Source organism: Gastrolobium bilobum, unplaced genomic scaffold (genome assembly GCF_033153095.1).
Source record: "Gastrolobium bilobum isolate Gb01-03AN ecotype WA unplaced genomic scaffold, APGP_CSIRO_Gbil_v1 utg24877, whole genome shotgun sequence".
NCBI classification, from domain to species: domain Eukaryota; kingdom Viridiplantae; phylum Streptophyta; class Magnoliopsida; order Fabales; family Fabaceae; genus Gastrolobium; species Gastrolobium bilobum.
In genome coordinates, this window is record NW_026896071.1 from 92995 (window position 1) to 165083 (window position 72089).

The 72089-nt window shown below is 32.0% G+C and overlaps 5 protein-coding genes across 8 annotated transcripts; 3 read left to right on the top strand and 2 right to left on the bottom strand.

The window, feature by feature from the left end:
* Positions 1-2951: 2951 nt before the first annotated feature.
* Positions 2952-11457, bottom strand: LOC133297649 (uncharacterized). Its single transcript, XM_061496818.1, has 12 exons — positions 11083-11457; positions 10623-10826; positions 9388-9533; positions 8543-8811; positions 8034-8131; positions 7488-7635; positions 6967-7406; positions 5601-6115; positions 5444-5504; positions 5044-5322; positions 3807-4068; positions 2952-3292 (listed from the first exon to the last, which is right to left on the bottom strand). Exons 1-12 carry the CDS (start codon positions 11455-11457, stop codon positions 2952-2954), a joined length of 3138 nt encoding a protein of 1045 aa, XP_061352802.1.
* Positions 11458-26673: 15216 nt separating this feature from the next.
* On the top strand, positions 26674-30667 carry LOC133297635 (glutamine synthetase nodule isozyme). Of its 3 annotated transcripts, none has more exons than XM_061496800.1 (12): positions 26674-26821; positions 27562-27601; positions 27699-27802; positions 28103-28181; positions 28279-28385; positions 28479-28566; positions 28972-29100; positions 29255-29329; positions 29413-29466; positions 29593-29630; positions 29716-29875; positions 30210-30658. In XM_061496800.1, the coding sequence occupies exons 1-12, from the start codon at positions 26748-26750 to the stop codon at positions 30360-30362; spliced, it is 1101 nt and encodes a 366-aa protein (XP_061352784.1). In that variant the 5' UTR covers positions 26674-26747; the 3' UTR covers positions 30363-30658. The 3 variants fall into 3 exon arrangements, with proteins under 3 accessions (XP_061352784.1, XP_061352785.1, XP_061352786.1); XM_061496801.1 differs by having other exon boundaries at positions 28103-28151; positions 30210-30656; XM_061496802.1 differs by lacking the exon at positions 29716-29875 and having other exon boundaries at positions 28103-28151; positions 30270-30667.
* A 7443-nt stretch (positions 30668-38110) lies between these two features.
* Positions 38111-51277, top strand: LOC133297647 (uncharacterized). 2 transcript variants are annotated; one of them, XM_061496816.1, is made up of 17 exons: positions 38111-38246; positions 38936-39030; positions 41603-41790; positions 41917-42021; positions 42953-43053; positions 43762-43840; positions 44858-44923; positions 46465-46533; positions 46625-46681; positions 47201-47278; positions 48149-48246; positions 48332-48377; positions 48582-48709; positions 49728-49836; positions 49976-50038; positions 50179-50241; positions 51091-51277. In XM_061496816.1, the coding sequence occupies exons 2-17, from the start codon at positions 39009-39011 to the stop codon at positions 51244-51246; spliced, it is 1428 nt and encodes a 475-aa protein (XP_061352800.1). In that variant the 5' UTR covers positions 38111-38246; positions 38936-39008; the 3' UTR covers positions 51247-51277. The 2 variants fall into 2 exon arrangements, with proteins under 2 accessions (XP_061352800.1, XP_061352799.1); XM_061496815.1 differs by having other exon boundaries at positions 38112-38246; positions 38936-39034.
* A 1676-nt stretch (positions 51278-52953) lies between these two features.
* On the top strand, positions 52954-53445 carry LOC133297640 (uncharacterized). The gene has a single exon (XM_061496807.1). The coding sequence runs from the start codon at positions 52954-52956 to the stop codon at positions 53443-53445; it is 492 nt and encodes a 163-aa protein (XP_061352791.1).
* A 13779-nt stretch (positions 53446-67224) lies between these two features.
* Positions 67225-68888, bottom strand: LOC133297646 (aspartic proteinase PCS1). The gene has a single exon (XM_061496814.1). It carries the CDS (start codon positions 68805-68807, stop codon positions 67434-67436), a length of 1374 nt encoding a protein of 457 aa, XP_061352798.1. The 5' UTR covers positions 68808-68888; the 3' UTR covers positions 67225-67433.
* Between the last annotated feature and the right edge of the window lie 3201 nt (positions 68889-72089).

Genomic DNA, 72089 nt, shown 5'->3' on the forward strand with positions numbered 1-72089 from the left:
AAATTTCATATAATGTGTGTTTCTCCTATTTTATATGGAGAAAAGTGTATTATTTTATCACAAGAGAGATTTTAATTGTTCTTTTATTTTGGGAGTGCATTGCCTTGGCTATTTCCTTCTATCTTTCGTGATGCAACACATTAAATTTCCGGTCAGACAGCACCATTGATGCAATTAATGAGTTCCCCACGACAATCTCAAGAAATTGAGTATAATATCAATGCTTAGAGTTACGTATAAAGTCAATTAGATACATAGCACCCCATGTGTCCGCTGATATTTCATGCCTCACTTGAAGGTCGCAGCATATGATCATATGCAGATGAAGTCATGTTAAGCAATTGGTATTGCACAGACAAATAATCAACGAACTCTCACCTTCTTCACAATTGCTCACAAAATTATGGGATTAATCTCTCTTTATCTCCTACACACACATAAAAGTGTGTGCAATTCATATTTTCTTTTTGTCTCTTTTTTCTTCATATGACTCATATGAGCCCCACATATTTGCATATATGTATAGAAGATCTACTACAATATGATAAACATCAAACCCAAATTAAATAGACCCTTCATGTAACAAACATCTTTCATTAACGCATAATGCAGTAAAACTAATTGACATACACGAAAGCCAATTTCAATGAGAAAATCATTCAGACTGTAATGACATAAGGCAAATATTGTTGTTCATTGATGGTAATTTAAAATTCTTACTTACACGTAAAGGATTTTCGTAAGTTGAGGACAGTGATATTGCTTCCCTCCCCAATCCCTATTGATTTTTGTGGTTAGTTTTATGATATTATCAATGGGAAAAACGTTTGTTCTTTTAAAGAATATAATTTTGTGTCAATAAATTATAATATTGATTAATGGAAATCAACGATTAGGATTTAAAATGACATAAAATTGTATATTTTAAAAGGACAAATATTATGTAATGAGTTTCGGTTTTTAGTTCAAATGTGATTACTTTTTTTTTTTGGTAAACCAAATCTGATTACTTTATTGAGCTTACTTTTGTTGATCTACGTTATTTAATTAATCTAAAGTAGAAAATGAAAGGGCAAACCATGGGGACCGCAAATTGTGTACAAAGGGTAGTTGTCCAATTGGAAGACTTAGGTCAATGTCCCACAGTTAAATAATTGCTGGATGTCGATGATGTCCATTTTAAAAAGACTAGACTAAGAGAGTGAGAGAGAGACTTCATTTTCTGTCATTTATTTAACAATTTTCCTTTTCTTATTGAACCTTACACTTTTTTGAGTGCACAAACTGCATTATGAAAATGGAAATTGCCCCCTATGATGTGCATGGTGTCCACAAAGAAATGGTTGGAAGGGCAAAGCTTTTCCTATTTATGGCATTTGGATGTGCTTTCCATGACATATACCACTAGTAACTAGTAAGCATTGGGGACAACGTCTTTTGAAGATCTTTCGGCCTACTTCCGCAACCTTGTAAAGAAATCTAAAATATTGGGAATCATTTTCCATTGTTTTTTCCCCCTCAATGCTTAGGATTTGTGGGAGGGGTTGTCCAATTTTCTCGTCTGGCTAGTTGGTCCTTGTTATACTACAACGATATAAAGACATTATGATATGGGACCCCTGCAGGAGGCAAGATACGTCATTCGGCATGGGTGTTTCAATTCGGTCCATTCACCCTTATTAAATTAGAATTTGGATGCTAGTGGAGTGTAATAAATTTTCTCTAATAATCAAAGATTATTTATCTTGGATCCACATTTTAAATGCTATTACACGACCAATCTTCTTTGTCTCCTCATTATTGTATGGCACCACAATCTGTAACATGATCACTTGTTTAGCCTAAACTGTAAGTCCAACAATTTGTAACATGGTACATGCCTTAGACTAAAAAAAACAATAACTACAACTATAATCGGTTGGTTGACTTCTTCTCTAGCCTAAACTACCAATAACATGAAGCAGATTACTCTTTTGCTACTGGACACATGATGGAGGAAGGGCCGGGTATGTTCCTTGGTTTTGGGCCTTTTGGTGATTATTTTTGCTGCTCTAGAAATAAATAAATAAAAAACAACAAAGAAAGCCACGGCAAGAATTAAACTCAACGCAGAGTAATTAGCAAGGCCTCAAATACATATGCAATTACACTCTAATCATGCCAACATAATTGCCTTCTACAAGTTGATTATTCCTATCCTTAACTTTGTTTTATCCTCTTTCTCTTGAGATACTAGAGTTTAACTACAAACTGAACTACTTACATCTAGCCCGTATATGTAAGCATATTTTCTCTTAATACGTTAGTCATCAAGCCAGCAGGCAGCATACTATGCTTGCAAGGATCTACATCTACGAATTATCTGACAAACTTAAAAACTTGGATCATTTTTACCAACTATAAAATGAAGGAATTCTACTCACATAAACGTGGCAGCAAACTTAGTACGTTCAGCTCTCTAGATAACGAGCGCATTAGTTTTCAAGTCTTTTATGAAGTACAGCTAAACCTTTTATCTTCCCCAGCAAGATACATGCGCCCAATCCACATAATCTTAACTGTTTAAGTATACTTTATTTCTTAGAAAGATCATAAATATACAAATCAAGCATGAAACAGTAGTACATTATTGCTCAAGCAATCGCTTCAGACAGATCTAGTCTATTTTTCTAACTTCCAACTACTAATGAACATTTGATATATACAATAAGGTGTTCCAATACAGTACTAATAAGGGATAGGAGATTGACAACGGAGTCGCCAGCAATTGCTAAACACAAGAATTACAGTCACTTCAACTCAATACAGACTACTACACTACGACTCACGAGTAAATGCAAGCTGGATGCACTCTTCTGTACAAAACCTGCAATCTAAATAATCACAAAATACAACAACATAGACGGGTTAAGAAAATAAAAAAGCAACGACCACTACATGTATCATGTCAACTACATATTTAAGTTCTCATCAGAATCTTCAGATGTCACATCAGAATCTTCAGATGGTACATCAGAGTCTTCTTCGTCTAGCTCTTCAATTTCATCAATTTTCAGTGATCTACAGGCAGAAATCTTGCTCATTGCTGCAGTTTTGCTTGCTCTCTGTGAGCGACTATTTACGGTATGATGGGTGGTTGGAACTACAGAAGCAGGTGAACCTTCATCGGAACTATCTTCCGCAACCCTTACCTTTCTCCTAGAACGTGTAGATCTGGTTGGGTGTGCAGCTGGTGTTTGTGGCATTGCAACAGAACCAACCAAGTCCAGGTTGAACTCAAGTTCCAACTTCCCTTCAATAAATAAGGTGGCAGATGGAACATGTTAGCAGTAAAAAATATATTCCAGGGGATCCAAAAAAAGACCAGTAAAACTAACTTGCACAAAGCCCTTGGTGTGATAAGATATCCAATAGGCAAATGACGAATATAAATGATATCTTAAGATTAAGATTGAAATTGCCTTGCTAACAACTATAGTTAATATGCATTACTTTATCAGTTGTACTAGTCAAATATTGTGTCGTGGTAGGTGAAAGCAAAAGGTAAAACAGGTAGCCTGAATCAGTGATCTTTCATGTTACTGATTTTAAAGATAGCAGATTCATTTTGCTTGCTTGAACAACCCCATGCCACATCATCATAATAATAATAATAATAATAACAACAACAGCAGCAGCTGCAGTACCTAGAGTCAGTACAATGCCTGCTCGCCATTTGAGGACTCTGTCAGATGACAAAAGAAAAGAGCCAAAGGATAGGCATTTTATCATTTAAGACATCTTAGGAGAGAAAAATAAAGCATTACCCAAAATGAGATTAAGTTCATCTTGCGACAACTCCTGATCTGGTTGCCTATCTACTGTCGTAAGAAGTTCAGCCATGCGTTTCAATTCTTTAACAAGATCCTTGTCCGAAGATACACATTCAACTATGTGACATAAAAGCCTCCTCATAAATTTTACTGGCCCTTGTTCTGATAACCGAAAACGAAGCAAGACAAGTACTCTACATAATGCCGACACATATGACTTCTCAGCAGCTGTTTTCTTCGAATGAAAACTTGCCACCTTAACAAAATAAGCAGACGGTAAGAAGCAAAAAAGAAAAAGAGCAACAAAAACCATTAATTAAATTTGAATCATGCAATATTTTTACTTAGCCATCTGATATGAATTACGCCATTTCATTAAGTGATAGTTTTTCCTTCACTACATTATTATAATTAACTTTGGTTATTGTTTCCAAGTGACGTCCCTAGCTTTAGGCAATATTGGTGGTAATTGTATCTCAAGCATCAATGAGCACACAGGTGAAACCAAAATTACTTGGGATTATTTTAAAAAATTATTATGCACGTAGTTGTTACTTGTAGGTTACGCAAGAGCTTCATTAGAAGTTTCATACTTACTAGTTTCCGAAAGTTTGACAAATTTCCAAGCTTAGAGCAAAAAATCGCTCATTATTTTATTTTTAAGACAATTTTCGCCCACTTTTAATTTTAATATTATATGTCTCACCTCCAATCGGGTATCCACTGAAAATTTTCTACTACAATTGAATGACTAGCTGTAGTTTCTAAAAAAAATTAAGGTCACAAGTGATTTTATTGACAACAATAATATAGTCCAAAATCCAAGAGTCCAGATCAAATACAACTAATTATGCAATGCAGGAACTAAGACATAAAAATAAACAACAAATCAAGCAGCAGGATTACAAACATGACTAACGTAAAATTTTCATTAAACTATAGCACAAGTTTAAAATAAGTTAATCTCTATAAATTTTTAAAAAATAAAAAAAGCACTTTCTGCAACCATATAATGCAGATATATTTTAAGGTCCGTGTCAACATTGACGAAAAAGAACAATAAGTAAACAACATAAAAGCATTAAAACAAGTAAATAATGCAGAACTGTAAGGACTACCACGACCATGTATCAATTCATACAAAGGTGCAGCCTTAGATTATTATACTAGGAGAACAGAAAGAGCAAGTTTTAGCATATCTTTAACTAAGTACAAATTTGCGGATGGTTACCTCTATGGCTATGCGTAATGCAAGCCCCTCCTCACCATACTCAAATGGAACTTCTTCACAACTATCTATGACTTGTGGCTGTTCTGTACTAGGGTTTTCACACTCTGGTTGAGTCTCTTTAATGTACAAAGGAACCTGCACCATCTGCAGCATAAAACGTGAAGCTTGAACAGCACGCTTACGCATCTGAGACACCACAAACGAAGAACCCCCAGCATTGCCAAAAATTCCAGGCCACATTGAACGCATTACGGGAATGAAAGCCTTCAATATGCATCTCTATATTTAAATTTGGAAAAAAAAACAACGATTAGGACATTTTATATGACATTCAAATAAGTATAAAGTAAATATTAAGAATGATGAATTACACAGAAAATATGATATCAGCGATGCTTGCCTTATGATTGGCTGAGAGACATGGGTAGTGCTCAAAGAAAACAGATAAGCATTGCTTCAACCTGGCCAATGAGTGTCAGGTTCAATGTCAATTAGCTACAATACAGGCCAAGAATAGTAAAAACGTGAGGGGGGAGAGATAGACAAAGAGATACCACCTGTGCAGGTGTTCCGACACGTCGCTGAAATACAAGTAAATGAGCTTAGATAAAAGCACAGGATGCAAACAAGCCGGTATGCTTGGATACTTGTCGCTTAGGAGAAGAATTTTTGCAAACCCCTCTCCAAGTACAGCATAAATGCACTCATCTTCAGTGTTAGTTAAAGGACTAGCCCAGTAACTGTTTTGAAAGCCACCATATAAGATATCAAGCATTTCAACATCTGAATTCCCTTCTGAATCAGAGAAGTCCACAGGACTAAAACTCTTCTTGTCACAGTTCATTTGGCATGGAATATTGTGCTTTAACACCCTGTCAACTTCTTGAGGGCCATGCCACATACAAAGATCAATTAATGCTTTACATGCCTCTATACTAATTGAATGTGGCCCTTTAATATATGACATCCTCAGCTGTTTCAAAAGTTCTGCACTTGGTTTTCTCTCCAAAAGCCCAAAAAGGCCAAGACATCTGAGGGCAATCCTTTGCACATCCAAGTGAGATTGTTTCGCCTGTGCATTTCATTGTCCACATCAGTAAATAGTTGGGAAACAATGCCCTCAAACAAGATCTACCACTATAATTGATTTGGCCCCGAAGCCATTTTCTAAATAGCAAGACATTGCTCACTAGAAAGTTAATACCTTCCAAGAATACATTCATGAAACGTACATTTAAGGTATATGTATATATAGAATATCCATCATTTCTTAGTTTTCTTTATAATTTAGTGAACTTCATTGTAAAGAACCAATTCAACCCAAAACCTTAAAGCGTTGGATGAGGTTACATTAATGGTTTTATATATCTCTAACACGCCCCCTCACATGAGAGCCCACTAGGCTTGAAGAGTGGACAATACACAAGCCCACCTACCTGTGTTAAGAAATTCCATAAGAGAAAGTGGGGGGCGGTGAGGATCGAACTCGAGACATAAGGCTCTGATACCATGTAAAGAACCAATTCAACCCAAAACCTTAAGACGTTGGGTAAGGTTACATTAATGGTTTTATATATCTCTAACATTCATAACAATATTTAGTATAGTTGTCATAGTTCATTCAGCTGTAAGGAATTGAGGAATTGCATCAATGAATAATTCTCCAATAATTTTTCAAGATTGGATAGATTCGTATATTTACTTTTATAATATATCTATAGTTACACATCATATCTTTCTAAGGTTTTGCACCATTTTAATTCTTGATTATGATGATGCAAGAACCATTTCCTGTTTTATAAATTAGCACAAACATGCCTAAAATATCATCATAAACTTAAATAAATATATTACTGTAGCAGGCTTATTATTTAATAGACATAGTTAGCTGAAACAATAGGGAGATATGCAACAATTTATTACCCCAGGAAGTAATAAAGATTGGAGTAGTTCATCTGGTTCAATAGCCTTGCCCTGAAGAAAGTGCAATGACTTTGCATTTTTCAGCAAAAGGCCAGTAAGAGAAAGGCTGTGTATCCACTGCACATAATCTGCTGTTCTCTCCCTGCAAGGTTGAGCTAGCTCTTCAATAATTGCAAGAATAACTTCTTCAAATTCACCTGGAGCAGCATGGACTTTCCTTCCCAACCGGGCTACGGCTTCAGCCCAATCATTGTCTCCACCAAAACTCAATCCATCTCCAATGACAAGCACATTCCCTACATTATCAACCTCATGCTCGGGAGGCCTGCAAATCAGCTCGTGCAGAAATGCACTAGCAGCCCTTCTATTTGTAGCGTCAGAAAAATCAAACATGACTCCAAGCAAAAGCAGCTGCCGGCATGCAAAGCGATGGTTTGATCCTGCAGATAATGGAAAAGACTACTTACGTATGTATTAAGGAATTAGGTGTACCAGCATTATCCATATAAACTTATACTCACCAGCATTGATATGAGCTCTGACCAACTCTATATATTCATCAACTGTAGCAGGAAGAATTTTTTCTAGAAGGTCATTTTTATCTGATGCTTCTGCTGCATATACTTCTGCTTCAGTGCCCGTTGTGGCCGCAGCATCAGAACCTTTGGCCTATTGGGGGAAAAATCATACTCCTTAGTGGTTTGGAAAAGAAAAAAGGAAGACCTATAATAGTACTTCAATAATTAGATTCCAAAAAGTAAAAGATATACACGAGATAAAACCAGCAAGCAAGAATTTGACAAGCAATAAAGAATTCTGATTTCATGATTTCTTAACAACAATTTTTAGCTACCAGTAAGATATATGCATTAATACGCTAGCAGAGCTACAGATGCACAGAGATTAGTTGTTATGAGTGTCAGCAACTTGTTCCTTTTTCCTTCGTAAATAAGAAAAACTACCAGAAATTTATTCAAAGCATACCAAGATACTAACTTATAAAGATCTTGTGTTGCACTTATACAGATAAATAAATATGAAAAATGGATATATTCCTTTTAACTCACATGTGCTTCTGACTGCAAATGTTTGCATACAGCTCTCCAATAAAGAGCAGCCTCTGCTTCCATCAGCTGAATGCTTGGTGGGCAATGCACTGAGTCCCCTACAATTAATATGAAAAACAATAAAATATGATACACAACTTTCTGCCTAGCAGTTAAAATAAAATGAGTAGGTTCTCATAATGACATTCAAGAAACTAAATTCAAGGAAGCAAGAAAATGTCTGAAGATGTAGAAGTGCAAGATAGTGCAGGGGCACAGCCTTGGCTACTATATATTTGACCCACCAAACCATTTGTATGAATATTTTCCAAAGATATTTGAACTCATGCCTATGAAATAGTCAAATGTTAACTTATATAAAAAATTAGTCATGTATTTTGCAACATAAAAAAAAGATACATCAAAACTAGATTTTAAATTTGTTTTTGAAAGATTTAACCAAGCAACATGTAACAACACTTAATGTGAAAACAAATAAAACAATTTAAACTTTAAAAAGCTTAGCTAACCTTCTCCTGTATCAGTGCTTGATGATATGTACTGCTGGATACTTCCACCATTTTGTAGTTTTACTAAACCAGCTTTGAGAAGTGTCCCCATGACAGACTCGCTCACTGATTCGTAAGTTTCAACATCTAGATACTTTAAAAGTTGTAAAGGATCGCCATTACAGCACTTTATAAGCCATTCATCTTTCAATAGTTTAAAACTCTCCTTTGAGACTGCAACAGATCGGTCAGCAAGTCCTCTCCGAATAATAACTGTCCTGAGCTTAATGCTACAAAAACCAGGAAAATGAAAGAGAAAATGTTAGAAAAGGATACTTATTCTGGAAAAAATGTTTAAGAAGGTAGCAATCATAATAGGATATCCACCCTTGGCAACGGTAACTAAAGGATATTATAACAAAACAATTTTCAAATAAAAAAGACAAACAAGGAAGACAAATTATACAAATTACAATTTATTACTATAACAACAACAGATGAAAGGTTTCAGAAGAGGCATGCAGATAGGAATTGAAAATATTATTCTTGTTAAAATCGAAGAAAGGATTGGGATCCTCTAAATTGGAGTGGGCACTTTAGAGAGAGTAAAATAGAAACCATAACCACTAATGAGAAAATCAATGGAACTATTATCACATATCCATGATTTAATATCCAATATACATGCCCTTGCATTTATAAAAATCTAGACCATGGATTTAATTTTTTCGACAGTTGCTACTGGCACTTTACTCTATAAGTGAACCCCTGCACATTAGACGATCCAAATCCTAAGGGATTCACTCAAATAGCACAATGTGGAACAACAGAGATAGAATTATAATTCTTACTATACAACGTTTTACCTTAAGCTTTGAAGAGGAAATTTATTAGCTAGAACACAGTATGCTGCTTTGCGTACAGATTCACTCACATCCAACGTACAATCAATAATAACTTGAGAGGTTGCACTAGAAGGTGGCAAAGATAACACGATCATTTTACGAACGTCCTGCACACTTCACCAAAATTAATAACAGGAATACTACTTCTTTGCATACATATGTAGCATTAAGATATATCAGTAATCGTAAAATGCTTCATGGAGATATTTTCCATGAGCCATTAAAAGACAATACATAAGCTTAAGAGTCGGTATTGCCGTATTGGAGAATGGAAGGTATTTTTCATGTACTTTACTGGACTTGTATGTATCTTCAGTGCTAGGCTGGTATTCACTGCAACCAAGTCTATAAGATACTTAATATACAGTTAACTAGTTAGTTTAATTAGTTAGACAGTTACGAGGTCTGTTATGGCTGTTAGGTTTCTGCTATAGAAGCTATGATCAGGTGTGGTTGATCCTATTTTTCTGTTCTTGCTCCGAGCTTCTCAAGGAAGCTTTCTTGTATCTATAAATTGGTTACTACATGTTTAGAGTAGTCAAGCCTGAATAATACAAGTATTCAGAAATTTTTTTCTCTCTCATCTCTCACTTTTCTCCCCCTTTCCTTTATTCTCTTTACTCAGTAACTAGATTAAAAAGAAAAATTAAACCGGTGAGGTTAAACACACCAGTATATGGTTTTAAGCAAATAAATAAACAACACGTGCTTTACTCAATATCGGAAGATATATCCTTTTAGGCAAACTTTTATAGTAACCGGATATTAAGATTTTATGAACCCAGAATAATCATAAGGTGCAGGGGAAGTCTCTGCAATAATCATGTGACCAAGGTCATATTACAATGCAAAGCCATGCTAATATGAGAAGTTAATGGCCAACAGAACGTAGTGCTTTCACCTCAAACCCTCAGATGAACTTGTATCTAACCTAATATATTAAAGGGTTTTATAAGAGTTATGTTGTAGGAAAAATGATTGTGTAATGTTATAGAGATTCGTTTTGCGTGTCTTAATTTATTTATTTTTTGCTTCAAAAAGTGAGGGTCCCACAAAATGTTGTCTGTAGGAAAAAAATTTGTGGCATGTGACATGATAGATGCAAACCCCTATATTAAAAACCCTAAAGACAAAACAGCACAATTGATACACAGGCATGGAAAAATACATTCACTCGATCCAATTGGGACACTCACCGCATTCTGCTCCAAGGGAAGCATCTCAAGAAACAAATCAAGGATGTCACTATTCACAGAGTCATTCACAAAGCGTGAAAGCGCCCTAACCGCGAAAGTACGCACCGCAGGTATCTTGTCTCCTACCCTCACCTTCATACATTCTATCACCTCATCCCATAGGTCATTGCTCACTTCTGCATCGTCTGGTAACCGCAATATTATCTACAAATCAATGAATTTCAATCAAACTAAAATTAAAAAAAAAAGGTAGCGAAAAGATTTATCAATCATAAGTAATTTTTCAATCCAAACAATGAATAGACACCACAGTTGGAGAAATTAAATGTAGTTCCAAATATTACAGTATACTCATTTTCTATGTAATTGTAAACCGTGAATTTGCATTTTATATTGAAAAGAAAAGCAGTTCAAAAAGTTGCATTAAGCTCCGTAGGACCAAATTCGGAGAATCGGTTACCTCGGAAACGATCTGGCAGGCTCGGAACCTGGCGGTCTTGTTGGATGCCACGGCGGCAACCAGGAGGAACCTGAGGAAGTGCTCGAGAAACTCATCGGAAATGGAGGCATCGGCAGTGTCTCGAGCGGCGGCGAAGGCGGAGACGAAGGAGACGACGCGGTCAGCGGAGGCGAGGCGCCTCTGGAAGTCAAAGAGAGGAGTTAGGGCTTTGGAGAAGGCGGAGAAGAACTGCAACAGGGAAGGGGATTTGGATCGGAGGAGTGATAGTTCCTTGAGCTTTCGGTTGTGCGTTGCGTATGAAGTTCGAGCCTCGTCGAGAATCGATGCGATTTTCAGCGTCAATCGCTTATCCTGTTCTGTGTTGTTGTCTTCCATGCCTCTCTCTCTCTCTCTCTCTCTTAAATGGTGATGGTGGTGAAGGTAGTGAAGGTGGAGTCAGTGAATTCTGTAAGCGAATCTCAATCTGATGTTTTCTTTTGATTTTTGAATACTTGAGCGGGAGTTAGAGTTATTCAGTGGTTTTGGGCCTGAATCATTATGGGCCGTGGTGGTTTTAAATTTTATGGCCTTAATCATTTTTTCTCCAGAAAATAATCTTTTATGCTAATTTAGAATTTGACTTCTAAAGATTAATAGGAGAGGATATAGTTATTGGGAAAAGTGTGTATAATTTTAAAGGATGTAAAGTTGTGTTATTTTAAGTGAGAGAAAGAGATAGATAAAGGAGGAGAGAGAGTGGACAAAAAAAAATAAAAGTGTGGGTCTCATCTCTTTGTGAGAGTGAAAAGATATAAGTTGTATCATTTAAAATGACAAACACTTTTTTCATAGTTATTACTCTCTTTTTTATTATCTCTTATTATCAAATTTTAATGATCATACTTATTAATTAATTATTAATTTCTAATAAATTATAATTGTTAGATCGACGGAAATTAACGATTAAGATATGATAGTAAGAAAAAGAGGTAGTAAGTATAACTTCTCCCAAAATTAAATAAGTTTATGGATAAATATTTAATTTAAGTCACCATAATGAATTGCCATTGTAACATAATTGGAAATAGCTTATTAAGGTTAAATCGACATGATTGCAAAATGGAAAGTATAAATGCAACTAACGTACGTTAACATAATACAAGGTATCACGATATAATATAAAATGAAAAGTAATAATTTTTCTCACCTACTTGTTTATTTTCACATTTTGAATTAATTCATTTTAACTTCATTCACTGTCTCAAATCAAACATCTATAACAGTTTAATTTATGGATTCTCTTTTTTTTGCAGTTACTACAGATAAATTATCTGCAGTAAGCCTAATATTACATCGTTTTGGAGCGGAAATCATGATGTTTTTGTAATTTTAATTTATTTCAGGGTTATTTTAGTCTTTATAATTATAATTTTTAAATATTTCAATCCTAAAACGACGTTATTTTGAAAATAAATGCAGATAACTTATCTGCAGAATATTTTCTATTAATATATTTGAATTTATCTTAAACTTCCCGGATAATATTTTTATTTTGTTCTTTTTGGTGCTTTAATTTTGTTCTTTTTATTTTAAATGGGAAAAATGTTTGTTCTTTTAAAGGATATAACTTTGTGTCATTTTAGATCATAATCCGTCAATCAACGGTTAGGATTTATTTGGTCAAACTTATTAATTAATTAATAGTTCGCTATAAAACCCAATAAATATCAACCGTTAATTGACGAAAATCAACAGTTAAAATTTAAAATGACACAAAATTATATCCTATAGAAGGACAAACATTTTTTCCATTTTAAATTTCTAGTAATAAAATTCACTACTTTTTTTTTTTCAAAGATTTAATTGGCCTACTCGTTATAAATGGAGAGTTCGTTGAACACACTAGAGGAGAAATCAAACAAGTATACGAACTTCGACACGATGATAGTATAATGTTTTTTTTTTTCAGTAATAGTTTAAGGATTTTATATTTGTCCTGTTATAAAATTGTGTCATTTTAGATAAAAGAAAATCACGAATAATAAAAATTATGAAAAATAAAGTGGGTGATTTTTTTAATTTAAATTTTAAATAAAAATATTAATTTATGTTTTTCTCTCACTCAAAATAACATAACTGTATCACTGTATGTCCTTTATAAAGACAAACATTCTTTCCATAATTTAATGCTTTATCAATATGCAATTTCTGTATATCCATTAAAAAGTTTTATTATTAATGTCATATGAATTGTTTATAAATTCATATATTTTCTTGTGTTTGTCTTAAAAACCTGTATTTATAAAAAAAACAGACTTATAAATACATAAAGGAAGTTTTTAATGCAAACAATTTCTTGATCAATAGACGTTAATTTTTTACTCAATCATTAGAACAATTTCTTTACTTCAAAATTGATAAATTATATGTTTTTAAATAACACTTCATTACACAAAATTATTGTTAAGAAGCATCTATTTATTTTTAAGCAAAATATAATATTAATCCCATTTTCTTTTTGAAAATTATAATTAATTAACTTTTTATTATTTATAACATATTAGTTATATTTTATATTATCGCATGCACGTGGCAAATATTAATGTGCTTGTTAGTTATACGAATTATATGGTAACAAAGGAAATGCCATGATTACATATTCACTTTTTAAATCACAAACCAAAGTGATTACGAGTCATATCAAGTGAATAATCCGCAGTTTAATCAAAAATAAAATAAACTATAATCTATCTATTTGTTGTTATCTTTTTTCTAGGGAGGGAACCAAACCTACGCTTATTTTAAGTTGTTGATGTTCTTTGCTATAGACGTTGAAGATTTTTGTCTCTTACGGTTGCTTGAATAAATGTAATTCTCTTTAAAAAAAGTGTGTTAAAGTTGAATAAATAAAGAATTTTGAATTTGTCCTAGTAAACTAATTAAGTTGACAATGTAACGATATTATATAGGGAAAACATTTTTTTTTATGTTAAAGAAGATAAGTTCTCTTTTTTATACTAATAAAAATGATGATCTCGTGAGTTATTTTATTTTATCTTTTACAGATAGTGGGCCTACAAGTTTGTCTTTATCATACGAGATAACTTATCTCTTTTTACATGATATTAATAACACCCTATTATGTAAGAAAGATCAATGTTTCTTATATTGCAAGAGATAATTTTATATTCTAGATCCATGTGGGTCTTTGTGAAAAGAAGAGAGAAAAAAAAAATAGATTCACACATTTTTATGTATATATATAAGATAAAATTATCTCCTATAATATGAGAAAGATTGATCCCTATATAATATTTTTACAATTGCGAAAACAAAACAGACACCGCTTGAAGCCGACCAATGAAGAAGATTCTATGAATTGTGAAACATTGGCCATCAAGCTACATAGATTGTAGGGACAGTGACCAATGTGCCACGCTTTGGCAAACAAATGACCAAAATGCCACGCGAACAGTAAAATTTTCCAAACTGTCACGCGGGCTAATTCGCTACACAGTGTAGCGAATTACGTTTGCAAATAATTCGTTACATTGTGCAGCGAATTATGCCAGGTCAGATTGCCCCGTCAGCAAGAATGCCACGTGTCATCCCAGGAGTAATTCGCTGGGTATGTAGCGAATTACAGTGAGAAGGAGTCATTCATGGCAGGCTCTTGTCGGACACGTGTCACAACTCCTGTAATTCGTTGTACCTTGCAGCGAATTATGTGTCAGTTTTCCAGTCCTGTCCAGTCATTTTCAGGACACGTGTCAATACCCTCATAATTCGCTGTACTGCCTAGCGAATTATGTACTAATTTTGCCATGACTCATAGCGAAATAGGGACCACTGTGATTGATAATGGACAGTTGTCAGCCCCCTAGTAATTCGCTAGGGGGCATAGCGAATTATGTTGCATAAAGTAGAACCTCATGTAGCGAATTCGCTAGGGGGCCGTGATCGCCATGCGCGAAAGGCAAAAGATCCTGAAGAACCAAAGAATCCCTGTCCTCCCACTGCGCAATGTAGAATCCATGTCGTTCCCTCCAATCGACATCTGTCTTACCGGTAATGCTAAGTGTCAACAGCTCAAGACAATTAATTGGAGCTTCAGGAATAGGCTGCTGAAAACCAAATTGCCGAAGAACTCTATCGAGCTGCTGGTACACAACGATCTGATAACAAACGAGTGGACAAACTGAAATCCATCTGCGGGCAGTGTCTGCAGGAGGTACATTATGGGTCACGCCCAGGTATGGTCTCCAACGACACTGTCGTCTACGCATAACGTCTATATGATGGCGGTACCTGCGAATGTGATTAAACACAGTCTAGCGCTGATCATAAATGTTAAACCTGCATTTATGATAATATATTATATTACAAACAACAATATAAACAATTTCAAGAACGAAAAGAGGAACAAGTGACATAGTCAAAGGATACATACCTCGCTCCATAAATGGCATACTCATCGATGACCTCAGGGAGTGGAGGAGAGATAGTCGGGAACCTGGTCCAGACCCATAACTGCAGTAACAGTGCACAACCACCCATATCTGAACGTCTCCTGTCAGTCACTTTGCATAACTCCTTATATAAGAGTGCAAGAACTACAGAGCCCCAACTATACGTCCCACATTGCTGGAAATCATCAAAATAATAAATATTTCGCAGGGACGAAGCTGGAGGCAGTGTCCACAAACAACATACCACCTAATATTTCCCAAATTATAATGCACAACAATGAAAACAAAATTATATTTATTTATGACTTACGTAAATGTTATAATATTATGTACACTATTAACATAAATTATTAACCCAAATTATAATCAAAAACTAAAAATACATTAATATAACCCTAAATAAATACAAAAAAAAACAATTGAAAAGTTTACAACTAATTGAAGATTATGCTTTAAATAAATTAACAAATTTCTAACCTAACATTTAAAAAATCAACACTAACTAATATTATAAAATTATTAAAGCCTAATCAAAAAAGAAAATAAATTATATTAACATTAAATTATATTACAAAATTATAAAACCATAATTATAAAATTAAATTTATAGGGAAATTTTTAAGAGCATGAACATTTCCGTAGATAAAACTTAATTCAGATTATAGGAAAATTTTTAATAGCATAAATATAAAACTAAACTAACTTAACTTTATATGAAAGAGAATGTACCTTAAATAATACTTTAACTAACTTAATGTTTGAAATATCTACATTAACTAACCTAATGTTTAAAATATCTACACTAACTAACATCAAACATTAAATAATGCATTAAATAATACATTAAATAAAATGGATTCAACCAAAACTAACCCAAATAACTACATTAACTAACCTAATGTTTCAAAAATCTATACTAACTACTATTAAACATTAAATAATAAATTAAATACAATATTGAAACAACATAAACTAATCAAACAAAAACACTAACCCAAATAACTACATTAACTACTACTAAACATTAAATAATAACTTAAATAAAATTTTAAAACAAAAACAACTAAAGAAAAAATAAAACTAACCTTTAGAGAGAGAGACCACACTTTGAGAGAGAAGGGTGAGGATGGAGAGGTGCGGTAGGGGTGGGGGGCGGAGGGGATTTATAGAAAAATTTTGAGGGAAGTTCGCTGGGGTGTCTAGCGAATTTGTGTATGATTGACACGTGTCCAGCATGCTGTTGTGCAGCAGGTTTCCGTTGGGAGTAATTCGCTATATACCCCAGCGAATTACTCCTGGGATGACACGTGGCATTCTTGCTGACGGGGCAATCTGACCTGGCATAATTCGCTGCACAGTGTAGCGAATTATTTGCAAACGTAATTCGCTACACTATGTAGCGAATTAGCCCGCGTGGCAGTTTGAGAAATTTTACTGTTCGCGTGGCATTTTGGTCATTTGTTTGCCAAAGCGTGGCACATTGGTACAGTGTCCCTAGATTGTAGCTACACAAAAAACCGAAGCCTGCAATTGCCAAATTGGCACCGGTTGCCACATATTTTAGGCCTCGAGCTAACGCCAGGTGAAACCCGTCATCTACTGCAATTTTCCCCTCTCACCTCCAAGATCTGGCATCGACTAGGTTTACAAGAACAAAGCATTTTGGTGCTTTCAATAAATATATCCATAATGTAAATATATACATAATGTGATAATGATAGGATTGGAATAATTAGTATGCATTGTCAGGATTAGAATTAATCTGCATTGCATACTAATTAATTGTCAGCTTAATTATAGGATAGTGTCAGTCTAATTATATTGTTAGCTTAATTATAAGATAGTTGGCTAGGCAACAGTTAAGTTGACAATATGATGTATATTTAAAGGCACTGATTGTGAATAATCAAAATCATCTTTTTGATACCAGATTTTATCTTGTATATCCAAATAGAACGAAACTGGGTTCCTTTTCCACATAAGAAAATGTAAATGGCTATTTACTATATTATGGTCAGGAATGAATTTTGTGTGTGTAATTTAACATAATCAAATCATGTAAGTGGATCTTAAGTATTCATTAATAATTCAACGCTAATGAAAGATAAAAGAGAGAAAAACAAAAAATAACCATTAATGATTTATCTATGAATAGTTAATATTTTTTCACGTGACATGATAATATTATAAATGATACATGAGATGATTCATTTTCATTTTAATTAGTTAGTGACAAAGATATGATAATGTATGGTACTGCTTTAGCTTTAGTTCTATGCTACTGTTATTTCATGGCGTCATTCTCTATGTTGACTTAATAATAAAAGATTGAGAGGCAATTACGTTTAATAGTTGGCTAAATTTGTTTCTCTCACCAAAAAAGTCGAAGTTTTGTGGAACTTAGCATGAAGGGTCTGTTTTAAAAAGGTGAAGCTAAATATTGGAAAGGCATGTGCTTGACTATATTGGTGCCTTAGAAGTATACGCGGAAGGATATTGTAATAATTAAGTTGTGTTACTACTAAGTTACTATCAATCAATCTTATCGTTAGATCGATTATATGTTGATCCAACGATTATATCTATTTTTATCTTTGTATGGTCATGATTTTCTAAATTTAATACTTCATATTTATTTCCACCTTTGTATGATTATGATTTCTCATATTTAATGTTTTCACTTTAAATATGGAAAATCATAACCATACAAAGATTAAAATAAATATAACCGTTTGATCAACATAATCGATCTAACGGTGAGATTGATTGGTAGTAATATGGTAGTAACATAACTTGGTAGTAACATAACTTTTCGTATATATATATATATTATATATATATATATATATATATATATATATATATATATATATATATATATCCATAAATGATAACGAGGAGTTTGAATGCAAGAAGGGAAATTGGCACTTGGTGCCAAAGAATAGAAGTCATTGGACTGTTAGCCAGCCAATTGCTTTCACTTATCGTTTATAAAACGTTAGTTAGACTCTATATATTAGATCGGTGTGTTTGTCTTGCTCATCCTTTCAACATCACTTTCGTCACCAAGAGTAGAAATAACAGCTATTTTATTTTTTATAAAAAAAAACTCTTTTTATATGGTCACTATGACGTAGAGTTGTAAACAGGCCCCAAAAATTGCGTTCAACCATAATGGAAGATTACCCATTTTTTAAAACAATTAATAATTCCTCAAAGTTTATGCCAAAACCAGATGAAAAATAAGGACGGGTTTAATGCGGCAAAATGTGAAGTTTTTTCTAAATGTGTAAAATTGAGAATCTCCACAATATTGAATTAATTATCAACTCTTTTGAGAATGACCCCCTCTTTTTTCTCAGGTTTGAGGAATGATATGATCAACATAATAAATGGATCATTGTGATTTAGAAAATGATTCGTTGAAGTTTACAACTTATAATTTAATGTAGTTTTGAAGAGAAGAGGCAACTAAATGGGCGACCTTATGTGGCGAAGTTCGTGCAAGGTTTACTAATTAATATCAATTATTTGGTTGATAATTAAATATAGTATGTGATGTTAGGAATAGACGCAGCTATATAATTAAATAACTTATAAATATCATATATATTGTTAATGTCAAAGAGCAATGTGAGCTCATTAGCAATGAAATAACTTGTATATAACGATGAAGGAATCTGTCCTTTGAAGACAACCAAGTAACATATTTCACGAGAGAAGTCAATGCCAACGTAATCTTAGCATGGGTTTTATATATACTGGATTAAAGTTTCTCATATTATAAAACATATAAAAGTATGTGAGACTCATATTATAATTATTTTCCTCTTCTCTTTATATAGTTTCATATAAGTTTCACGTACTTTTATGTATGCATATATAGAAAATAAAACTATATCCTGCAACATAAGAAATAATAATTCCTTATAAGATTTGAAGAATATAAAGTACCTACTATTGTCAAAGAAAATTCCTCTAAACAAATCCTTAAAACATTTCATCATTAATTCTCCTTGTTATGTGGGGTCACCTAATGGTTTGAATCAACTTCTGTGAATCTTCTAGGTAGTGTTTGGTTCGTGAGAAATTTTTTTTTACTAGGAAAATGTAATTGATAGGAAAATGGTTGGAAAGTGAGTTTGATAGGAAAATGTAAAAAAAGTTGTTTGGTTGACCCAAATATTACCAGGGAAATTTATTTAAATATGCAAAATCTATGTTCGGGAGAAACTTTGCACTTGTTTTTTCACTTCTCCAGTCATCTCACAATACCACATCTCAAGTGGTATTCTGTAACAGTGAATTTCATCCAAAAATCAACACAAAAGTCATTTTCCCATCTATCCTATTTGTCTAGTATTTCTTGAAAAAACCTGAACCAAACGTGATATTTTTCAATATTCACCTACACTTTCCCATCAATCCTAAAATAAACTTTCAACCAAATACTACCCCAAAGCAGTGGTTGATGGTAATGCTCTGCTGGATGTTCTGTTGACAATATGGGAGGTGGTGTATTATGTAATAGACTTGGGGTGAAAACCCTATAATTGTATTATTTGCAGGAGAATACTTTGTTATAAAAATTCATGGAATCGTACTGATATTATATAGGAAGTTATTTATGAATAAAATCAATTCTTAATTTAAAGTAACTGGTAACTAAGACTAGATAGTGCATATTGTAAATTGACCTATAAGAGAGTTTTAATGGAGATACGTGACGTTTGTATGATGCAACAAGAATCATGTACAGCTTACAAGCTTCAACTTTAAAAGGGAGTGGAAAAAAGGGTCAAATTTTATACCAAAATAAAAGAACACGTCGATCCCTTATATTATCTTCTCTAAATGATAGCCCGAATATATAGTAGACTTTCGTGCCTTTCGATGGACATGAACCACTAGCCTCCTTCAAAAATAATAATTATTATAAGATAACTCACAAATAGATAATATATCTCAAAATCATTTTGAATGATAGATAAATCTAGAAAAAAAAAAACAAAATATAATTCATAGATGCAGGAGCTGATGATTAATTTGCAATCTGGATTTAAAATATCAATTTATTTATTTGTTATATTTACTTATTTAATAAATATTCAAATTTAATAATTTGAAAGTGTGCAACCAACAGTCAACCCACTTTTTCCCTTACCTAAAACCCACTCGTCCAGTTACACCTAACTTGTGAGGAGTTGGATTTGACCTTGTGAGTTGTGGCCAAGAAAAAAATTAGTTAATAAGTTTCACTCCTCCGGGATAAGATTATTAATTTTTTTTTATGAAGAGTAATTATTTGTTTTTGTATGATAAAATATTGAGAAATTAATATAACATAAGTACTATAAATGTCCAATATTTTATATTTGATGGCACTTTTTAAGAATCTTTTTTAAAAGGCTTATATTATCATAAATAAATTTTAATTCATTAATGTCTTTAATATCTAAATTTATAATAATAAATCTAAAGAATAATAATGTTTTTCATGGTAAGAAAATATTAGAAAAATTAATTAAATACATATATATCTAGAATACAATACGTAATATGAAAGCCATAATTCTTCTAGAAAAGAAGCATTATATTTTTCAGTAAATGGAAAAGAAACCTAGCTTTATTCGTAAGTGGTAACCATGTCTGACTGAAATTATTTAACCCACGAGGTGTTTTCGATAAACAGTACCGCATGACATACTTTAGCATGCGGATACGCCCACATAGTATAAGATACTTTCGCAATTTGAAGAACTCATTAAAAATAAATAATTGTCGTTTTTTTTTGTTTTTTGAAAAAAGAAAAAAGTTGTCTCTTTAGTGAACAACTTTCTTCACCATGTGCTAACTTTCTCTGACTTTTTCCTTTCTCTTTTCGTATTTCTTCATCTCTCGATATTTGTTTTTGCAGGGAACTTGTTTTTTTATTTGGTCTTCGTGCAACAATCTACTAGTATTGGTGGTAGGTGATCTTCGCCGAAGACTCGAGCCTTGGAGTAATATATAAATATATAATCACGTCAATACAATAGAAATGCTTTTTTTTTTCCCCTTTAATAATAGTACAAACCTAGAGATTAATTTCCAAATTGTCCTCACATTATTTTTTTTTAATATTTTTATTTTATTTATTGAAATAGATGTAATTTTTTAGCTAACTTTCAAGATATTGTTTTTAATATAATTTAATTTAAATAATATAATTATTTTAAATAAAATATTATATGTAATCTGAGGCATTTATAAAATGTTATAGTTTTTTAATATTTAAATTCATTTCAATTTTTAGCTATAAATAACTTGATTGTCTTTGAAGTTATAACATATTTATGAATTCAAATATCAGCAAGTAATTATTCTCATTCTTCAAATTTAAAAGTAAGTCAGTATTTATTATATCATTAAATAAAGATATAATTGTTTAATATTTGATTTTATGGAAAACTTTTCCATTTATATTATTTTTCATGTACATAATATTCATAATAATTAAATTTTTATTTTTATGTTTATTCTGTACATAGTTCTAGTGTTAAATTATTTTGATTAATAAAAACAATAATAACGAAAGTACAATTATTCTCACTGCTTCCAATAAATCAAATATATCAGCTGTTTGTCGATTATTTTTCTCTTCAATAATATCGATAAATGAAAATGAAAATATCTTATCGTGTTAGTAGTATTAATTATGGGAAATATTTTTCTTATGTCATTGGAGATAACTATCTCATGTTATACACTCATCAAATTTTGTGCCAGTTTTTTTTTCTTTTTTCTTTTATTTTAAAGTGTGGACCCCACATATTTATCTCACACACGTAAGAGAACTATCTCAAACAACATGAGATTAGTAACTTCCATTAACTATATATTTTATGACTGTAATGTTTATATAGTAAATGTAAATAAATTATCTATATTCGCTTTTAAAATGATATCATTTTTGGTTAAAAAATTTAAAAATTGTAATAAAAAAAGACTATTATAACCCTAAAATAAATTATAATTATAAAATATATTAATTTCTGCCTCAAAATGACGTCATTTTAGGTTCAATATAGATAAATTATCTACATATTTTTTATAGCGATAAAACAATTTTTTGTTTAAAATAAAAACAGTAGTATGATTTAAAATACTAGTAAAAATTACTGACAAAAGTTTACCAAAAAAAAAAGTACTTAAAAAAAAAATTTAATTTACAACAAATATCTAAATTTAAAACCAAAGTTACTAAGCTTATACTATACAATCATAAAAATATTTAAATAATATTAAATATTTAGAAAAAATTATTAATTTTAATTAAATTTGCTTATAGAATTTTTAATTGAAAACACTCAATATATTATTACTAAAAAAGCAATTGAAAAGGGAGGCTAAAAACATGAACTAAGCCAGCCAAAAAATAAAAAAGAAAGTCATAGATATCAATCTAAAATATTTCTAGAGTAACATTTTTAATGATAATACTTATTTAACTATTTTATATTTTAATAGAAAAAGATGTATAATTATACTCTTTACAAGTTTTCTTTTTTGTAAACTTAATTTATTGAGGTCAAACAAACAAAAAATACAATGTGAACAGAACAATGAATCCGCGTTGTAGTTTGCGGAGTAGGTGAGAACCTCAAGAAGGAGTGGGTCCCATACATTAAGATTATATTGAAGAATGGGCCACTGCATCAGACACGTGTCGGTAAAAAAAAAAAAAAACCTCAGGGAAGCAGCACGACACGAGTATCCGTTCCTCACCGTACACTCACGTGCGATACGATCCCTAACCCCAATCTTATGACGCACGTGACAATATATAGCTACCATCCCCATCTACTTAGGCCTAGTGGCCACTTTTATGTGGTCGAGTCATGTGATTGTGAACTAATCCCACTGGCCACATAGGTTTACTTCATTTGTAAATATTAGACATTTTTGAAAAAAGGGAATCTTATCAAGATAACATTTTATACTTTGAGTTCTTGTTTCTTAGTAGAATTTGTAAACTCTTCCTTGAACATCATAAATTCTAATTCTACAAATATAGCAAAGTTAGCATTTAAATTTTTGATAATACATTAAACCACGTATCAGATTGTCATTTGTCACTATCTATCATCACGCCCTATACTAAGATCACAATCATGGTACATTTCGTGAGGTATAAGTGGTTTGGAAGCTCACAATGGTATACGCAACTGTTCTTAAGTGCGTTGATAAAATTTAAATGTGCAATCAATAATGAGCGCATTATTGATTTACATATCAACATCAATATTTTTACAGTTAATGCAGCTAAGTTATTTGTATTTATTTTCAAAATAATGTTATTTTAGGAGTGAAATTAAAAAATTATAATTATAAATACTAAAATAAATTAAAATTATAAAAACACCATGATTTTCGCTTCAAAATAACATCGTATTGGGCTTACTGCAGATAACTTATCTGCATTAACGGCAGAAAAAACGAACTCTATAAATAATTAGTATCGGGCTTGTTCGAAAATTAGTTTTAGGAGGGAGAGAGAAGGAAGAGAATGATTTTATTAACCTCTTCCTTAATATGTGAGTTTAAAAAAATAAAGAGAAGAATTTTTAGATTTTCACAAAATCCTCCAAAATTTTTATTGTTCTTCAAATTAAATTTTTTTCAATTTGGGAGGTTTTAACTTTCAAACAAGAGAAAAAAATATCTTTTATTTCCCTTCCTTCCTCTCTCTCTTCCTTAAATTCATTTCTTTCTCTTTCTTTCTAAACCCTCAAATAAAATCTAAATACCAATGCTACATGGAGTATTTTTCATGAGGAAAAAGGAAACAGATAAGCTTCTCGAACATATGTCTTGGATATCATGTGTTCAACTTTTTGTATGAAAATATGATGTGTCTTTTATAATAGGTGCTTAAATAATGTGTATGATAAGTCCTGATAATAAGAATCATCTTAGATAAATATAATATAACATATAAGAGGTGTTTGGTTTGGTATGAGAGATTTTTTTTACTGAGAAAGAAAAGTTACAGAGAATATGGCAGGATTTTTTTTATCTTGGACAAGTTACAAAAAGTTGTTTGGTAGGACAAAATTTTTGTCAAAAAAATTGAGTTATTATATTAATACTATGTTTGGTTGGTTGTGAAATATATGTGGGAAAATGAAATAAAATTACAAAAATATCCATTATGTTTGAAAATTTGTTAAACCATTCCTTTTATAATAGGGTTGTGTGTGTCCAAGATTTTTAAATGTACTTCTTATAGGGTAGACCAAGATTCTTGGTTCTTAGATAAAAAAAGATCACCTTTTGAATTGCATTTTTTTTTTGTGCCAAAGTCCAGTTGAAAAAATTATCCATGAAAAATATTTTATACCGATATTTTTTAACTTATCTCATACCAAACATGGTAAACCTATTTTCCCCACATCACTTTCCCAAAGATTCTATCAAAATCTTCATACCAAACACTCCCATAAGACCATTAATGTATTTTTACTTAATAACGTAAACTTTTAAATTGAAATAATTTTTTATATGATACGAGATCCTATATTATAAAGTGGTCACAAATTCAATTATTACTGTCCTATTCTATTTGTAAATAATTAAATATTATGAAATTTTTTAAACTTTTATATTATGCACCGTTGAAGTCTAATAAAATAAGCTTTCCTAGGCATGTTAGAGAAATATATGTCTTTACCTAATAATTTATAGGGGAGAATTATATTTATAATTTTTTTTTATAAACTAGATTATGTTCTCCCGAGAGAACATTAGGATACACTATATTCTCTCGAGAATACATAGTGTAATTTACAAAAATTTATAATTTTTTTTTATAAACGGATCATTCTCCTAATTTATAAGTTATACCAAGACTAAAAATGTGTGCTTGATGTGGGAATGCTTTAATGTTTGAATGAGATTGAATATTATTTTGTCTTAAGTTAATAAATAAAACATAAAGATGAGTGAGATAGAGATTAATTTAGTATGATTTATTAATTAATTTATACGTTAAATTTCATTAAAATTAAAAATACATTAGACCTGGATAGAACTTATTTTGTTTCAATTATTTTACTAAAATGAGTAAAATTAACTTTACTCAAATTCAATTAACATGTGACGCATTAAACAGATTTAAATAAAATATCTGCATCGAATTCCTTATTTTCTATAAATGTTAAATAGCTTATGCCCAAATTTTTTTATAGCAAATCCCATATATTAAACCGGAACCGGTGCATTGGTTCGGCCGGTGACGGATGATCACTAGCATGACCCCACCGATTCAGATTCCTTTACCAACCTATTTAAACGCATTTTTGAAATGGAACTGCCGATAACAACATATATTATTGTTGTTATTAACAATTCCACAAAATAATATTATTATTATAATAAGAAAAAAGCATTAAATATTTCGCAATCTTCAGTTGTAAATGATGTTTGATGAAAACTAGTTGTTTTGATTTGATTTTACAATTCTTTTTTAAAGGAGGATTCACTCATCACTAATTAAGTTTTTTATTTTTTATCATTAAAATTTAATTATTATTTTTTGTCAATTTAATAATTATAATTTATTGAATAATTATTAATTTCTAATAAATTATAACCATTAAATTAATAAAAATCAATTATTAAAATTTGATAATAAAAAATAGGGGTAAAATATATTTACCATTAAAAAAGTTTATCACCTTTACAATAACTTAATCACCATTGATTTTCGTCAACCGAATGGTTATAATTTATTGAGAATTAATAATTACGATCCAATAATTTTCAATAAATTATAACCGTTGGATTGACATAAATCAACGGTGATTAGGTTGATTGTAAATATAATAAATTTTTTTAATAATAAATATATTCTTTCTCTAAAAAAATAATAAATTTAATTAATGATAAATATATCTCGCAGTTTTTCAAATCCTATCATTCTAAAGTTGAAAACAAGTTGTCCCTTGTTTTCAGGTAAAAATCCTTCATTTGAAAAAAACAATTTATTTGTTTCCAAAAAACAAAAAAAAAGCAGTTTTTATTTTGAATTTAATTATAATCCAGCTAGGAGAACCCACTATAAATACCAACACAGGCCTCATTGAATCTGAGGATTCAAAGAAGAAAGAGGAGAGAGAGAGAGAGAGAGAGTTCATTGCTGTGAAGAGTCTTTGCTTCAAGTTTTGATTTTTGGATATGTCGCTGCTCTCAGATCTCATCAACCTTAACCTCTCCGAAACCACAGAGAAGGTGATCGCAGAATACATATGGTAAGTCTCTCTCTCTCTCTCTCTCTAACACACACACACTGGTTTTTGTTTTGGTTGTGTTCTGTACTTACCAACAACAAGCATAAGCAATATAGGATTGCTTTGTGCTTGTTCGTGTATGCATGACTTCACGAGTACAGTAACATTTTTCTGGAACGATTCTAATGATGGGCGTGATTTATTTTTAACCATTTCTGATTTAATCAATCACTCTGCTCTATACTACACTAGCTGCATCGTTGTTTTAGTTCCACCCCTTCTAAAAACGAGAACATGAAATTTTGATCTGAGTGTGTTTAATTCATACTAGCTCGTTAACTGGAGAATATCAAGAAGAGAAATTTTCTCCTCTGATTTCCCCTGTTTTTATTATCATGCGATAGATTGTATTCAGTGAGAAATTTTCAGTTTTATTTTGTTTTCTCGATGCATAGTTTTCAATATTGTTAGGGGCGTTTCTTTTCCGCATTTTGGGCATAATTCAAGATGGTTTCTTTGTCTTTGTCTTTTGGTGATTATGTTTGGTTTTAGTATTTATTCACTCCTAAGCCGTTTTTGCTTGTTTGTTTGGAATAAATCGGATAAAGGAAGAACCTTTTCCCTTCCTTGATTGCTTTGTATTAATACAACCTCAACTACTTTTTTCCCAAATGACATTAACTTTTTGTACCTATTTTTCTTTTTAATTTAAAGTACCGCTTTTGATAAAGTCTGACATGCTATTATTTTCATTATGATAGGATCGGTGGATCGGGTATGGACCTGAGGAGCAAAGCAAGGGTAATTCAACTTTTGTAGCTAAATGAAAAGGAAAAAACAAAAAAGTGTATTTGTTTTGTTTTCCATTTAACTAATGCAAAATGGTTTTGGAATATAGACGCTCTCAGGACCAGTTAGCGACCCTTCAAAGCTGCCCAAGTGGAATTATGATGGTTCCAGCACAGGTCAAGCTCCTGGAGAAGACAGTGAAGTGATCATATAGTATGCCTTTTTTATTTTTCCAATTCCTATTTGATCATTTTTCCACCTCTTCAACCAATTCAAATGTGTAAATTTTACCAAATGATGGTAGCTCAATTGGCGCCAGGGAACTATAACATGTGTTCAATACTCCTCAATACTCCTTTGGGAGGGGTTTAAAGCCTTAACCCTTGTACTTGCCTCGAATTGGACTAGTCGCAGATTGAAATATCTTTAAAAAAATGTGTAAATTTTTTTTTTAAATTTTTTAATTTTCTTGGATACTTCGTTTTTTCCTTATTTGTGCTTGATTCAATACAGTCCACAATCCATTTTCAAGGATCCATTCAGAAGGGGTAACCATATCCTGGTGAGTTTCTTTTTGTCTATTGTGTCATCTGTATTCAATATATCTTGATTTTTCCCGATTTTATGTAGTTGAACTTGTTTTCATGGTGTAACCCTCTTTTTTTTTTTTATATTATAATTCACTTTAGGTTATGTGTGATGCTTACACTCCTGCTGGAGAACCCATTCCCACTAACAAGAGACACGCTGCTGCCAAGATATTCAGCCATCCTGATGTTGTTGCTGAAGAACCCTGGTACTTATTGTTGCTTCATTATTGACTGTAATAACCATTTGCCACTAATTTTCTTTTTTAATGACTAACAATAACTGTATGATTTGTGATTAGGTATGGTCTTGAGCAGGAATACACCTTGTTGCAGAAAGATATCAATTGGCCACTTGGGTGGCCTGTTGGTGGCTTTCCTGGCCCTCAGGTAAAAACTCAATTTCTTTAATGTTTTCACTTTTTATGTTTAGAGATTTTAAATCACACAAACTCATATTGTCCATTTCACACATTTACAAAAAGCATGACTGATTTTTTATTGCCTCATCATATGGGGATGTGGTGTATTTTGTCACATTTGGGGTCGTCAATTTTTACACATGTTGGGGCTCTTTAGTTACTTAGCAATATCAGAACAAATCCCTAAACTAGATTGTTTTTTTTAAAAAAATATTGTTGGCACCATAACATTTTTATGAACGACGAATAACACAATTTAAGCTTGTTTTTTGTTTACTTTTTCTTGGAAGTGACATTTTTTTTCTTTCTATGTTGCTTACATGTATTCTAATTTAATTTGGGAATAACTTTATTTGCTTTATTGACTCAACAGGGACCATACTATTGTGGTGTTGGTGCTGACAAGGCTTTTGGCCGTGATATTGTAGACTCACATTACAAGGCCTGTCTTTATGCTGGCATCAACGTCAGTGGAATTAATGGAGAAGTGATGCCCGGCCAGGTAATTTGGAACAATTTATGCACTTATTATTGTTCTCATCATTATTTTTCGCTTATTTTTTTTACAAATATTTTTCTTATTTAAATTTAACATATGCATGGTGTTGTTCTTATTTTATTAGTTTTGATTCAATCTATTGTTTCATGGGATGTAGTGGGAATTCCAAGTTGGTCCTTCTGTTGGTATCTCTGCTGGTGATGAGTTGTGGGTTGCTCGTTACATCTTGGAGGTAGGTAGCACATGAATTCTGGTACTGTCGCCATCACTAACTATTATGCTTGCAACTAACTTTCTTTGTTTCTATACTGACAGAGGATCACTGAGATTGCTGGTGTGGTGCTTTCCTTTGACCCCAAGCCAATTCAGGTTGATATTTTCACTCTTTTTGGGATCAATTTATTCCAACTCCATGGAAAGTTTTTGGCCATTTTGGTATTTTTTTTGTTGATGAATTGGTGTTGACTCTTGTCAATTGTGTTATTACAAAACCAGGGTGATTGGAATGGTGCAGGTGCTCACACCAATTACAGGTAGCCTTTGATACTTTAACAAAAGTGTTCAATTAATTTGAATCTCTTTGTTTTCATGCTTGACAAGTGCATGATAATGTTTCAGTACCAAGTCCATGAGAAATGACGGTGGCTATGAAGTAATCAAGAAAGCTATTGAGAAGTTGGGGAAGAGGCACAATGAGCACATTGCTGCTTATGGAGAAGGCAATGAGCGTCGTTTAACAGGTCGACATGAGACAGCTGACATCAAAACCTTCAAATGGGTAAGCAAGAAAATGATCATACTATGTTGTTTTGAACTTGTTTTCATTTGACATCTTTCTTTATATACATTGATTTTCGGAAAAAGTTCACCAATGCCCCTGTGGTTTGCTTCAGAATCATCTATGCTCTTGTGTTTTGTAAAAAATAAAAAACTACAGGAGTATATGTGATAAAAAACATACCCTTTTGCAAACCACAAGGGCATATGTGATAAAAAAAACCACAGAGACATAAGTGATTCTGTAGGAAATCACATAGGCATTCATGAACTTTTCCCTTGATTTTCTTATGTTTGAGAACAGTTTCATAGTTTGTATTATTTTGACTTTACAGGGAGTTGCAAACCGTGGTGCTTCTATTAGAGTTGGGAGGGACACAGAGAAAGAAGGGAAGGGTTACTTTGAGGATAGGAGGCCTGCTTCTAACATGGACCCTTATGTGGTTACTTCCATGATTGCTGAGACAACCATTCTCTTGAACCCATAAGCCACCAGACGAATCACATGCATTTGGAGGTTATTGTTGGAGAAAAATTGTTTTTCTGGTTAGGATGTGGTCATAATGTTTTATTTTTCTTTTATTTATTTTTCTACCTTTTTTATGCTTTTGTATGATTGGCTTTGTGCTATTTTTAAGGCCTTGTTGCCTTGTTTGTTGGTGTACCAACTGCGAAGGCTAGTTCATTGCTTTGTATTTCCTTCCCTTGTTTTCTGATGTTATAGTTATCAGTAAAAATTAATAATAATGATTGTCAAGTATATTAATAATGATATACCAAATTGCCATGTCGATGAAAGATGGAAATGTCTGGATTTTAAAATGTGTTAGCTGGCTTGTAATATCACTAGAATTTTTTTTTTTTTTTTTGCAATATTCCAATTCGTTCCTCGTTTCGTTTCGTGACTAGTTCGATTCAGAACGTGTCTTGGGATTAAGACTTTAAACTCATTTCAAAGATGATATTAGAGAGGATTGAACATATATTTTCACTTTCACTAATTCAATTTTCTGACGCCAACTGAATTATTTGATAACATCAATAGAATTCTTTGTAGAGATTGGAGGGATTTGATCAAATTTTAAAAATTGAATTATTTATTAGTTGAAATTAAAAAAAAAATCAACTAAATTGTATAAAGACAAGAAATATGTTTGATTGTGTTTTTATTTTTTTATTCTTAAAATTATTTTGTAGAATAATTAATTAAATAGATTTTTTTTTTGAAATTTAAAAATCAACACACAAAATAAAAATTATGTCCTCTAAATTTGATTTTAAAAACTAAAAAACAGTTATAATTTTTAGAATTATTTTTACAAATTAGACGTTATCAATTTTTTTTCTTAAAATTAAAAAATTATTTTTGGAAACCGAAATCAAACTGACCCGTTTGAATATTTGTTTGGTGAGGATTCATTGAATCTCGGAAGTACAAAGCTTACGTATTCAAACTTTTAAAAATTTATTTTGAATCTAGATACAGTGATTCCGCTGACGTTTCGAAAATGAACAGAATGATAATTATCCATTAAAAAAATGTTTGTGATTTAAGCATTTAAAATTGTTAGTACAGAAATAAGATTATTTTGATAAACAGATTCCGTTGGCATTTCGATAATGAATAGAATAATAATTGTTTATTAGAAGATTGCTCCTGATAAACAAATTCCGTTGGCATTTAAATGATAATAATTTGTTAACTGCCTCAAATTTAAGGACAGTTGATGTCTATTTTTTCTTCTGTGACAAAGATAGAATCTATAGCGTGGACTTTAATAAAATCTAAGGACAATATAAATTATGGTTTTGTTAATTTTTTATAAGAAATATCCCTTGCGATCATCTTGCACTTTGACAATCCAATCTGTTATAGGTTTTAGGGAGAACTATCGGAATATATGAAAAAATAAGATATGTTGATAATTAAAAAGTGAAATAGTAAATTAGTAATAAATGTTGAATTGCCATAGTCTAGTTTTGAGTTATTTTTAAAATGTACATTAGCTTAATCATTTGGGTCAACTAATTTACATATATTAATTCTAAAATTTTATTGTTTGGTTCTCCTAATTTCATTGAATTTCATTTTTCAATCAAGTTTAATTATATAAAAAGATTGCTAATGAAAATTGGTTTAATTGATAAATCAAAGCGTATGACTAGAAGATTTTTGATGAATTCTTTCAGGACATTTGTAACAATAATTATTGGTCTTTGAGACTTTTAACATGTTTTGAATTTAAAATATGACAATTTTTTTCTATATTTTAATATAAAAAATTATAGACAAATATTTGCTATAATTTACATAATTTTCATTCAAAAATGTAGCTTGGATTGTTATTTTTCCCCCAAACATTTATGTGAAATTACTCTCACAGCAATACATGAAAGGATATCTTAATTAAAAAAACAGTATTTTTTAGATACTCTTCAGTATTATCTTTGGAAAAGATTTAAAGCCTTAATCTTGAATCCATTCCGAGCAGAATTACATCTCATGAAGGATACTTGTAGTTTATCAACAAATAAAAATAAAAAACAATATATATTTTTGTTAACATATGAATTTCATTCAGAGTTGGTATTGCATTTAGTCTCGTTCAAAAAGTCTACCACTAAATTCATTCAACCATCATAGATTTTTGTTTTTGATATAACCATGGTAGGCAGGGATTTCAAAGCCCCAATAATACAAAAGAAAATTCCATATATATAGTTGAGTGTTTAGGAATGCAAAAATATTTTGTACTAAAATGAAAAATTAGGCATGCAAATACAGTTTTTTTTTTTTGTTTTTTTTTTTATTATTCGTCTTTTCAAATCAAAATTCTTTTGCTCATTGATTTTACCTGGCTTATGGACGATGCTATAGTGCCAGGCTTTGTCAAATGGGTGGGCTGAGCCCGATTAGGTTTGCATGCGATACTTTAATTAAACTTGTTCTTATGATATAATTTATTTTTAATTTATTTTTTAAATTATTCAAATACTATAAATTTTTAGGAAATATTATTTTGATTAAAACAAATTTAAAAAAATTAAACAAATAGGCATTGGACACATTTTTTTAAAATATTTATTTACTTATAAATTGTAAAATAATTTAAAAAACTCTAAAATTAAAATCAGTTAAAAATACCTGCACTATACAAAGAATTTGATGACACCGAAACTACGTATAATTTATTACTTGAAGGGCAACAGCAGGCTAACAAGCCGAATGGAACATATTATATTTATAGATAATTTTTTTGGTATAAGAAAAAAATAAATGAGTTAGCTCTTAAGTTAATCTGACAATTAAAAATTACTCATATCGCTAAAACGCCTAAAAATATCCCCATTTACGGGAATAAACTTTTTAATGAGATTTTCTCTATATAACAAAGTCATATAAAAAAAGGAAAAACATTTGTCATTTTAAATTAAAGGTTGTTATTTGGTATACAATAAATGAGAAATAATAGTCTCATATTGCATAAGAGAGTTATCTTATGTCATACATTCATAGAATTTTGTGCTAATTTTTTCTTTTATTTTTATTTTTACATTGTAGACTCCACATATTTGTGTCACTCACATGAGAGTATTATTTCATGTAACATGAGATTAGTAAACCCCATAATAAATTTTGGTATATATTTGGTTATTGTTTACATTATCTCTCTTCTATAAAATGAAAAAGAGAAAAAAAAAATCTATGTTGCACAGACACAAATATGGGAGACTAGGGATGTAAGTGGGCTAGGCCAGCCTACAGAGGCCTACGACCTAGCCTATATTAGACCAGATTTAGCCTATTACAAATAGTAAAATAGAATAAGCCTAGACTTTTAAAAAAACCTATTTAGAGAACAAGTTATAGGCTTTTTTGTACATGTCGGGCCTATAAGCTTACAAGTCAGCCTATATCATATTATTTATTTTAAATTAAATAAATAAAATTATTATTTTAATAATTTTGAATAGTAAAGTAATATTATTTTTTAAGTATAAGTCAGGTCAGGTCGTCTACCAAAAAAATATAAGTCAGGTCACGCTTGTAATTTGGAGCTTACATAGGCTAACAGGCAATGCCAGACCCAATATTTTTTGCATAGGCCTAACCTATTTAAGCCAAAGTCTAGCCTAGCCTAGTCTATTTATACGCCTAAACACGACACGTCGATACGTTAATTCTAAAAAATATTAAATTTCGATACGTTAAGACACGTTTTGATATTAAATAATATTTTAATATATATAATATAATTTACATTTAATAGATATAACAGTTTATAATAAGTCATATAATCAATCAAATATTCAAATTTCATAACATAAACATGAAGAAAAAATAATTTTTCATGTCTCTTTAATTTTTCAGATCAAATTTTAAAACATAAAATATTTGATTTATAAATTAATTTTTCATAATTTTTTTTGGTAACTGATCCTAATTACCTCTTTCATATTTAGTTAAAAAGATAAAATACATAAAATAAAATTTAGATAAAAAAAAGTGCCGGAAAACATTGACGGCATGTTGAAAGTATGTCACAGCGTTGATCGCGTATTGAAAAATATTGATCACATATCAGACTCGTTTCGAAACTTGTTGATGTCCGACACACATTTTTTTTCTTCAAAGAACGTGTATGTGCATCAGAGAAAAATATATATAAAACAAGAATTATGTACCCAAACAATATTTTTTTTTTAAATAACACAAAGTTCTGTTATTTAAAATGACAAATATTTTTTTAAAAAAATAAATAAGAAAATGTTAAATAAAATTTTACAATTTTTAATAAGAACCCGTGTATTTAATATCTTATTAGTATCATATAATTTATACCATTACCCTAATACCATTTTGATAATTCTGACTGCGTATTTATTTATGTTGAATTTATTAATTTATAGAAGTAACACGAGGTTTATAGTTTATACTAATTTGGATTCCATTAAAATGAGACTCACAAGTGGATATAACTCACTTAATATTTGATCGACATATTGATAAGAATGAAACATAATATGAAATATTGTTTGTAATGTTGCATACTACAATTTGATTAAGGGCAATGATTTTCTCCATTCACATGTGGTAACAACTCTTTCCTAAAGATACATGGAATTGTGTCTCAAATTTGTTTTTATTTATTATTATTTTTTCATAAAACAATGGTCCCACCATTTTGTTTCAATAGGAGATAAGCTTTTTATTCCTGTAAAATAAGAAAAGTTTTCCCCTTTGATTTATGCCCATGTGATTAACCAGGTGTTAAAAGTGTTTGCTGAAGCTTCAAGTCAAAAAGTGAGCACTGATAAAACTAGAGTGTATTTCTCTAAAAATGTGAGCCTCAAGGAGAGCTAGGGAGATTAGTAGTTCCCTTAGTAGAGGGATTACTTCTGACCTTGGTAAGTATCTTGGGATTCCCCTTTTTCATAAAAGAGTAACAAAAAACTCTTTCAGGTACGTGTTGGAAAGGGTGCAGGGAATGCTATCCTCTTGGAACCAGAAGTCCTTGTCTTTAGCTGGGAGGGCCACCCTTGCCAAATCAGTTCTTGAGGCCTTGCCTGCCTACTCTATGCAATCAGTTGTTATCCTTGTTGGTGTGTGCAGTGAGGTGGAGAAGGAAACTAGGGGATTTATTTGGGGTTCATCCCCTGTTCAAAGGAAAACACATTTGGTGAGTTGGAAGAAGCTGTGTCGTCCTAAGAAAAATGGAGGATTGAGGTTAAGGGATCAAAAGCTGGTTAACAGAGCCTTTTCCATGAAACTTGGCTTTGGACTCTTATCTAATAAAGATGACCTATGGGTTAAGGTCATTCACAGCAAATATAAGATGGATAATCCTTATAATACTCAGTTGAGAAATAGCAGAAATGGTTCCAACACTTGGAGAGGTATTCAGAAAGTTTGGGATTCTATTTTAGAGGGATCTAGATTCATTCTTGGTAATGGGACTAATACAACCTTCTGGTTTGACAGTTGGCTGCCTAATGGTGGAAGACTCATGGACTATTCTTTAACTAACATACCTGTTGAGGCAAAGAATTGGAAGGTGGCTGATTGTGTAGTTGAGGGGAACTAGGACTTGAGTAAGTTCAATCATCTCCTTTCTGATGAAGCCTTACAGGTTCTGGAAAATATGTGCCCTCCTGCCAATTCGGATGATCAGGATATGGTAATTTGGAATCAATCAAACACAGGAGAATTCTCTGTCAGCTCAGCTTATAACTACCTTTCATCCCAATGTGGAAATCTTATACCCAAGGATTGGAATCTGGTGTGGAAATGGGAAGACCCCCAAAGGGTAAAAAATTTTCTCTGGCTTTTGGTGGGGAATAAACTTCTCAACAATGCTGAAAGGATGCGTAGACACATGGCAGTAAATGGTTCTTGTCCTAGATGTCATCTGCCATTGGAAGATAATGACCATATTTTTAGAAGATGCTCCTGGGCCCGTGAGGTGTGGAACCTGTGGGTTGACAGCAAGGATTTGGAGTCCTTTCTATTCATTGACTGGGAAGGATGGCTGGAAAATAATCTTAACAGAAGCAGTAAAAACTCGAATTGGAGGTTGAAATTTGGGGTGATTTGTTGGCTAATGTGGAAGGATAGAAATAGCCTAGTTTTTGATGAAAAAACCTCTAATTCGCAGGATATTTTTGCTCAGGCTTCTCTCTTTGTGGCTAATATTAAGGTGGCTAATGATGTTCTTGCAGGTTCGAGATTAGCTTATGAAAGATACGAAGAGATCTTGATTAATTGGAGCCCCCCACCAGCTGGTTGGATCAAAATTAACACGGATGCTGCTTATGCAGGAAATGGTTCAAGAGCTGCTTGTGGAGGGGTGATTAGAGACGAGGGTGGGGTGCTGGATCAAAGGTTTCTACAGAAAGTTGAGTAATGTAACAACATTAATGACTGAAATCTGAGGCTTCATCATAGGCTTAGATTGGGCTTGGGAGAATGGGAGAAGACATATTTTGTTAGAAAGAGACTCCATGTTAGCTATCCAGCTTGTTAAGGAGGGTTGTGTTAGCTCACACCCTTGCTATCCTCTTGTGAACAGAGTCAAATTGTTAATGGCTAGACAATGGAATGTGAAATTATGTCACATCTATAGGGAAGGAAATCAAGTAGCAGACTCGCTTGCTACTCATAATTGTTTATCTAGTTTGGAAACCATGTGGATTGATAGTGTTCCTGATGGCTGTAGGGAGTTAGTGTTGGAGGATTCAATGGGCACTGCGTGGCCCAGGAGTGTTAGTGTGTAGTGTTTCTGTTTTCTTTCCTCTTTATACAAAAAAAGAGAAAAAAAAGAAGAAATTAGTTTTATCTTCTTCTTTTTTTTTGTGTTGCATAAGAAAAATTATATCATATAACATGAAAAACAATATTCCTAACATAATGTAACCAAATCATTTATGGGAAAAAGAATTCTTATGTTGTAGGAGAGCTCTCTTCTCATGTTAGTGAGAGTTCGTTTTGCGTGTAATAATTTTTTTTGTTTTCTTTATTTTTTATGTGTGGGCCCCACCATGAATTTGATTGTGTAGGAGATTTCCTCCTCTCCAATAGCATGAGAAAAACATTGCCCATCATTTATATGTAGGAAAAGTATTTCTCCAGTAAATGGAGACAAAGTTATCTCCAGTTTGTTCAAAACGACGTCGTTTTGGGTTATGAGATTAAAAAATTACATTGGTAAAGACTAATATAATCCTGCAATATATTATAATTACAAAAATACCTTGATTTCTGTTCCAAAATGACGTCGTTTTGGGTTCACTGAAGATAACTTATCTCCATTGACCGGAGAAATTCTTTACCCTTTATATATAATGTATTTGAAAAATAAAATAGAATATAACAACGAGATAAGATATTATACTTATTTTTTTATACTTACTTTATTTATTTTTCTCCTAACAATTTCAATTTAAACTGCCTTCACCCATTTTCTCTTTACTCACGATGTGGGAGAGGAGTATGGCATATTAAAAATTAGGGAAATTATTTTCTCACGTTGGAGATTGCTTTTTTATATTGTGAGACATCGAAATTTGTGCTATTTTTTTTTAATTTTTTATTACCTATCACTTATTGTGTCTATAGCATGAGAGATATTATCTCATGTGAAATAAGAAAAGAGAAACCTAAAAATTAATATATTTTAATTTCAAATAGAATAAAATCAAAAAAAATTATTTCAGTTTTGAACTCTACAGCAGCTACCCCTCTTGTTGTTCACTGGAAGGGATGTCTCTGCGTGTGGCAGCATCAAATTTGCTTAAAAAGCTTCGCTTTTCTGCATCCCATGCCTTCCCAGCCTCTAGAGTAACCACAGATGCATTGCCCATCTCGTTTTCTGGTATAAAAAATCATCCCTACTCACCCTATATCACTGTTGTTGTAATTTGATGGCACCCCTTATATTCTCTATTCAATTCTGTTGTTTGGGTTTGTTTTGAACTTTATTTTATTTTTGGTTATTCAACTTTCGTGATGATTGAGGTCTTAACTTTTATTTTTGCATTCTAGATGGTGGGTCGTTTATATATGAGTGGTATCTTACTTGTAAGTGATGGTTTTGAAGTTTGTTGCACTCTTAGAGCTTGATGTTAATTGCTAGTTACCAGGGCTTATTACATACCCTAGCTCTTCTTACACATCAAAATGGGAACTTTGGTGCTTTCTTTGGTGTATTGTATCTATGCTAGTCTATACTATTCTAAGAGTTGTTCCCTTTTTTAATTATCCAATTTGAGTTTGGTGTATATTGGAATTGAAAACAGAACAGAAAATTGTTCCTTCAAATTAGTCACAAATGGCCTATCCCTCACACCCACTTCCTAATTTTAAGGAAAGGAACTTCCTTTTTGAAATAATTTTTTTTAGATATTCACAGGTTTCACTCCCACATTGTTGATTTTGTGGCATAGGTAGATCCATTGTTGGTTAATTGCACATGGATAATAACTTTTCTATCGTTATTGTCCTGTACAATGAAGATGACATCCACCTATTCTTACTTTCTTATTGTTTTTTATGTTATTCCAGGTAAACTCAAACTTTCCCATTGGTATCAAACTGGGGCATATGGTTGGAGGATAAATCTTAGGGATCCTTATCTATGGATTGTTATATCTGGACATGTAGGTATGCTTTTGTAACTAACAGATAACGCTGTTGTATTGTTATTTTCTGTGATAATTAGTCTAGATTATGTTCCTATCTTATGCTGTATTAAAAAGCAATTTTATATTTTTTATGGAGAGAGCTCTTCCAAATGAGATTCTTGTTCATTTTTAAATGGAGATTAAGGGGAGAATTGTTGCTGAGCTTGTAATTGTTAATTCCCTCTCTTGTTTTTCATTTTGCCTATCATATTTCATCGTTTTACTAGCTTCTAGTTCATATGCTTATAGAATAATGCCTCAGAAGTCTGAATCACCATCCTTTCCAATATTGTCAAAGAAAACTTATTCACCGAAAAGCTTAAATTTCTAGGTGCAGGCATGAAGATAGGTTTCATCTCCAACACGCTCCTCATGTGAAATCAGGCTTGAAGCATGGATAAATCGGAGCCCCACCCCTACCTTTCTTTTGACATTTAATTTAATTAAGATAGTGAGATTTGCAAGGATTGAAATCTTGACAACATGATAATAAGAGGCTTTGATAGTGTGTAAAAGAACCCATTCACCCAAAAAATTTAAGATGTTAGGTGTGAGCATGAGATTTTTTTTTTTTTTTTTCCGTAAGTGAGAATTGGTTTTTATCTATAACCTATGATGCACCGACACGGGACACAACACGACACGCCGACACGTTAATTCTAAAAAATGTCATATTTTGACACGTTGGGACACGTTTTGATATTAAATAAAATTTTAATATATATAATATAATTTATATTCAATACATATAACAGTCCATAATAAGTCATATAACTAATCAAATATTCAAATTTCATAACATAAATATAAACAAAAATAATTTTTCCTATTTTGTTAATTTTTCATGTCAAATTTCATAACAGAAAAAAATTGATTTATAAATTATTTTTTTTATATTTAGTTAATAAAATAAAATTAAGACTAAAAAATAAAAAACGTGTCGGAGCGTGTTGGTGTCCGACACGCAAATTTTTTAAAACATTGCGTGTCCGTGCTTCTGAGTCTATAACATATATATTATCATTGTCTGTTGCACCACTTTCAATGTTACTTACACCTGTGTTTGGCTTGATAAAAAGGGATGAAATAGAGGGGCATGGAATGGAATTACATCAGTTGCCATTGTTTGAATTGTTTAAAATAGAGTGAAATGGATCCAATACCTCTATTTTTCTTCCCCCTAATTTGGGGAGTTTGGGATGGAGTCAACATATTGTTTACTAATTTCCTTACCGTTGCTACGACTTCCCAAACAATGGAATGGAAACTTTACTCCATTCCATCATAAAATATCCAAACAATAAAAAGAGACTAACTCGATGCACAAGGCTCTCGACTTTCGAGGGTAGGGGTGATGGTTAATTGTATGTAACCTTATCTTTGCATTTTTTTTTACACAGAGGTCGTTTTCCAAGCTCGAACCCTTGATCATCCGGGCACAAGGAACAACCTTACTGCTGCTCTAAGGCTCACCCTCTAAAATATCCAAACAATAGTATGGAAAATTGATTCCATTCCACCCATCACTAGATATCCAAGCATCAGGATTGGTGATTCAATGGGATAGTAAAGCTACTTGCTGCTTATGATTTACCATGGAAACTAGTTAACACATGGATTGACCAAACAAAGTGATTCAATTATTTTCTCTAGAGCCAATCACCACTACTTTCATTCTACTCTCTCTTAATGCAAAAATTACGCATGGAGTATTTTTCTTTCTAGTTTCTCTGAGTTTCCTAATCTGACATCCAGAAGTATTGAATAGCCCTTTTGAGTTTTATTTTTTATTTTGTGTTTCATGCCCTCTGGTTTTTTTCCTCCATTTGCTTTTGGGTTTTTGGAGGGCGAGCTTAGGAGCAGAGGTAAGGTTGCTCCTTGTGACCGAAAGGTCACGGGTTCAAGTATGGGAAACCATCTCTTTGTAAAAATATAAGAGTAAGACTGCGTACAATCGACCCTCGCCCGTACCCTGACAAGTCGGGAAACCTTGTGTACCGGGGTTTGCCCTTTACTTTTGGGTTTTTGGTTTAGCTTGGTTCTCTCTTGAGATTCTTTTTCTCAATTAGAATAAGCTTGGTTCACTTAAAATGGGGGTTTAAAGGTTCAGGGATTAGTTTTTTTGGAAGCTCCTTAATACAGGTTTCTTCTTTTATTATTATTATTATTCTTTAAAGATACACCCTTGGATAACTTTTAATAAAATGTAATTTCTGTTGATCCATCGGTTGGATCATAAGATAATATTTAGTTGATAACTAATACATATTTAAGATGCATTGAATGCTGACAAGCGCAAAATCAAACATTTTTTTGAGAAGAAAAAATAAAAATACAAATAGTTTGTTTCTTTTATATTTTGGAAATCATGTTGTAATATGAAATTTTATGGGCATGATCTGCATGATATGAGATTTAGTACAATGTTTATTTATTGAAAACTTTATCCCATGAAATACTATTTAATGATGTAGCACTCATTTTCAATGGAAGCTGATTAAACAATATTCTAATATAGTTTAAATTGACTAATATGATTTTTGTGCAGCAATGACTCTGGGGATTAGTGCCAACACAGTGTTTGCAGAAGATGCAAAAGCTGAAGCATCTTCTGGTAATGACCCTGGGGATGACTTAATTGGATTAAACAAAATTGAGGATGGCTCTGTGGTATCAAATATACATACAGCCAAATGGAGAGTTTTTACAGATAAAGCGAGAGATTTTTTCCTAGAGGCATGCAGTTTCTTCCTGTTGCATTGTTTTTAAATTCTATTCAGTTTTATTACATACCCCGCCTAGTGGGAAAAGGCTGTGTGGTTGTTGTTATTGACTATATATTATTTGTCCATTTGCTACCAGGGAAAACTAGATAAAGCCGAAACGCTCTTCCTTTCTGCTATACAAGAAGCTAAAGAAGGTTTTGGCCAGCGAGATCCACATGTTGCGTCTGCATGCAACAATCTGGTAATTTACCTGCATTTGATTATTGTTTCTTTCTTAATTTTTATGAGAACTGTGCAATAAATCCTGGAAAATTTTCCTCTGGAGACCTCTTTTTTTATGAAAAAAAAATTTCCCGCTATATTTTTTATAAAGAAGTTTAATAGGACAGAAAGAAGGAAAAATACAACTAGGGGAGGACAAGGTTATCTAATACTTGAAAAACTAAAAGAAAAGAGAGCAAAAGAGTCTTATGAATGCAACAAAGCTTTCCAAGCTCCCTGCATATCAGACTAGAGACTCTCCATTAAATCAATCATAAGGGCACCTCATAGAATCCATAAACAAAATTTTCTAGTTCTTGGAGACACTTATTGAGTTGATGCGTTTCTTGCCCTTTTATTAATATATTTTTAATCTTCTAGTTCTTTGATGCCTTTGGAAGATTTCTTATCCTCTATTTGTTACGAAATTCTATCATGCACTTCCATACATTTGGCATTTACTTTTTTTTCTTTTTTTTCCTCCTGAGATTTGCTGAATTACTTCTGAAGTATGTGAATTTCTGGTAAGAAATATTGTTACATCCATCATAATTCTTATAGGCAGAATGATTTTCATGCCAAGACATTTTATGATATATACATTTGATGCACAGCTTGCAATGGTCAAATCTCAGATAGTTTGGTGACAGTGGTGGCAGAAGTGTAATGCCCATTTTCAGCTTCTTGCAAAATTAGTTATCTTGTGTTTTTTTTTTTTTTTTTTTAGGTAGTACAATTAGTTGATTATGCATGACATGATCCTTTACATCCATTTAGTTGTGCCTCACAATGAACTGCTGAACCTGCCTGAAGAGAGACCATATGGAATCTGTACCTATTGTTTAGGTTCGTTGAGAAAGTAAATGAGTCCTGTCAATATACAACTCAGATTTCTATTGTTGTCATTTTAGGCAGAGTTGTACAGGGTCAAAAAGGCATTTGACAAAGCAGAACCATTGTATTTGGAAGCTATCAACATATTAGAGGAATCTTTTGGTCCTGACGATATACGGTATGGTGCAATTTGTTCAACCATCATAAATAATGCTTCATCTTCTTTCAATTGTATAAGTAGAGCATCATTAGTAGGAACCAAAAATGCCCATAAAAGAAATTAATAGAAATGATGATAAAGGGCTTGCATGGATCAGGTTTAATGCCCTTGAAATAAAGGAACATAAATGATGATCTAGAGCTTGCATGAACCAAGATTTTGGGAAATTTAAACTCTGAGAAGGAGGAATTGATAGAAATGTGCTGGAAAGTTTCATTGTATGAAGTAAGTGAAAACACTCCATCAAGTTTCCTGGAACAGGTCTTCAAATCTTTTTCTTTTGATTGATAGGGAAAAAAGTCTTACACTGGCAATGGATCAAATAAAATTTCTCTTGAACGAAATTGGTTTTTCTTCTTTTTCTATAAAATAGTTATACTTTGACAATAGATCAACTTGAATGGAAAAATACTGAATATTGTACATGGATTCATTCTAATATATTTACCTAGCTAAATAATTACTTGCCTAATCTATGATAACATAATATTTTATAATAATTTACAGAGAATATTATGTGGTTAAGGATGCGGGACTATGAAAACAGATCAAATTAAAATCTATAACTTATATGTATGTGTGACTGTGCGATGTTATATATAGTGCCTTTAGTATGATGAATTCCACTGGGTCTGATGGCTTCAATTTGAAACTGTGATCATGCAGGGTTGGGGTTGCTGCTCACAACCTTGGGCAGTTCTACCTTGGACAGCGGAAGTTGGAAAAAGCTCGTGCTAGCTATGAGGTAATTTTTTGAATTATAAATCTTGGTGACATATATGCTAATTTTTTTATCCATCTATTGTATTGTATAGGGGATAATTTTATTCAACAATTCTAATTAACTAACCCCTGTCAACTTTACCCCATTTTCATATAACTCCCCCTGTACTTCCAGTTATAGCAATTAAGCCCACAGGTTATGCCATTTTCTGGTACACTTTATAATTCTTCGAGGAAAACCCCATTGCTATGACCAACCAGAGTAATGTTTTTCTAAACCAAATTAACAAGATCTAAGCCTCCCTGTTTGTTAGGCCTACAGCAAACTGTACAACTGACCACATGGTCTTTTCTTTTCTCTCCTACTCATGGCTAAAGAAAATCCCTCATAATCTTAATCCTTTGGCTGAAATAATGAAAACAAAAGTTGGATAATTTTACTTGATAAGTACTGTAAGAAAAGGGCCTGAATAAGGGTGAAATAACCACCTAAAGAAATGAAAGCTCTCTTCCAATTATCATGACATTTGGAAATCTTTTTAAGTTTGAGCCGCAAAGTGGTCGTGATGAATATGTGCATTACCAAAAGTTCCTGCTTCAAATTTTCCTCAGTTGTGGATATCTTTTGATCATTTACTCATGCATTGTTATGCTAGTGGAACCAAATTTCATCATATTGAGATCTTAAAAGTTTATATGTGTTGTTGGACATTTATGGTTATTCACCCTCCCCTTTTTCACATATTATATTTTTGTGGCATTGACTTTCATATTGTTGTTAGTATATTCCTTTGTATTCTCTCAGTTCTACTGACCACCTTTTCTCCTTTTACTTTGTGTTTTTTAAAAGCGCGCATTGAAGGTATGGAACTATTATACTCATGCAGTGACAGTTATTTTCCTTTGATCTTGAAACAGTTATGTTCTCCTTGTATATTGTAATCACTTTGCAGTTCATTATTATATCTTAATACAAACTATATGCTTGATGATTGAGGCTGTATGTTGCCTTGATTTTGGTATGTGACTATTTATTCAGATAAAAAGGCGTGTTCTGGGATATAGCCATTCAGAATGTTCAGATACAACGTATCATCTAGGAGTGGTAATTATAGTCCTTTCACTGCATTCTTTTTTATTCTCGTTTGTTTTGTTTGCTAAAGCAGTCTAATGCTGTCTTTATAGACTGGAAATCTAGATTTTAAGAGGGTGATCTTGGGGTCTGAAACTAAAAAACTTGTTGTGAAGATAACTATGATATTGATGGCTGCATTTGTATCAGTCAATTCTGTAAAATTCACTACAATCAATTATATGGATTTGACATTTCTATGCAGAATTTATCACACCCTGCATTACATTATGACTTGATAAAACAAAAATCACAAACTTGTACTTCAAAAATTTCACGACATAAATTAATGTAACCAAGGAAAAGCTAAAAGTGAAAATACCACATTTTGATCTTCATCAGGTGATTGAAAAATTAAAATGAGTTTTTGATAGATGGAGCATGTTGCATGAGAGTCACTCCTTTTTTCACATAATTTCAACATGCTACAACAACCATTTCCCAGAAATGTGAATGAAAATGTGAATGTGAGACAAAGTTGCTATTTGTTTTAGAATCTGGGGAAGAAGTGAGATACACCTTTGTCATAGATATTCTTAGTTCCTCTGTCATAAAGCTGTCAGGTGAGGACCGCCATCAATGGGCCAAAGCTACACCAACAGTAGCAAGTGGGTTCGATACCATGTCTCAATCCAAAACCTTAAGGAATTGGGTTCATGGGTCTATCCACTTATATACACTTCACTTAGCCCATTACCAACCAATGTGGGACTCATCACACTTGAATATCTCAACAATAAGTAAAGAACCAATTCAACCCAAAAGCTTAAGTTGTTGGGTGAGGGCTTTTTAATGGCTTATATTATTCTCTAACACGCCCCCTCACACGAGAGCCCACTGGGCTTGAAGGGTGGACAATGCACAGACCCTATGCTAAGAAAATTCCACAAAAGAAAGTGGGGGCTAGTGAAGATCGAACCCGGGGCATGAGGCTCTGATACCAAATAAAGAATTAATTCAACCCAAAAGCTTAAGCTGTTGGGTGAGGACTTTTTAATGGTTTATATTATTCTCTAACACTAAAAGGGGAAATTTGTTCATTTTAAGCATGACATACATATAATTCATCAATTTTTTGTAGGTTAAATTCTTGCTATAGATTGTTCGGTTCTTTTTTCTTTATTTTGACATAACAGAGTATTTCTATCCTCTGATTTCTCCTCCATGTTCTGTTAATGAACATCTTTTATGAAAACAAAAAAGTGTGAATTAAAGTCATGCCTGATGAAACAGTGAAATAACAAAGTTTCCTTTACTTATATTTGTTCTGTCTGTGCTGTGAAGTGATGCTCCATAATAACTTGATGGTGATTAGACAATCTTTGAGATTTAAGGGGATTACCTATGTAGTTTCTCTGGGATAGAAGAATTTTTTTTGCTTCTTTTAGGGCTTATGCTCATGGCTTTTTCTAGGGGATTTGGTCAGAATGTAATTGCTTTGTTGATCTTTTTCTCTTTGATGCTTCTTGGAATTTTGGCTGAATTTGATCTTATGTTGCAATATTTGTGTTCAGGTGCTGTATCTTCAAGGAAAAGAAAGGGATGCTGAGGCCCTTATTGGGGACTCTATAAAGATGCTAGAGGTGCATCTATTTCTAATTTAGCTTCCCCCACCATTGGGATTCGGTAATTTTGAATTTTCTTGTTTTTAAGCCAATTTGTTTACCTATGTAGGAAGGTGGTGAAGGGGAGTCATCTTTATGCATTAGAAGACTTCGATACCTCTCACAGGTTGCCTTTTAACCGTTTTTTCCTGAAACTTCTTTGATGAGTAGTGATATTTGTAATAAAAAGAAGATTTTTTTTTTTGGTGATAAGGATAAAAGTTTACTTTAGTATCTATCTTGAATTTCTACCAACTGCCAAGGAGGTAAAATCCATAGTGCACAAGATGTGAACAGAAACTTAAGCCAACTAGATGGACAAAAGGCTCCTAAAACCTTAAGTCATATAATCCAAGTAAATTTGAGGTAAACTAGTTGAACATATAAGTGCTCGCCTGCTCAGGTACTAAACTAGTTAGATAAATAAAAAACATTCTTAGTTCTCCAGCTAACAACTTAAGCTTTGGGAAGATTTGGTTCTTGGCATTGTATTAGAGGCTCTTTTACCAATTGGAAAGCCAGTTTGATCCCCCCCCCCCCTCTCTCTTCTTCACCCCTTCAAACTGGGTCTGTTCCAACTTTTCTGATTATTATTTTTCAGTCCTAACTTTCTTCATGATATTAAGTTATTACTATATTTTTTTAGATATATTTCAAATCACAACGTCTTGCTGAAGCTGAGATGGTCCAGAGAAAGATCCTGCATACTATGGAATTGTCAAAGGTTCTTTTTGTGAACATCTTTCTCCTTCTTTGCTTTGGAATTGACTTTCTCTGTTAATGGTGATGCATGCATATTTTATAACCATGTATAAATTGTGGGTAAGTGGATTTTAATTTTAAAAAAAGTGGGTAAGTGGAAGAAACTTGTGTTTACTGAAAGTATCCTCACTTGTCAAATAAAATTTCTTTAAGCTGGTCTATTTATTTACTTCATTCAAGTGAATCGGTGGTTGCTTCTTCTTTGCCACTTTTTCTGTCACTGTTAATGGGGTGCCCTTATCTTGGTTTAGGGAGTAGAGAATCTAGAGATGGCCTAGGCAAGTTGATTTCTTTTCCTGTTTCTTATTCTTGCTGCTTTGATGCATTGAGCAGGACTGTAGATAGGGTGGTTGGGCAAGGTTTTTTTCTGTTCTTACGTTCACATGTGATAGCGTGCTATTTTTTTTCTTGCTGAATAACAACTATAATCTTAAAGTTATTCTTACATGCATTGACATTTTTTTTTTCTTTTAGCATTTTAAATTTGTTGTATCAAATTACAATAATGTGATAATAGAAAAATGGACTCTCAACTTTTAAAAATTTGAGGAGTTGGATTTCTTAGAAAACAATCATGATTTGATAATTTGTTGAACTACTATAACTACTCGACAATCATGCAAAGCATTATGACTGCCGCTAGTGACAGATGGGTACTATAGGTGTCCGTTGGCCAGCAATTTGTAATCTTCTTTTCCATTTGCTACTTCCTATCTTTTCATTTTGGATTGGTTGTGATAATCTTGTTCAATGAAATAAGAAAACGTTGCAAGAACAGTTATCTCACAAAATTTGTTGTCGTCATAGTCATGATGCAATTTGTGTGATACAGGGATGGAATTCCTTGGACACAGTTATTGCTGCTGAATCTTTGGCTCTGACCCTGCTAGCATCTTGTAATACAAAAGATTCAAAAGAACTTCTTGAAAGGTTATTACAATACTTTTAATTTAGTTAAACATGGGAAATTAACTTTGACTTTATGCAAATGAAATCCTCATTTTTTTCCTTGCAGATGTCTTAATGCCCGAAAAGCCGTACTTCCTGGTGACCATATTCAGGTTTGTTGTTCCTTGACAGGGTTTTTGGTAGTTCCTATTCTATTTAGATTTCAAATCCCACTAAAATTGATTGCAAAAGTGATGCTTACTTGCACAAAGATACTGTTCTTATTGCGTTTATGCTTGTGATGAACATGCTGGCTATACTTTATTTTCCAGAGTAATGATAAAAATCACTATCTTTTCTTCTCTACCTGTGGTCAGATTGGTGCAAACCTACTGCATCTAGCAAGAGTGGCAATGCTTGATTGCAGCCAACATAAAAAGTGGGATCGCTCTAGAGCTGAGGCTGAGCTTGATACGGCAAAGGATCATTTGCTTAATTCCATAAGGTTTCTATTGGCTTGACATGCCTGACTCTTTCACAACTACTTTTGAATATAAAAAATTAATCAAATTATCATATATTTATTTCTTTTTCCAATGTGATTTATTCTTTGTTTTTACAATGCATTTTTCATAGTTATTTGTGTCCCATGCTTTATGGACAGGTGGAATTTGATGTCACACATACAAATGCCTGATTTTTTCATGTACATCGTTTAGATTTGGTTGTTTCACTTTAGGAAAGGATAAAACATTTTCGCTTAACCAATTACCGAGTTCTAAATAAGAAAGGTTTATTTCTTTTATTACTTTTTAAATTTTATATATATATTAGGCAATGCCAAGGAGCATTGACCATGCAGATAAATAAAAAGACCTCAATTGAAAACGAGAATACAGAAAGTGCAAACTTTAGGACATTTATTAACTACAGAGGGAGCCATTAGACTTAATGAGGACTAAAAGGAATCCGGTGTGCAGTTTCCTTGGACCTGCTTCAGTTAATTTTTGGCTGAAACTTAAATGTGCTGTAACCTGATGGTCCTTATTAAACTATATCTGCTGAAGATAAACATTTGTACTTTGATTTCTTCCCAATATTATAGGATTATGCGAGTCATTTCTTGGTTGTAATTGAACTGTTATCTTCTTATTTTTAATTATATACATTAATGTAATTTGAAGACTATCATATTTTGAAGGCTAATGTTTGGTTTAAGGTTTAGGCTTTTATTTGTTTGACTTGCTCGAACAATTAGTATAGGTGTTTGTCAGTAGAAACAAAGAAATAAAAAGAAAGAAATAGATCTTACGCCTGTAATTAGTTAAGTTGTAGCACATGGCAAGAGAATAACTTTGTTTTGACCCTTTTTTCTTGAAAATGCTCTTCTAGAACATGAAAATTCCCTTTGATTCCCCCCTCCTCCAAGTTCAAATACACAAATTGGAATTTGGGTGTAATTTACCCTTCTTTTGTGTGCATTCTTACATATTTGTGACAGGCTCTTTCTTGTTCTATCTCAGGATTGCACGTCAATATTTAGATAAGGTATTGAAACAAAAACAAAAGTTGAGGAAATACAGTGTGCCTGGAGATTCTAGAAAGGAAGGCCAAACAGCACTAGTCATTTTGGTCAGTTTTTGTTTTAATTCTCTGTCTCTATGCATTATTACTCTTCTCTTATGCATGCATATAAAAATAGAATTGTGATTTGTACTCTTCTGTGAATCAAATTTATTTGTTTAGTAAAATAGAAATGTAATTTTTACAGTTGCAATCACTCAGTACTTTGTCATCGGTGGAGTTAGCTAAGCAAGAATTGCAGGAGACTCAGGTTAGATTATAAGCCTTAATGATTTCCAAAAAATAAGCCTTAATGGTAGTGCAACCAGTTTTAAGACCCAAAGGAATGAGAAAAATTGCAAATTTGATATTTCTACTTGGTCTTAATATGGATGTTCTTTTGCAAAGCAGGAAGGGAATATTAACCTTGAGGCTCAGGAGGCACTTCTTCAATGCATTTCTACTTACAAGGAGGTAAACATGAACTACTGACATGCTAATTTTTCTTGTGAATTATTCCTCGTAGGTAAATTAATGAAGTATATGGAATACTGAGTAATAGAACATCATTTTAAGTCAAAAGCATTTGAAATACAGGAATTTTTTTTTGCTTTGTAGGAAAGCATTCATATATACTTGCATCAAGATTTTTTTTTTTAAAGCCAGAACAGAAGTTACAGTGAATGGCATAATTTTTTTATGATCTCATATAACAATGACTACTTAAATGTTTTTTAAAGAACCCGTGTTACAGAAAATAAGGTTTTAGCATATGCGTCAGTTCGATTTCTGCGCTCAGAAACAATAGGCAGTGGGGTTATTGGATCCTTAGAGATATCAAAGTAGGAAATGAAGTTTGATCATTAAAATCTTGAAATTCCAGTAATTCTACATACTAAGAAAATTTTGGTGAAGACTTATATGATGAAAGTGCACACATGGATGGTGGAGATAAAGAATTATTATATTATTTGTCTCCTGAATTTTGTGTCTGCATACGAATTTGTTGCTTCACGACTTACATGTAGCATGTAAAATCAGTAACAGTATCTGACTATTCACATTGTTTTGATCATGCAAATATTTCTGGCACGTATTTCATATCTTCACTGGCATTTCAGACTATTCCCTATCCACTAATTTTACAAAGCTTGAATTATACTTACATTACTGATTATGCTTGGATTGTAGAGATCATCTAGATAATTTTGCATTGGCAAATTGTTACATTCAGAATTTGAAAGTAAGAATGTCAGCATCTTCCATGCATATCTTTCACACAGGATTTTGAAAATATATCACAGCTCTACTCTTCCTTTGCAGTTTGTATATGAGAAGAAGTCAATTGCTGATACACCTGAAATAAAGAATGAGTACCTTTCATGTTTAAAGCGTGCTCAAAACTTGCTTGGTAATAAACTTGATGAGGAGCCAAGCAATCAAAAGGATTTCCAAAAGCTGAATCAAACATCTTCTTGAAGGGTTTTGTTTTGTTTTGTTTTGTTTTTTTTTGGGGTGGGGGTGGGACTTACTTGAAGGGAAAAATTTGTAATAAAAAAGAAATAAATAAACCAAGCTTGATAAGGAGCTCAATTTTCTCAGATGTTAGCGTTAGAAAGAAATGTACATGCACATCTGATAAACAAACATCCTTTCTTATCATTGTTAAGCCATGATTTGTGTGGTTATTAATTACATTACCTTGATATTTGATTGTTCTGTACTCTGTTATGTTTCGATGCTACTTGAACTGTTACTAAGTTATTAGAATTGGTCTAATAATGAGAGATTTGGGTAATTTATACGAGGTCATAAGTTTGAACATCAATATTACCATTGAATCAAAGAAGAAATAATGTTTTTGCATACTAGTAGAAATTGCAATGCTAAAACATCTTGTGATTGAGACATCATAATTTTTAATTGTAAAACTTTTCTCTTATATATTTTTGTTCCTTTCGTTTCCATGCATTTCCAAAGAGGAAGTTTGGGAAGGGGAAAAGACAAGTGGGAAGAAGGCGTTTACAAAAATTATGAAAATGCCTTTGTTGTCCACAAAGTTGCTTGGTTTGATTATGCAATTCTACAAGAGAAGATGAAAATAAAATGGGAAAGTATACTCTTATGTTGTAGGAGAGAAAAATTCTCTCCTACACATACATCGATTTTCGTGTTCTTTTTTTATTCCTTTTTTCTTTTTCTATAATAGGTGAGTCCCACACATGATTATCTCTATTGCATGAGAGAGTTCTCTCCTATTGCATGAGATTAATAAAGCCCAAATAAAATATAAGATTCAGACAACGAGAATGGTTTACTTTACAAGCTCTCTACAATTACTAAAAAAGATCAACATGAGGCCATTAATGAAGAGCTCGCTCATTGTGAACTTTTAATAAACCATCACTCTAAGAAAGATGTTAGGATAAGATTATAATACCAACACTGAAGTTGTGCATTTGAAAACAACTCAGTTTGGAGTGGTTTGTGACTCTGAAAGCCACTCTAAAGTGTTTGAATAAAAATGACTGGTTTAATAAGAATAAGAATACACACACTTATTATATACACGTTATCTCACTTCTATAGAGTTTTTATCATCTTATTTTAACTGATCTCCTCTCATTTTTTTATTTTTATTTTTTCCCATTTACACTCTTCTTTTGCCACATACCCCATATGTGAAGTTATGCGTTTGAAAAAATGTGCTACTTTCATTTTTTAGAAGAATAATCCTCTGCTAGTGTAGACAAGTCAGAAAAATACATTGCCTAGAACAAACTAGTTCTTATAGGAGCCGAACTACCGCATACACTGTGGACCCAATATCCACTTCTCAATTAAATGATATAATTGAAGCGAAATCATTCTCTCTTATTATCTTATGTTATAGATACATCATTGATAAACGTATCTTTTATTTATTTATTTTTTATTTTTTAACACATGGTGGGATTCACCATATGTTGAATTTATGACATGAGAGGAGTATTCCCTACAACATGAGATTAGACGTTCCCATAATTGAATCCTCTTAAAGCCGTCTCATTTATGCCATTCTTGACACGTGAAGTTCTCAACCACAACATTAGAAAAGAAACCTACTTTTCCATAGGACCACACTGCATTGCGTGGTGGAACTTAATTTTCCAACGCATTCACAGTTATCAAAAAAGAAGTGAAGTTATGTCACGCAAACTTTTCTCTCTGAACTCTCTCCTTGAGAGAAGGAAGCCTCAAGACAGAACAGATGAATTAGCCATTGTGAAAGCAGCTGCATGGGCATGGTACCAACATGGTTCAGGCTCTAAAAGAAAGGCTATGAGTGAGTTTCATGTTACAAGAACTCAACGTGCTTTTAGGCCTTCTCGTTACAAGTTAGAAGCAATGAGAATGACCAAGGAAGCAAATGAAGGACCCTCAATTCACACCAACAAATCTCTTCTTGACACATACGAAATACAAAGCATTTCAAGGCAATTGGAGAGGCTTATAGAGTCTGGCCACAACAAACTTGGTAATGGAAACAACTCTACAAATAATGCTGGTTTGAACAATGGTAATAGAAGGATGATAAATAAGAAGAAAAGCTTCAGTAAAGGGTTTTGGCCAAGGCATGTTGTTGTATGTGGCAGAGTGGAAGATGTGGTTCTGCCAAGGGCCAATAGTGCTTTGTGATCCTGATCTGTTTTCCAATACTTGGTTTTGGTTTGGTGGTGATTGGCATGTCTCAACTGCATGTACTCAATGTTGCCATAGAATAATTTTGTTGTTGAACACAAGAAATTTAGATTAAGTTTAGTTATGTACATGAGTTTTGTTGAATGATAGCTTGTCAAATGCCCTTTTGGATCTATTATGGACCAGATCCATGTCTCAACAATCTATCCAACATAAGATTGAGAGACTTATCTTAATAGCCAAACTACTAGAGGATTAAGGGATAAGATCCATATCTCAACAGTGATATTAATTAGCTAACAACCTGGAGGTATTCAAAGCCCAGATCCAAACTAATTCAGGTACATACTTTTGAATCTAATTTACTTTTAGTATCATTGTGCACATACACCACATCTTGGCTATCACTATATTATACAAGTGCATAGTGATTTATATTCTCATACGATATCTCTCTCATAGATATCTGTGAGTATATTGATCCTACATACAATTAACACCTCTGAGTGTACATTCACGGTTCACCCGAATCGAACATTGGTTTCGTCTATAAAAAATGTTAAATTTTGATTCCCGCCCAATAATAGTACAAATGCGCAGTGCCGCGAACAACTATCCACCACCCGCCCTCACCGAGGCATGAACTCAATGTTGTCATAGAATAATTTTGTTGTCGAACACAAGAAATTTAGATTAAGTTTAGTTATGTACATGAGTTTTGTTGAATGATAGCTTGTCAAAGGCCCTTTTGGACCCAATCATGTGATATCTGGAATTGCTAACATAAGCACATAACCTACGTAGGGCACATAGATGCAAGATATTTGCTAATCATTATCTCACTGTGCTGGAACTGAAGTATGTGAATTCAATCCACAGTTGGATGTTTCCTTGTCTCAGAGTAAAAATGATTACATTAACAATTGTTTTGAAATAAATCAAAATTCATACCATCCAGCTGCTTTAAGAAGCCCAAATTAGGGGAGATTATCATTCACATATCAAATGGGCCTAAGCCATAAACTAACAATAAAGGAATCTAACATTAAGTTTCAACTCAAAATTTTAAGGTATTAAGTTTACGGGTCTATCTAGTTATATGTATCATTCTTAGTTCATTTTTTTCTTATTCGGAACTTTTTATCACTCAGATGAATTTGGTGAATTGCTGAAAGTAGCATGTAATTTAGCTACGAGAAAGTTCTACTTGAAAAAGGAAAATAAAATAAAACAAAGAAAGATTGCCAAAGCCATCCTTGAAAATCTGAAGGCTTTCATTGTTTGTACTAACATGAGAGTAGTGGAGCACCTCTCTTCACGTTTGTGTAGTTGATATTATTAATGGCAATTGAATGCTCCCTAGTAAACAAACCAACTTGCTGCCATTGTAAAAGCCAGAAGCCGAAGTTAGGGTAACTGATTAAGTTCAAACACTCAATATACATGCTTATAGTTTAGTCAAATTGAACTGAATTTAGCTCGAACATGGCTTTATGCAGTTTTATAAATAAAAATAAAAGGGGTTTACATTTCTGCGGCGGCTGTACGTTCAGCAATCAAATACTTGTCATATATATTTTTATGCGGAAAATCAAATCATTACACAGGATGAAAGTATTAAATGTGGGGAATCGTAAGCATGTATCTGTAGTTGTTGTACGTAAAGTGGCTGCAGAAATGATTTGGGCTCAATCTCAAACTGGTTACGATCCTACTTTCAGCCTAATGATGATTTGGGCCGAAACCAACTTTTGCCATGCTCGTTTTAGAAGCCGAAGAACTCTCTCTCTCCTTTTTTTTTTATTATTTCAAATTGAACGAACAAGAAGCTACTAAGAGAGGAAGGAGAATATTCCTCTAAGGAGAAAAGTAAATATCTAATTACTTTTAAATTATTTAATGAGTTATGATTATAATATTTTTTATTTTGGTAAGCGATTATAATATTTTTTAAATTAAATTAAAGTTGATACCAAATATACTCTTTATTGTTTATTTTAAATACAAATTTACTTTAAGAGAATATTTTACAGGAAGAGACCGTGGAAAATTGAAACTTCAATATCATCATTAATTAAAGGGTTTTATTTCTCCTATGTCACATAACAGAAATTTTATCTCCTATTCTTATTTCGATTTCTATATTCTATTTTTTTCTCTTTTCTTTTTAAAAAATAAAATGGGTCCCACCATTTATTGTGAGAGTATGAGAGAAAATTTATCTTATGTGACATAAGAAAAATAAAATCCTTAAATAAACCCAATAAAGTCGACCAATTTCATTTTTATTTTACACGTTTTGGTCACTCATATAATTTAAAAATAAATTGAAATAGTAATTCTTTTTTTTTTTTTTTTTTTGTATATCGAAATAGTAATTCTTTTAAGGGAAATAATACTCTTATGCTACATAAGAATATATCATTTTCCTACACTAATTCGTTTTCCGTGCCAATTAATTTTTTTTTTCTTTTTTAATATAAAATATGGGACCCACATTTAACTTCTCTCTACTTTTTTTATCTCCTACAATCCTACAACATAAGAAAACTTAAACCCTTCTTTTAATCCTCTACAACATAAAAATAAGTAAAGATTAACTTTTTTATTATTATTATTTTACTCTCCTCTATCTATTTTACATTTTTATTTTTCAACTCTTCAACCCCTACATTCTTACTCATTACCATTAAATATGGTTTATATATATATATATATAATACGTAATTCTCATACCAGTATAAAAATAAAAAAACTTTATATTTGTTTTTTATCATTAATTCACTTTATCAAATAACTAATACAAGTATACGACTAAAAAATTAAAGCTATTAAATATAAGTAGAATAAAGAATCAATATTGAGAGGGTAAATATTGATGTAAAATGATCATGATTATGATTATGCATACATATATATAATTTTATCATTTTTATTATCTAATTATAACTATATCATATATCTTTTTTAACTACCAATTTATCACACTTCATTTTTAATGTAATGTGAGGCATATCTTGTAATTGTGCACAAAGCTTTATTCTTAAACTTGCAATGCTATTGCCTAATCAATTCGTCTTTAAATTTAGGGTGTGCATGACAACTATTCTAATATTTTCTGACATTATTTTTGAAAAGAAACAATTCTTTTCCATTTCTGCGCTTTTGAATAGTTTCTGAGAAAAAATGTGTTTGATAACAGGGGTAAGATATTGTAACAACCAATTAGTGTTACTACCAATCAATTTCACCGTTAGATCGATTATGTTGATCTAACGGTCATATTTATTTTCATCTTTGTATGGTTATGATTTCCCATATTTAATGTGAAAACAATAAATATGAAAAATCATAACCATACAAAAGTGAAAATAAATATAAAGTATTAAATATAGGAAATCATAATCATACAAAGATGAAAAAAATATAACCGCTGGATTAACATAATCGATCTAACGGTGAAAGTGACTGGTAGTAACACTAAATGGATGGTTGTTACAATATCATTCCCCTTGATAACATGTTCTATTTTTATTTGGAGAACAAAAATTGCGAATTGATAACACAACAAAAGATAGAATAAAAAAGCATTCCTATTAAGCATAAATTTTTTCGGATCATCACTTTCCATTTCATATGGTGTGGTGGTGGTGGTGGTGGTGGTAATGGTGGCGGTGGCATGGTGATAGTAATGGCTGTGGCGATGGTGGTGGCGGCGGTGTGGTGATGGTAGTGGTGTTAGTGGTGGTGGTGACGACAGTGGCTGCAGCGATGGTGGTGGTGGTGGTGATGGTAATGGTTGTAACAGTGGCACGGTGATGGTGATGGTGATGGTGGCAATGTCGTGGACGTGGTGGTGGTGGTGGAAGTGGCATCGTAGTGGTGATGACGGCGCGACGGTGGTATGATGATGGGGGAAATGATGGTGATGGTAATAATGGTAGTGGTGGGGAGAGTGATTGAGAGAGATAAATATTTTTCATTTTTTGCTCGGGACAAAAAAAAGCAAAAAAAAAAATTGATTCTTTTTTCTGTTCCTCAGCACATAAAGGGTGTGCACGACAAGACAACCACTTTGTTTCTTGGCACTGTTTATGAAAAGAATTAATTCTTTTCTATTTATGTGCCTTTGAATAGTTTCTGAGAAAAAAATATGTTTGATGACATGTTCTATTTTTATTCTGAGAATGAGAATTGTGTTTGATAACACAACAAATAATATAATAAAAAATCATTCCTATTAAGCATAAATTTTTTTCGATCATCACTTTCGTTTTCATATGATTTGGTGGCGGTGGCGGTGGCGTGGTGGTGACGACATTGGCTGCAGCGATAGTAGTGGTAATGGTGGCAATGGTGGTGGCATGGTGGTGGTGATGATGGCAGTGGCTGCGAAGGTGATTGTGGTGGTAGTGGTAGCGATGGTGGTGGTGGTTGGTGACGGTGGTGGCGATGATGGTAGTAATTGGTGACGGTGGTGGCGATGATGGTAGTAATTGGTGACGGTGGTGGTGATGAGTGATTGAGAGAGAGTGAGAGACAAATGTTTCTCATTTTGTTCTCAGGAACAAAAAAGTATAATTTTTTTATTCTTTTTTCTGTTCCGCACAAAAATTAAACCGGTTCATCTCAGGAACAAAAAAAATAAATATGTTTTACCAAACGAGTTTTCTATCCATTTATGTTCCCGAAAACAAAGATTAAAAAGAAAAAACTGATTCCAAAAAAGTTGTCATGCACACCCAAATTGAACTGGTTCATTCTCGGGGACAAAAAAATAAATCGATTTTGTCAGACATTAATTCTATCCAATTTTGTTCCTGGGAACAAAAAATTGAAAAAAAATTGATTATGTGAATGTTGTCATGCACACCCTTATTATCTTGAGAAGAGTGAAAATGTATGAATCCAAAATCGAATTAGTCGGATCCATTAAAACTTTAAATTCAAATACAAATTGATATGAATCAAAAAATTTATTTCATAATTAAAGTTTCACGCAGCTGACTATCTAAACTACTAACCCTCGTAGTAGTATTATTATTTTTTTAAAAATGGTAATAATACAAATCTCAAAAGGTTAGATTTCATCCAATGGATCAACCGCTCAATTTTTTTTATTATTATTATTCGGTGTTAGAGTAAGATAGTATTTAGATTAATTTCCATTCACCTTAAATTTAGATTAATTCATTATTTTTTGGGTTTAATCACAGATGAATTGCTAAGGATACAAGAATATTACATGACCAAATAATCAATATGATTAATATTCAAACTTGTGATTACAAATTACATGCTTGTCAAACTGTTAAATCCACCCCTTAAGATTAGACATCTCACAACCACTTCTAAATGGGTTGTAGTTGCCTAGTTGGTATCATGATAGTATTGATACTACCAAAAAGAATTCTGATTTTTTTTTTTCAATATTCATCAATACAAAATAAGTTTTAGATATGAATATCAATATTCAATAATATCTTTGGAGTTCGTGTTGACCATGGCTTATAGTACCAACTAAAGCAAAGTTTTTCCTAATATCCAAAAAAAAAAAAAAAAAGCAAAGTTTTTCCTTATCTCTTTTACTTGTCTGGCTCTGGCCCAACCATGTACCAACTAAAGGCTAAAAGCAACGGAGCAACATATAATACAAAACCAAAAGCATGATGAGAAACTCAGAAATATCTTCAAGCAAAGCTGGCTTGCAGTTAGCATAAGCATCCCAATTCACAAGCAGAAATGAAATAGAAACACGATACCAAGGATTGGGGACCATTGATTCCCATAATAAAGGGTAAATAACCTCAAACCCACCTACTCTCATCCCCATAATGTAATTGACCAAATGACTTTGGCTCTGACACAAAAACAAAAAATCACCCTCCCTTTCCTTTTTCATTTCTAGTTTCTTTATTTTATTTCATATTTCACCCTTTCAAATTTGAACTCTCCTCGATTACTCCACACTGCTTTTCAAGGAAAACGGCAGTGTTTTCATGTAGCTATTTGGACTATTATTTATGGAAAAAACTATTTTCATCGTAAATAGATTCTCTCACGTAAAAAAAACATGATATGGTCATGTGAAAAGATGGTCATGTGAATTTTCACATGAAAGGATCCAAATCCATTTTCATGAGATAAATTTTTCTTCTTATGCATCCGTCGATAATTGTGTTACTTTTTTTTTTTTAATTTTTCAAGTGGTAAAGTCCATAAATTTATCTATATAACATGAGATAACTTATTTACTTTAACATAATATTAATAAAATTCATTATTTATATGGTTGCTTTTGTCATCTTTTCTTTCTTTGTTGTTGCACAAAACGAGAGACTCTTAAGGGCGTGCAGGGTATGCCCCAATTCCAACTTAGCAATAGCTGTAAATTCTTTGTCTTGGGGTGACATAAATAAAAGCGTTGTTGCATTGGGATTGCACTTTCTCGAGACTGTGGTTTAACCTGAAAGTGAAGACTGCTCCACGCTTTTATGGCCTGGCTCCTATAAATAATTGTAATGTGATTGTGACGTAGCTTCCTTTCCATCCATTCTTCCCTGGATGAAAGTGAAACCTTTGCCTTTTGAGTTTTGAAGGATGTTCCATGTCCACACGTGGTTAAATATTTGGTAATAATCATAGCTAGTTCATAATTTTTTAATTTTTTAATATTTATCACTAAAATAGATTCCAACTGCAGTCCCACAACAATCTTTTGTTCAGTTTACTCTTCAAGTAATTTTATGGATAACTCTGTTTTGGACCCACTATTTCATTATAACCCTTCTGACTTAGATGCACAAGTGGCTTCCTTCTGGCATTTACTTCGTAAATATGTATCTGAAAAACGAAATATTGTAATTATCATGAAAATAATTGAGTTGTATGCAAAATGGGCAAAACAATTTCAAAATCTAGTGCCACTAGTTTACTAACTAATTCTACTATGCATTCCTAACAATTAATAATTAATAGGTCATTTTTATTAAAATGCATTACATGCCAACGTTTGTTCTGGTCCCCCCCTCTCAAAATTCTCAACGACAACATGTTCTTTTTATGGTAAGACAAAGTTAATTCTTAAGTAGTAAGGGAATTCATTAAACCAAACTATAGCCAGACATTTCAAATCACAGATATTATAATTATATGGGAAATATATATGTCCTATATGGAGCAGAATGCTGGCCAGCACATAGGCAACATGAGCATAAGATGGGAGTAGCAGAGATGAGGATGTTAAGGTGGATGTGTGGTTACACAAGGATGGATAAGATAAGAAATGAAGATATTCGACGAAAGGTCGGAGTAGTACCGGTAGCCGAGATAATGAGAGAACATAGATTGAGGTGGTTTGGGCACGTGATGAGAAGACCCATGGATGCTCTGTAAGAACAGAAGTTTGTTACCAAGAGCTCAACACAAAAAGAGGCAGAGGTAGACCGAAGCTTACTTGGGGGAAAGTAGTAAAACAAGATTTAATGGAGTGAGATATAGATTGGCGGACAGTATGTCTTAGAACGGAATGGAGAAAAGCTATAAGTATGGTGGAGGGTTAGACCCGCTGTTATTCCTATGTTCCAGATGGTCCCTTTTTAGTCCTTTTCCCCTTCATTTCTCTCACTTCTTCTTGTCCCTTTCTTTTTTACTTTTATTTATTTATATATACATATATTGTTATTTTATTTTATCTTATTTTATATTTTTATTTTATTTGTTTATTTTTAAATTTTTTTTAATTTTTTTTAATTTTTTTTTAATTTTTTTTATTTTTTTTTTCAACCGTTTTGTATCTTTCATGTGGGTTCATCTACCACCGACCCCAATTAATTTGGGATAAAGGTGTTGTTGATGTTGATGTTGAACAAATTTTGGTGGCCTCCATTATAAAAAAAAAACTAAAATTAAAAGAAATGCTAGCACAGTTTTCAATTAGTCAACAGGAATTGTTTTGCTTTTCCTATTAAAGAACCGATGTATTCTCCTTGTTATATATGTATAAATGAAATTACTTGAATAGTTCTATATATATATATATATATAAAAGTATTACACTCAATCTTAATTATAGATTTATTTGTTTTCAATTACTCAAGTCATTAAAAAATTAAAGTTGTTAGATCAAAGTGAAATTAACAGCCAAAATTAATAGTATAATTTTACACTAATATAAAATGATCTGACTCATAATAGACATGATAATTATATGGGTGACTCTTGAAGATTTATTTGTCTGATAAAATTATAAATTTTAATCAAAACATTGAATACTAGGGTCATGAGGCAGTTGAAAAGTTGAACTGTCTTTTCTTAGAGTAAACATCATTTTTGGTCACTGGCAATATCTACGAAATTCTTTTTAGTCCCTGGCAATAAAAAAAGACCAAATTGGTCCCTAAAATTATGAAAAAAGGGCCACGTTAGTCCTTATGTCAACTCCTCCGTCACTAACGTGGCCCTTTTTACATACTGTTAGAGATCAATTTGGTCATTTTTTATTGCCAGGGATTAAAAAGAATTTCGTAGATATTACCAGAGACCAAAAATAATGTTTACTCTTCCATTTATTAGTTGCTATACAAAGTCCATGACTCAATGTGTTAAAAAGAATTAAAAAAGTCTGATATAATTGATAGATAGTTGAGTTTCTTATAAGTGTTCACAAAAATTTGATCTTTGATCATGAATATAGAAAAAAATTTGTTGACAGAGATAAAACTCATTTTGATAATTTTTACGCCTCAAAAAAAAATAATCTTCAATTGCTTATCTAAGGAAACTCTAAAAAGAAGAAGAAAAAAATCATTTACACATAAAGGACAGAGCTACAGAAGTTCACGAGGAGTGGCACCACTTCTAATAACTGCTATTAATTGTAATATTCATTACCTTCCTTCTACGCGCCCATCCCATTGTTCTGCTACAATATATATATATATATATATATGGGATAGGTTATTGTGCCTACTCCTATTTTACCTACTTTTGCCTACCCTTTTCGTTACCGTGCGATTACCATCTCATCCAACGATCCATATTTGTGATATAAAATAAACCTTTTTTTCCCTTTTTTTTCTTCTCACTTTCTTCCATACCCTTTCTCTCTCCTCCCCTTTCTCTCTTCCTCTGCCATATACTTAATTTTTTTCCCTTCTGCCGCCGTGGACCTCAATCTCTTGACAAACTGTTCGATTCTAATGATATTTTTAATCCTTATAAATTAATACGATTGAATCGATGACTAACAAAGAAGTTTTGATGTGATTCAAAGCGGTGGTGCCACAAGGTCGATCTGTTCACAGAATCCTCCTTGTCTCTGCTTCAATATGTCGATCTGTTCTTCCACATGATAGATACTCTTAATTTCTAATAATTAATTGGCTATCCGTATCAACATAATTGCTGGAATGGCACCAATTAATCCTCTTTCCGGATTTTTCCAATATCAATTTTTTTTATTCTTTAATTTTTTTTATTTATTTTGAATCTTTTCCAACTCTGCACAGATCTTTTGAATCACATTAAAACTTCTTTGTTAGTAATCGATTCAATCTTATTAATTTATAAAATTTATGTTGTTCTTCAGATCTAAAAATTTGTTGTGAATTTTCAATCCATTGACACTGGTAATTTGATAGAAACTGATTCAGAAGGAGAAAATTTATATTACAATAATAAAAACAGAGACTAATGTATATTGACGATGATTTCAAATGTTGTGGTAATTGATTTCAAATGCTTCCACGCCGTTCACTGGGCAGAGATTAACGATAAAGGAAAAAAAATAGGTATATGGCATTGGAAGAGAGAAAGGGGATGAGAGAGAAAGGGTATGGGAGAAAGTGAGAAGAAAGAAAGAGAAAAAAAAAAGGTTTATTTTATATCATAAATATGGATTGTTGGATGAGATGGTAATCGAACGGTAACAAAAGGGGTAGGCAAAAGTAGGTAAAATAGAGTAGGCACAATAACCTATCCCTATATATATATATATATATATATATATATAGATATATATATATATATAGGAGTAAATATTTCTACTGTCATTTTAAATAAGCTTATCTACAGCTATCTTTTATAACTATGTTCTCTCGGAAAAATATAGTTATAACACTAAAGTTACTTTTTTTTTTCTCTCATTATTTACTTTTTAGAACATGTCTGCTAACGTGGAGAGAAAAAAAAAGTAACTTTAGTATTATAACTATGTTCTCACTGGAAAACATAGTTATAAAAGGGTAGCTGTAGATAAGCTTATCTAAAGTGACTATAGAAATATTTTTCCATATATATATTGGGAAAAACATTTCTCAAGTTGCTTGAGATAATGTTATCTCCGACTATCCTAAAACTACGTCGTTTTGTTTATTTATTTTCGTATATTAATTGATTCACCTTTGAATGATTATGATTCTCTCTTGCTTTCTCTTCCTTTATCATTATTGATCCATCTTTGTACGGTTATAATTTAGTAGCCGAAAATAACATTGTCTCAAGCAGCTTGAGAAATGATAAGCTCATATATAAATATATATATATATATATATATATATATATATATATATATATATATATATATATATATATATATATATATATATATATATATATATCATCAATGTAGTTATGTAGATTACTATAAGCATCATTGTTCTTAAAACATTTCCTTACCCTCTTAATAAGTTTACCATTGAATGCATGAATAATTTAAGGGTTTGATTTTTTTCAAGTTGCATGAGATAATTTGTCTCATGCAACACACGAAAAAGTGGGTAAGACCCACTTTGAATAAGAGAGAGAAAGGAAAAAGTGAGTCACACCTACTATTTTGTGTGTTGGATGAGACAAATTATCTTATGCAACATAAGAAACTCATTTCCCATAATTTAAAGGATACATGGTTTCCTAAGTTATTAATTTTTTATTTTTCTTAAAGGAAAAAATATTTATCTTTTTGAATGATATAACTTTGTATTATTTTAGATCCTGACTATTGATTTCTGTCAATCAATGGTTATAATTTATTGAGAATTACTAATTAATTAATAAGTTTGATCCAATAAATTATAATTGTTGATTGACGGAAATCAACAGTTAGTATCTAAAATGACACAAATTTATATTCTTTAAAAAAATAAATATTTATCCCTATCTTAAAACACAACAAAAGAGCAATAATCATGTTCATTGTTCTTTGCCTGTATATTCATGTAATCTTATTTTTATTTATAAGAGTTTAAAGTTTCTTATATTGTAGAAGATAAAATTATCTTTTATACATATATAAAATTATATGAGACCCATATGAGTTAATGTGAAGAGAAAAAAAAGAAAAAAAATATGAGTTAACGTGAAGAGAAAAAAAGAGAAATAAAAAAACTAAGCCCCACATTATATGTGTGTAGAATATAATTTTGTATTTTATAATATAAGAAATTTTAAACCCTATTCAAAACTACACACATTTAAGGTGATATTATATAGATGATATATATTAATAATTTTAATTAATTCATATCAATTAATGCTCATTTTTAAAAATTGTATATAATTTATTTAATATGAAAATAATTTATTAAATTGTATCTTAGCTTAATTTCATTAAAACGCTGTTCACTTCACAATTCGGATAACACTATTTATTTATTTTTTGAATACAGATAACACTATTTTGTTTAATGACTTTAATCACACGAAAGATATTGTGGGGAATTATCAATCATGTAAAAGCAGTTTATGTCTTTGGGCGGCGAGCGAGTCCAAAGAGATGTTCCATTCCACTTCGTTTCCTAGTAACATCATTATTTACTTTGCTCCTTCTACTACAAATGTTTTGTCCTCATCTTATAAAAAAATATATATATCTTTTTCCTTTTTTGTTAGTTCCTTTTTATTTTAAGGGAGATAAAATCTCTTATTATGAAGAGTGCATTGTGACGAAAGTTATTTTATGCTTGCAAGTATATTTTGTGTGTGTGTAACTCAAGGTATTCTCCGATCCATAGTGAATGGCAGAGTCAAAAAATTTTATTCATGCACATTTAGTTGTGAGTCTAAATTTTTTTTTTTTAATTTTTTAAAATGCATTATAAAATAAAAGAATATAAGCAATAAAAAAAGAAAATTATTCACATATATCAAGCTATTTCATGCCTATTTCATTTTTTTAAATGATATTTCAAGTTAGAGTAAAGTACTTTTTGAGTCCTTAATAAATATCATGGGGCCGAATTTAATCACTTAGAAAAAAAGTCGACTCGTGATCTATCTGAAATTCAAAATAGACCCATGTTAATTCTTTTGAAGGACTAATGTGGATTTTCTTTGAATTTCAAGAGGACTACGATTTTGACTAAATGTGTCTATTTTAAATTTCAGATAGCCACGAATCAACTTTTTTTCTTTAAGAGATTAAAATCGATTCCGTGATTTTTATCGAGGACCCAAAAGGTACTACTATTCAAGCTATTAAAAAAAAATTAAACGCTATTTCAAGCTACTCACATAGCAAATTCGGCAATAGTAGAGATGACTCACCAACTATTCATATTATCAAGCTTTGCTATTTCAAATGAAACTTTGTTTATGTGTGCACTTACACACGTTGGCAATTGTGTAGATCCGTCACTGTCCACAGTAGAAGATTAATCTTCTCAAAATATAGAGATTATCGAAGTGAATTTTGTCTTTATCAATAAAGTCTTTTTCATATACATAGCCAATAATCGAACCACTGTCAATATAGTTAAAGAATCCAATTATCTATCAACCATGTCTGCTTTTGATTATAAGAAAATTCTTCTTAAAGAATAGTTATTTTATAAAACATTTTAAAAAATTCAATTAAAAATTTATGGCATTCCGAATAATCTAATTCATCGTACTATTAAAACTTGAAAGCATCTTCTAATATTTTCACTAAAAAAAAATCTTTTAATAAAATTAAAAAGTGAAAAAGACTTGAACAGTCCTCGTTAAATCATCCTATTCATACAAGGCCGAAAGACCGCTCCTCTAGACGGTGTAGTAGCTGTCTTGATAAAGACGGTCGTTCCAAATTCCATTGAGGTTGCAATGTCTGAAATAAAACACCATAACTGGAAAGATTTTGAACTTCATGAAACGATTTTTTTAAGAAGTGGTTCTAAATTAAATTTGTTTAAAAAAATAATAAAAATAAAATGCTGTGTATATTAGATAGCGTAGATTAGAAGACAAAATTGTATGTTTTTAGAAATTTGTCTTTTTTAACGTGAATTAAAGTTTTTATGGGTTTTTCTACCTCTAGTCATTAATAAATAATGTTTGATAGTAATAATAAAAATTACTTTTAAATATATAATTACTGTAAATTATGTTTTAAATTATATTATTAACAAATTGATGACAAGATTTTTTTAAAATTAATTGAAATAGATTCTCTTATGTTGAAATTTCATATAAGAGGATCATGTGAAATTTTTTTATCTATCTATTTTGTGTAATATATTGAATAAATATGGTTCAATTATCATTATTATAAAAAGAGATAGACACAGAAATTTCACATAATCTTTTCATATAAAAGTTTAACCTAAAAAATCCACTACCAAGTTAATTTGACTTTCGAGAGCGTAGAGGTCAGAGAAAATTTTGTACAAAATGAAAAATAAAATTCTTTTAATATATAAATTTTAAAACATTTTAGGAATGAGTTATATCACCCTCGTTTGAATCACTTTTGAAACTGACCCATTGCAAAAATAAATATTATATCTATTTAAAAATGGGATTACATAATATTTGCACAACATATACAAATAAAATCGACTAGGAGAACATTCAGACATACAATATAATATCTTTGAAAAAAACATTGGTTCATATATTAATATCAATATTAATATCATGATACGTAACCCCTAATCCTCGTATATACATCAGTCTCGTTCATATTATATTGTACATGCACCAGCACCTATCCCATCTTTCCCCTCTCTCTACTTAGCCAATCTGCTACAATCAGCCCTACCAAAACCCACTCTACGATTGGTCAGATCAAATTCCACCCACATATTTTGCTGGTGAAAATTCCCAATAATGTTACTGGCCGCATTCAATTTTTCGGAGCTTCCAATCCCAATACAGTGGACCCCACCTCCCACGTCAGCAAGAACCCTCTCCTTGGGAACTACTATCTCCACGCCTTTCTCAAACTCAAACACCATGTCCCCTATTAACCGTCCGATCTCGATGGCATCACCGTCGAAACACATGTCAGCAACTCCACCGTACACGTACCCCTTCTTCATCCCGGGCCCCACTACCCTCGCTACTTCCTCCCGCACCTTACCGTAAGCCTCGTTAACAAGGTACGTGAACTCGGATCCGGAGTCAACAATAGTTTGACCCGACCCGCCCGCGTCCGCAACGAAAACCGCCGGCGAGATGCTCAGCTTCTTCCCGCCGATCCTAATCCCCTGTATCGCGACGGTGTAGGCTAAGGGATCAAGGTTCGGCATGCGTTGACTCTGAGTAAATGTCAACATTTCGACGTACCGGAACCCTGCAGAATTCGGGTTGTTACCGAGATAGAACGACCCGGTTGGGAAGGATCCGGGTCGGGTCAGTCGGGTGGGTACACAATAAGAGAATTTGGTAATTTTCGATTGGGAAGCGAAGGACAAGCGCCCACGGTTCATTCCCAAAATGCCCCTTGCGTCGTCGGATTCAGTGGCGCAACCTAGAATAAGGGGAGGGGTAATAACGGAACGCGAGAAAGTGAGTTTTTCTCTGACGAGATTGCCCTCGGCGTAGGTACCGTCGGCATAGAAGTAAGAGTAGTGGCAGAGGCGGTTCTGGACACAGGACGTGGAGAGGGTAAAATCGGGAATTCGAGGTTTGCACATAGGGTGTGTACAGGGGAGGATAGAGAAAGTGGAAGAGAGAGAAGGATCAAACGACGCCGTTGGTGGAGGCTTCTTTGGTGCTTTATTGTGACACTGAATCCACGAGAGTTGGCTTCCTGTGTCCAACACCATTTGTTGAACCTGCGGTGGTGTTCCAATGGGAAGGGACACGATGAGAGCCATTGAGTATTTGAAAGAGAACTTGTTGTTGTTGTTGTAAGAAGATGAAGGTGGTGTTTTGAGTCGTGGGTTGCGCTTTGAATTTGAAACCATAGAACTGTATAGCATTTTTGAGGTGGTGTTTGTGGAGAGGTGTAATGTGAGAGGGAAAGAAAGTGAGAGTGAGTTTAAGTTTGTGGTGTTGTTGGTTTTGGTGTTGGTGTGGTTGAGTTGTGCAGAGACGGTAACAGAGAAGAAGAAGAAACAGAGGAAGAGAAACATGTTGGAGAGTAATGACATGGCCATTGAAGAGTGTGAGTGTTAAGTGTGGTAAAGTGAGGTTTGGGGTTGTGTTGTATTTATATAGCAAAAAAGTATGAAAATAAGAGGAAATGGGAGAGGAAAGAGGAACAAAGAAACGCCAAAAGAAGACGCGTTTTCTTCGGTTGAGTGGGGGGGTGGGATTCTCTGTCAAAGACACAACACTCAGATATTATCTATCTCTCCACATCTTATGATCATACCCAATTAAATTTGGCTTCATCTTTTTTTCTTTTAAAAAAAATAAATTTGGAAGGTGTGTCTTAGTTAATGATTTTATATTTCATTTATGCGAATGGGCATTTCTCTCCTGTGATCTGTGTCTGTATCTTTATTGCGCTTCTTTATTACACTTCATACTTGTCAATGAGACGTGGATATATATATGTATGTGTAGACGTAAAGCAAAAGTTTTTATTTTTTTTTTCAAAAAAGAAGAGAAAAAAACTTATTTTATATTCCTTTTCTTTTTTAAATAACTGTTATTTAAATTATTTTAAGAGAATCTTCAAACAATGGGCCGAAAAGGGTTTCATACTTTGATTACTTTCACCTCCCCTGGCAAATCCAAGTATATATGTGTCTGTGAGAGTTTATTTAATAATTAAAAGTTTTTTAAAGAATAATTTAGAAGATTTAAATTTATTATTTATTTAGTGCCTTAAGTTACCCTAGGAAGAATTAATGTGAAGGAGGTAACTGGTAAGGTAGTAGTAGTGGTGGAAGCTATACAAGTGTAGGGCAGGTCGTGAAACCCAACGACAAAGCGTTAGAAAGATTATGTTGTGAGTTAAGAGCGTGGCGTTTGATATGGGGCAAGTGGGATGTTGACGTAGTCAACGACAGCTGGTGTCCAGCTCGTAAGAAGAAGACGCCATCACCCACATGTACCAACACTGACACAGGACACGACACGATACACTAACGCATTAATTTTAAAAAAGGTCATATTTTGACATGTTAGGATATGTTTTGATATTAAATATTATTTTTAATATATATTATATAATTTATATTTAACATATATAATAGCTTATAATAAGTTATATAACCAATTAAATATTCAAATTTCATATCATAAATATAAAAAAAATAATTTTTCGTACCTTGTTAATTTTTTATGACAAATTTCATAACAGAAAAAAATTAATTTATAAATAATTTTATTTTTATTTTTAGTTAATAAAATAAAATTAAGACTAAGAAAAAACGTGTCGGAGCGTGTCAGAAAAACGAGTGGGAGCGTGTCGGAGAGTTGACCACGTGTCCTAAAATATTGATCGCGTGATGAAAAAACGTGTCAGAATGTGTCAAAACATATTCGTGTCGAACATGTGTCCGACACGCACATTTTTAAAAAATAATGCTTTAGAGCCCACCATTACGAGAATATGTATTAATTTTTGATGTATTTCTTATTTATAACATGACACGTGTTTTATTTTATTATAATAAAAATAATTCATTTTAAAATTAGGTAACAAGATAATTTAATAAAAAATAATAATATTACATCAAACTTTTCCTTATATGATCAGATAATGAATTATAAATAAAAAATATATCAAAAATTTGGTGCATTCGTAATACTTACTAAAAAAAAAAAAAAATTTGCCGCCATTACCATATATACATAGGACAAAGTAGGTGATATATAGGTGGTCAACACGGGATGAGAACCAAAGAGACCTAGTGTTAACCACATAGTTCACGGATATTTATAACTATTAATACATAAGTACTAAACGCATATTTAAATTATTTTATTTTAAAATTAAATTATTTTATTTTAAAATTAAATTCTTTAATTCTAACAATTTTTTAAAAGGTTTTTTTATTTAAATAATAATAATAATTAAGAGTTGTCAAACAAGCTGTATAACTTTTTCTTTCCCATTTATCAATTTGTATCTAAATTTAAACAAAATTTGCTTGTTTCACATACAGAAAAGGGGAGTATTATATTTATAATTTTTTTTACAAATTATAATATGTATTCTCAAAAATATACTAGATTACATTATGTATTTTTGAGAGTACATAGTGTAATTTGTAAAAATTTATAATTTTTTTTTGTAAACAGATGCTTCCTAAAAAAAAAAATCATTACTCAACTATCAAACTTTATTCTTTAGCTCCCACGATGACATATAAGCAGCGGCGGAGCCACACATACGCCAGCAGGTGCCAAGGCACCTGCTTGTTTTTTTTTTACTTATTTCATATATTACATAATTAATTATAATTAGTCAAGCTTCAAATTATAATTTGGCACCACCTAAATAGAAAATCAAATACTCAATATAAAGTAACAATAAATTATTTAAATGCAAACAAATAATAAAGAACGTGTATAGTATGTTATTTTTGTGTTTCAAAAATTATTTTTTTTTCTCCTTTCCTCAGTCACTTCAACTGACGTGTAGAGAGAGAAAAAATAACTTTTCATGAAAATAGTTTTTTATGTTATAACTATGTCTTACCGGTAAGACATAATGTTAAAAACTAAAAAGACATAATTTGTGTTATTTAAAAGGATACACACTTAACTCTTGAAAATAACAATCATGAAACCAAATGAATAACAGGTCTATAGTTATGGAATATGAAGGTTTATTAAACTATTGTGTTTTGGGTTATTGAAAACACAAAAAATAGTCAAAAACCTAATTCCCAAATGTGAGAACTTTCCTTCGTGCTTATGGTTGTTGCAAATAAGGGAGATGTTCTCTAACGAGAGATATTGAAAATTTAAGGAATAGAGAAAATGAAAGAGAAGACGAAGGACAATGCTTATTATACATATAATTATTATATTTGATTGTTTTCATATTTTTAGGACAATGTTTGGTTCATTACTTATTATGTTGTAGGAGAAAAGTGAAATTCTTATGTTTGAAATGCTTACCGAAAAGATTAGTGTATTTTTATATTTTTTATTTGATATATAATCAATGATAATTGTTCATTTGAATTTTCAATGTTATGTGATATTATTTAGTACATAATTTAGATCATTATGCTACAATTCATATTAAATTTTTTTTCCTAATAAATATTTTAATAATTTAATATGTCAAATTTTCTGGCACCACCTAAATTATTGGGCTGGCTCCGCAACTGCATATAAGTTTACTTATGCATGTTAGTTAATGGAACTCCTCTTGCTTTATCATTTGAAAATAAATTAATGATGACATGAGCAAAAATGTGTTGATAACTCAATTTCTGATAAGATTCTTATGTGCAAAGCTAATTCACCTATAA

Excerpts from the sequence above, each read along its gene's own strand:
- LOC133297649 (XM_061496818.1), bottom strand. The coding sequence starts at position 11,457 with ATGGAAGACAACAACACAGAACAGGATAAGCGATTGACGCTGAAAATC. Across the intron at positions 10,827-11,082 it reads CCTGCCAGATCGTTTCCGAG|ATAATATTGCGGTTACCAGA; the intron begins GTAACCGATTCT and ends ATTGATTTGTAG. Across the intron at positions 9,534-10,622 it reads TTCCCTTGGAGCAGAATGCG|GACGTTCGTAAAATGATCGT; the intron begins GTGAGTGTCCCA and ends TGAAGTGTGCAG.
- LOC133297635 (XM_061496800.1), top strand. The coding sequence starts at position 26,748 with ATGTCGCTGCTCTCAGATCTCATCAACCTTAACCTCTCCGAAACCACA. Across the intron at positions 28,182-28,278 it reads TTTTGTCTATTGTGTCATCT|GTTATGTGTGATGCTTACAC; the intron begins GTATTCAATATA and ends AATTCACTTTAG. Across the intron at positions 29,101-29,254 it reads GAGAAGTGATGCCCGGCCAG|TGGGAATTCCAAGTTGGTCC; the intron begins GTAATTTGGAAC and ends CATGGGATGTAG.
- LOC133297647 (XM_061496815.1), top strand. The coding sequence starts at position 38,135 with ATGTCTCTGCGTGTGGCAGCATCAAATTTGCTTAAAAAGCTTCGCTTT. Across the intron at positions 46,682-47,200 it reads GACTTCGATACCTCTCACAG|ATATATTTCAAATCACAACG; the intron begins GTTGCCTTTTAA and ends ATATTTTTTTAG. Across the intron at positions 48,710-49,727 it reads CATTTGCTTAATTCCATAAG|GATTGCACGTCAATATTTAG; the intron begins GTTTCTATTGGC and ends GTTCTATCTCAG.
- LOC133297640 (XM_061496807.1), top strand. The coding sequence starts at position 52,954 with ATGTCACGCAAACTTTTCTCTCTGAACTCTCTCCTTGAGAGAAGGAAG.
- LOC133297646 (XM_061496814.1), bottom strand. The coding sequence starts at position 68,807 with ATGGCCATGTCATTACTCTCCAACATGTTTCTCTTCCTCTGTTTCTTC.